Source organism: Erythrolamprus reginae, chromosome 4 (genome assembly GCF_031021105.1).
Source record: "Erythrolamprus reginae isolate rEryReg1 chromosome 4, rEryReg1.hap1, whole genome shotgun sequence".
Lineage (NCBI taxonomy): Eukaryota > Metazoa > Chordata > Lepidosauria > Squamata > Dipsadidae > Erythrolamprus > Erythrolamprus reginae.
In genome coordinates, this window is record NC_091953.1 from 138050237 (window position 1) to 138122325 (window position 72089).

Consider the following 72089-nt stretch of genomic DNA (forward strand, 5'->3'; position numbering starts at 1 on the left):
ATTTTTATTTATTTATTTCTTAGTTGGGCTTGTATGCCGCCCCTCTACGAAGACTCGGGCGGCATAAATATATATTTGGATGTGCGGCTTCTCACAGCCTTCTGTGCTTTACATAATTACAACACCTTCCCTGTCAAAAATTGGACGCCATGGGTATGGAGATTGAGGCGTTAACGCATTCCGTGAAAATGTCATGAAAATAAAAGTCGACACGCCTGTCAGAACGTCTTCTTGATGCCCGTTAAATATTTATGTCGGTGCTTCTATTGAGAAATCGATAACGCAATATCCCGTTTAGCATATTTACAGCGGGAGCTCGCCAAAAAGCAAGCGGTTATCATGTCTCTTTGCAAAGCCAAGGATGCTCTGCATTAACTCTCAACGTAATTAAAATTCTTATAATTCCCATGACGCTTCCGTCTATATTTGGGAGTCTGGCCAAATTAGGGAAACAAATCGGTTACTGTGGAAACTAATTTACTCCGCGATTGTTTCACTTCTAAACATAGCAAAAAGTATTTGCAAATCTGCAACTGTAGTTCCGGCTTGAAATTCTCCATAGTTGTTCGGTTTTGAGCTGACAAAATGAGGACAGCAAAAATGCTCCCGCTTTGGGTCCCTGGAAGGCAGTTAGAAATGTTGCTGGGTTATTTTGACCATTAGCAATGGAATCCTTGACCTGCGGATGCAACCAAACCATCTCCACATTATGGAGGAAGAGAACTAAGCATAATTTACCTGCAAGGGACAGAGCCCAACCTCAGATTAGCCAGCTGCACACTCTGCTGCAGGAACTTTCGAAATATCCTACCTTTGAATGTGTTTCTGCCTGCAGTATTTGCTTTGCTTATGAATAGAGCCATCTAGAAAGCTGGCTTCCTCTTTCAATAAGCTTTTGAAGTGCTGGCATCTGCTGTGGGCTATTAAGAAAGGAGGTGGTGGGAAGGCTGATTTCTGCCTCTAAAGCATCTTTATCTATTCCTCCTTCTTGGAAAATAGAAACATAGAAACATAGAAGACTGACGGCAGAAAAAGACCTCCTGGTCCATCTAGTCTGCCCTTATACTATTTCCTGTATTTTATCTTAGGGTGGGTCTATGTTTATCCCAGGCATGTTTAAATTCAGTGACTGTGGATTTACCAACCACGTCTGCTGGAAGTTTGTTCCAAGGATCTACTACTCTTTCAGTAAAATAATATTTTCTCATGTTGCTTTTGATCTTTCCCCTAACTAACTTCAGATTGTGTCCCCTTGTTCTTGTGTTCACTTTCCTATTAAAAACACTTCCCTCCTGGACCTTATTTAACCCTTTGACATATTTAAATGTTTCAATTATGCCCCCCCCCTTTCCCTTCTGTCCTCCAGACTAGACAGATTGATTTCATTAAGTCTTTCCTGATACGTTTTATGCTTAAGACCTTCCACCATTCTTGTAGCCCGTCTTTGGACCCGTTCAATTTTGTCAATATCTTTTTGTAGGTGAGGTCTCCAGAACTGAACACAGTATTCCAAATGTGGTCTCACCGGCGCTCTATATAAGGGGATCACAATCTCCCTCTTCCTGCTTGTTATACCTCTAGCTATGCAGCCAAGCATCCTACTTGCTTTTCCTACTGCCCGACCACACTGCTCACCCATTTTGAGACTGTCAGAAATCACTACCCCTAAATCCTCCTATATATATATTCTACCTTTTAAAAAATATTTCCCAAAATATTTCTTTCCATACTCCTGTTATTTTAATCAATAAATAAGATTGAAGGACACCATGTAAGTTATTTTAACCCCGGCTCTACCGTTCCTTCTCCTATGCAAACATACACATCATACCATATAGAAATGGATGGAGGGACCAGGCTAAAATCAGGATAAAATACAATTAATATATATTAGACTTAGAGCTTGCATTTCGTTCAGGAATTTGATGCAGCATATGTAGTGACTCCATTTTTCTAACTTTTCCCATAACCTGGATTATTAAATACAAGAAATCTTCCTCAAGTTAAAAATTGAACTATTAAAAAATTAGTTTGGAGTAAGGCAGGTCTGCACTCGCCATAATGCTATTTACTTCGCCGTGAATGAAAATTCCGCCACTGTTGTTCTTTAATCATGGTTAATGGCACAGCACCAATGAAAAATTCCAAAGTGGCTTTTCAACAAGCTAATATTTAAAACAACTTGCCTAAAAATGAGACAATAAGGAAGATTTGGAGTATTATGAAATTTGGAATGTATTTTATGAGTGGTTAGAAAGAAGGGGAGAAAATCCTAAATAACAATAATAAATCAATAATATATATAGAAATGTTAATAATTCATTAATAGAATTAGTATATGCATACAACTCTAATAAATAATAATGATAAGCATATATAAAAGGAGATATTTGTAGTAGTTGCTTAATAAAGAAAATATACTATCAAGGAGGAAAAAGATATAATACAGAAATATGTAAGATATATACCGTGTTAATTAGTTGATATGAGTTATAAGAGGACCCTAGGGGGGTATATTGTACTAATGTTAGTGTGTTATTTAATGTTTGTGTATCGGTGGGGGGGGGTTGTTGCTGTTATTTTTCTGTTTGTGTTGCATTTTTATTTTGCATTGTTTTTAATGCATATAATTAAATAAATAAAAATTTTTTTAAAAAAGTGATAATTTTGTATAGATAAACTAAAGGAAAGCAGGTTTTTTAAAGAGCCATTCTGACTTCTGGGAGCCTGTAGCGCCCTCTGGTGGATCAATATGACTTTTTCAAAGTTTATTGAGAAATCTACAGAATATATACCAGGCAATGTTTTAAATCATGTATCCCAGACTGCAAATTTCCTGGGAATAGAATGAACTTTGTAATTTGCTAATTAGAAAATCTGTTTTTATCTGCTAAAAATCTGCTTTTATTTTCCAAGTGTGAAAGGTTTGGTTCTTTATTAAAGGGATGTTTTCTCCGCTAGCTATTGTGCTGGGTTCTAGGAATGTAACGTTAGTTTGAGAGAGAGATGCATTAAGATGACATGGGAATATCTATCTATCTATCTATCTATCTATCTATCTATCTATCTATCTATCTATCTATCTATCTATCTATCAGATTTCTATGCTGCCCAATCCTATGGGACTCAGAGCGGCTTACAGCAAAAGTAATATAATTAGAATTATATTATTTATAATATAAATAAATAAATAAAAATAATTATAATTATTTATAATTAGTATAAATAATTAGAATACAACAATTAATACCTTTATCTGACTGCAGATTTAGAGGTTGGATAATCATTTGTTATCTGGTGTAATGTTTCCTGCCCAAGCAGGGGGTTGGACTAGACTAGAGGATCTCCAAGGCCCCTTCGAACTCTGTTATTCTAATTTCTAAATGTCGAAACCTTCCTTCCTTCCTTCCTTCCTTCCTTCCTTCCTTCCTTCCTTCCTTCGAAGCAGTATGTCTAAGGGCTATTGCTGTATGTATCAGAATGCATTGTAGCCCTCGGTTTACAAACAGTTCATTTTATTATTATTATTATTATTATTATTATTATTATTATTATTATTATCATTACTATTTATTAGATTTGTATACCGCCCCCCTCCAAGGACTCGGAGCGGCTCACAACAAAATACAATATCACAAATCCAATATGCTAAACAAGCACATAAAAAAACCATTGTTAAAACCATACAATTCAATCATACCATACACGAATCTCCCATAGCCTAGGGGTAACTCAGTTTCCCCATGCCTGGCGACAGAGGTGGGTTTTGAGTAGCCGATAGAATTGAATATTTGCAGCTCAGGGTTGAACTGTGGGGTCTTTGGCATCCTGAGATTGATGGTATCTCTGTAGACGTTTCATGGCCCAGCTAGGGAACGACATCAGTACTAGGAGGAAGTGCAGAGTTCGTTTGGAGTGAGTGGTATATAAATGCAATAAATAAAGTGGGGTTTGTGGGAAGGAGGAGGAGAACGGTGGGGTCCCTGGTGGTCTCTGAGCTTGGCTGGTTGCTTGCAGATGTTTCACAGTGCAACTGGGAAATATAATTAATAATAATAATAATAATAATAATAATAATAATAATAATAATAAATTATTAGACTTGTATGCCGCCCCTCTCCGAAGACTCGGGGCAGCTCACAACAGCAATAAAACAGTGCAATACAAATAGAAACATAGAAACATAGAAGTCTGACGGCAGAAAAAGACCCCATGGTCCATCTAGTCTGCCCTTATACTATTTTCTCTATTTTATCTTAGGATGGATATATGTTTATCCCAGGCATGTTTAAATTCAGTGACTGTGGATTTATCTACCACGTCTGCTGGAAGTTTGTTCCAAGGATCTACTACTATTTCAGTAAAATAATATTTTCTCATGTTGCTTTTGATCTTTCCCCCAACTAACTTCAGATTGTGTCCCCTTGTTCTTGTGTTCACTTTCCTATTAAAAAACACTTCCCTCCTGGACCTTATTTAATACCCTTTAATATATTTAAATGTTTAGATCATGTCCCCCCTTTTCCTTCTGGCCTCCAGACTATACAGATTGAGTTCATTAAGTCTTTCCTGATACGTTTTATGCTTAAGACCTTCCACCATTCTTGTAGCCCGTCTTTGGACCCATTCAATTTTGTCAATATCTTTTTGTAGGTGAGGTCTCCAGAACTGGACACAGTACTCCAAATGTGGTCTCACCAGCACTCTATATAGCGGGATCATAATCTCCCTCTTCCTGCTTGTTATACCTCTAGCTATGCAGCCAAGCATCCTACTTGCTTTCCCTACCGCCTGACTGCACTGTTCACCCATTTTGAGACTGTCAGAAATCACTACCCCTAAATCCTTCTCTTCTGAAGTTTTTGCTAACACAGAACTGCCAATGCAATACTCAGACTGAGGATTCCTTTTCCCCAAGTGCATTATTTTACATTTGGAAACATTAAACTGCAGTTTCCATTGCTTTGTCCATTTATCTAGTAAAGCTAAATCATTTACCATATTACAGACGCCTCCAGGAATATCAACCCTATTGCACACTTTAGAGTCATCGGCAAATAGGCAAACCTTCCCTACCAAACCTTCCCCTATGTCACTCACAAACATATTAAAAAGAATAGGACCCAGAACAGACCCTTGTGGCACACCGCTTGTAACCAGGCTCTGCTCAGAATACTCGCCGTTAACAATAACTCTCTGATGTCTACGCTTCAACCAGCTGCAAATCCATTGAACTATCCAGGGATTAAATCTAATAGTTAAAACTATAACTAAAAATTCGCTATCTTAAAAAAACAGAACACAACCACACTTAGGTCTTAATGGTCAGAGAAGGGGAGACATTAATTGTCCCAGGCCTGGCGACATAGATACGTCTTCAAAGTCTTGAGGAAGGTGAGGAGGGAGGGGGCAGTTCGAATCTCCAGGGGGAGTTGATTCCAGGGGGCCGGGGCCACCACAGAGAAGGCGCTTCCCCTGGGTCACACCAGACGACATTTCATGGACGGGACCCGGAGAAGGCCGACTCTGTGGGACCTTATCGGCTGCTGGGATTCGTGCAGCTGAAGGCGGTGCCGGAGGTATTTGGTTCATTTAGTGAGGTTACGAGGGCACTGAAAATAGGGACTTGCGACCATGTCCCACCCTTGTGACCCTTGCAGCCTCTCTACCGCCCCATGATCAAAATTCGGAATTCTGGGCCACTGACTCAGACTTATGACGGTTGCGGCATCCGGGGTGAAGCGATTCCTCTTTTGCAACCAGTTTGCTCACAACGGCAGCAAGAAAAGGGTGGAAAATGCACCTTTCTCACTTAACAACATACATTCTGGGTTCAATGGTGGTCGTAAGTCGAGGAAACCCGCAAGGGGGGAAATAAATCGGAGATGCAGGCTATGCATGCTGGGGGGAGCCAGATTTAGGACCGACTACCCGCAGAGTGGCCGGATCTCCCTGGATCCCCTTTTTTGCAAGGTTCGAAAAAAGCCGCCTTTGCAATGCGTCCCTGGAGCCACGCCCATTCTTCTCAGGCTCCCCCCACGGATTGGCCAACTTTTCGCTCCCCCCTCCGCTCTTCGGCGCAGTGGTTCGGCCCACCTTTTTACAAAAACCCGCCCTTCCCCTCTCTTTTTCCAATCAAGCCTGCGTTTCGTCGAGGTCTCTTCGCCTCCTCTTTAAGGAGCCTTCCCATTGGCCGGCGGGTTTCCAAGAGAGCCTTTCCCATTGGACGGTGGGTTTCCTAAGGAGACTTCCCATTGGCCCACTCACTGAGGTAAAAGTGGAAGCTGCCTCAGAAGCAGCTGAGCGGGTGTCAGGAAGGAGGGAAGGAGGAGGGGACGGGAGTGAGGGGAACGCGCATGCGCGTCCGGGGGCGGCAGAAGGGGGCGGCGGAAGCGTCTAGCGACGGGCCGCGGGGTCTGCCGGGAGAGGCCGGAAGCGGCGCTTGTTGCCGCGGCGGCGGCGGCGGCGGGTTCAAGATGGCGGTGCAGGAGTCGGCGGCGCAGCTCTCCATGACGCTGAAGGTGCAGGAGTACCCCACGCTCAAGGTGGGTCGCCCGGCCTCGCTTCCCCCTCAGAGCCCCTCCCCTTTTCGCCCCCCCGCTAGGCCTTTGTGGGGGAGGGGAGGAAGGGGTGGGGTCCCTCTGAGGGGGGGGCGCCCTGGGGAGGGTCTTGTGAGGGAGTGTTTCGGCTTCCTTCGCCCCCCCCACACCGCCTTCCTTTGTTTTTATATACAAAACTGGGCCTCCCCTCCCTCCCTCCCACAGCAGCACGAACAACAACCCCGTGAGGTGGACTGAGAGAAAGAACGAGGGAGTCCTCGGCCTACCACCACCAGGCAGCCCCCTCCCTTCCGAACGAGGGTCTCCTATCTACGACCACCAGGGAACCCCTCCCCTCAGTACTGAGCCTACAACCACCAGGGAGCCCCCATCCCGTCAGAACGAGGGAGTCCTCGACCTACGACCATGGAGCCCCCCCCTCGACCTACGACCACCAGGGAGCTCCCCCACTCAGAGTCCTGAGCGTACGACCACTAGGGAGCCCCCCTCCCCTCAGAACGAGGGAGTCCTCAACCTACAACCACCAGGGAGCCCCCCCAGAGTCCAGAGACCACTAGGAAGCCCTCCCTCTACCTACGACCCCCAGGCAGCCTTCCATCTTCAAGTCCTGAGCCCACGACCACTAGGGAGCCCCCCTCCCCTCAGAACAAGGGAGTCCTCGACCTACGACCACCAGGCAGCCCCCTCCCCTCAGAACAAGGGAGTCTTAGACCTACAACCACCAGGGAAACCCCCCCCCCACCTCCATTGCTCAGTGAGGAGGGTTTGTTCAGTGAGGGGGTTGGGGAGGGTTGTCCCATTTTTATGAGCTTTCTGGCTGGCTGCTAATCGAGCAGGAAATGGCACTGCACGAAATGACACGGTCGTTAAGTGAATCTGTTTCTCCCACCCCCACCCCCTTGACTTGGCTGGTCAGAAGGTCACCAAAAGGGGATCATGTGATGTGGTGACCATTATAAACGTGAGTCAGTGTCTCACTTGGATCGTGAGATCGCAGGGGTGCTGCAATGGTCGCTAAGTGTGAAAAACAGTTGTCCCCTTTTTATTTTCAATGATGTGCAGTGGGGGGGGGGAGTATTTAGTCAGACACCAATTGTGCAAGTTCTCCCATTTAAAAAAATGAGAGAGGCCTGTAATTTTACATCCTAGGGAGACTTGGACTGTGAGAGACAACATGAGAAAACACATCCAGAAAATCACACTGTCTGATTTTTAATGAATTTAGTTGCAAATTATGGTAGAAAATAAGTATTTGGTCACCCACAAACAAGCAAGATTTCTGAATCTCACAGACCTGTAACTTCTTCTTTAAGGGGCTCCTCTGTCCTCCACTCATTACCTGTAGTAATGGCACCTGTTTGAACTTGTTATCATTATAAAAGACATCTGTCTACATCCTCAAATGGTCACACTCCAAACTCCACTATGGTGAAGACCAAAGAGCTATGGAAGGACACCAGAAACAAAATCGTAGCCCTGCACCAGGCTGGGAAGACTGAATCTGCAATAGGCAAGCAGCTTGGTGTGAAGAAATCAACTGTGGGAGCAATAATTAGAAAATGGAAGACATACAAGACAACTTATAATCTCCCTCGATCTGGGGCTCCATGGGGTCAAAATGATCACAAGAACAAAATCCCAGACTCACACAGGGGAACCTAGTGAATGACCTGCAGAGAGCTGGGACCAAACGTGACAAAGGCTACCATTAGTAACACACTACGCTGCCAGGGACTCAGATCCTGCAGTGCCAGACGTATCCCCCTGCTTAAGCCAGTACATGTCCAGGCCAGTCTGAAGTTTGCTAAAGAGCATTTGGATGATCCAGAAGAGTATTGGGAGAATGTCACATGGTCAGATGAAACCAAAGTAGAACTGTTTGGTAGAAACACAACTTGTCATGTTTGGAGGAGGAAGAATGCTGAGCTGCATCCAAAGAACACCACACCCACTGTGAGGCATGGGGGTGGCAACATCATGCTTTGGGGCTGTTTCTCTGCAAAGGGACCAGGACGACTGATCAGTGTACATGAAAGAATGAACGGGGCCATATATCGTGAGATTTTGAGCGCAAACTTCCTTCCATCAGCAAGGGCACTGAAGATGAAACGTGACTGGGTCTTTCAGCATGACAATGATCCCAAGCACACCGCCAGGGCAACGGAGGAGTGGCTTTGCAAGAAGCATGTCAAGGTCCTGGAGTGGCCTAGCCATTCTCCAGATCTTGACCCTATAGAAAATCTTTGGAGGGAGTTGAAAGTCCATGTTGCCCAGAGACAGCCCCTAAACATCACTGCATGGAGGGACGGGCCAACATACCAGCAACAGTGTGTGCCAACCTTGTGAAGACTTGCAGAAAACGTTTGACCTCTGTCATTGCCCACAAAGGATATATATATCAAAGTACTGAGATGAACTTTTCTTATTGGCCAAATACTTATATTCCACCCTAATTTAGAAATAAATTAGTTAAAAATCAGACAATGTGATTTTCTGGATGTGTTTTCTCATGTTGTCTCTCATAGTTGAGGTCTACCTATGATGTCAATGACAGGCCTCTCTCATCTTTTTAAGTGGGAGAACTTGCGCAATTGATGGCTGACTAAATACTCTTTTCCCCACTAGCTTCGAACAGTTGCTAAATGAAGCATTGAAACATGACTTTTATTATAAAAGTACACTTTTATTGGTTTGCTTATTTATAAAATTTATCTTGCCGCATCGCATGGTAACTCAGGGAGGCTTGCAGGGACATCTAAGCCAAAACAGAAAGTCAAAAACAATAAACATTAACACTTGTAATTGTGAAATAATGAATTACAGCGGTTCCGTTTAGTGACCATTCAAATGGCACTGAAAAAAGACCGTTCAGAGACTTCAGCTGGTGCAAAACTCCTACCTTACGCGAGCTGCATTGGCTACCAGTCGGTCTCCGAACGCAATTCAAGGTGTTGGTCATCATCTTTAAAGCCCTAAATAGCTCAGGGCCTGACTATCTACGGGACCGCCTCCTCCCTCACACCTCACTGTGGCCAGTAAGGGCCCACAGAGTCGGCCTTCTCTACGTCCTGTCCACCAAACCATGTCGATTGGTGGGACCTCAGGGAAGAGCCTTCTCTGTGATGGCTCCAACCCTGTGGAATCAACTGCCCCCAGAGGTCTCCACCCTACCAGTCTTCTGGAAAGCCGTTAAGGCTGGCTTTTCCAAGAGGCCTGGAATTAGGATTGACTGAAAGTATGTATGGTTTATTAGTATATTATTGTTTTTATTGTATTGTTGATTTTATTGCTGGATTTTTATTGCTATTTTATTCATGACTATTGTTAATCGCTCGGAGTCCCTTTTGGAGTGAGCGGCATATAAATACAAATGACGGATGGATAGATAAATATGGTAAATAGATAGATACGATGGATGGATGGATGGACGGACAGACAGATACAGTAGATAGATATGGTAAAGAGAGAGAGAGATATTGGGTTGCCTGGTCTGAAGAGCTCTTTTGGGCCTTTCCTTTGTTGTTTTTATGGAAAAGCAAGCCGTCTAAATCCCAGGTGCCCCGATTCCCTTGGGGATCGCTCTTCGCTTGTGGGGGAGTTGCCTTGAGAGTCTCTGGAAACCATTAGTGCCTCTGCTGAGGGTCAGCGCTGGTGCAAGTTTCACATGATAATGATGGCCCTTTCGGCAGCCCCAATAACCTTCGCCTTCCAAGGCTAATTTTAATGATACGTTTGATGCCTTCAGAGCCACAAAACAGCCTGCAGAATTAGCAGGTTGGGATGGTCTTCCAAGGGACATTTTACAGTTGGAGTCCCTCTGCAGAAGCCACACGTAAGATTTAAATGTCTTTTAGAAGCCATGGAAGTCTTCTGAAACTGTCCGGAGCCTGCAGTACTAATGTTCAAGATGCAAACCTTAGGGTTCCAAGGAGGTGAGATTCAGTTGGTTAAAAACGGGATTGTTAGGAATAAAAAAGGCCCAAATACAGGGATGTCAGGAAGGAATAAATGATAAAATAGAATTCTTTATTGGCCAAGTGTGATGGGACACATAAAGAATTTCCCTTGGTGCATATGCTCTCAAAAAAACAAACAGACATCAACATATTATTCTAAACCAGGTTGCATTTGGGCTCCTTTTCAGCATACGGCCAGTCAGGTGTATCTAAAGTACCAGCCTCCTGATTGAGCAAAGAGCCCACCCTTAGAAGGGGGTGGGCCATGGAAGGAAGTGGAGTTTGGGCAGCAACAGTGTTTGATGGGTGGAGAGGGAGAGATTGACTGTCTTAATTCCTGCTGATTTGCCTCTTGAAATAATATGAACCACATTGAAGCAATCAAATTCTGCAGAGGCCGCCCTCCGTTTTCTGCCTCCCCAAGCAAAGGCAGCTCAAGCCCACCCTACACATTCATAATACAGCTGGGAAGGATGGATGTCATCAAGTAAAATATGCCAAAGAAATTGAAACTGTTTTTGCATTCATGTAAAAAAATTGAAAAATGCTGATCCCCCCCCCCCCTAACTTAAGCCTATGTTTCGCCCTTTGTTTTTTAACAGCCCTGCAGAGTCTGTTTATTCCATACAGTAGGGAAAGAAATGTTAAATAAGATTTTTAAAGATCTTGATTATCATTATTCGTAATTCTAGCAGTGACTGATTTTTAGAATATTGAATGCTGATGAGCATCTTTAATATTTTTCTTAAGATGACTTGCGGGTGTAAATAATATTTACAATCAGAAATTACCTGTTTCTAATTATTGTGGTCTTTGGGATGTTTGGGAAACAACAAACAGCTCTTTGCTTTTTCTTAATTATAGTAACATTCCTGTTTATACAAAGTGAACTTTCTCTAGGCCAGTGTTTCCCAACCTTGGCAACTTGAAGATATCTGGACTTCAACTCCCAGAATTCCCCAGCCAGCAAATGCTGGCTGGGGGATTCTGGGAGTTGAAGTCCAGATATCTTCAAGTTGCCACGGTTGGGAAACACTGCTCTAGGCTCCCTTTATTTAGGCCTGCAGTCAGCCACACTGTAAACGTTCCACTGTACTCAGAAACCCAAGGATACATAAATGTGGTTGTCATACATTTTGTTGGCTTTCTAGTGGCTATATTTATCTTTTAATTTTGATTTTGTGATGCGTGACTCTGGGAATTCCGCACATAACAACTGTCCAGAAATTGGATAATATAAAAAGAAGAAAACATGGGACTTATTTCTGAATTACTATTGGTAGCCGTTACACTTTGAGTCTTCATTTTCTAAAAGAAAAAACAACAACCACACACTCAAAATGGCTCCCAGCATTTAATATATTACAGTAAACAAAATTCAACTATCAGTAGAAAATAACTGGTTAAAATAGATTTGCTTTTTCAAAAATCACACAAGTTATATAAGAGTCTTATCCCTATTTCGGTTTTAATGCAGCTGGCTGTGAAATACAATTCTTGTGATCTTGGAATCCCAAATATTTGAAACATCTCTAAACGCTGAATGGTTTATCTGAAAGGACACGGATTAAAGTTCTTTCAGTGTGAAGTCTCTGGATGACATGTATTCTACCCAGGGCATTCTTAAAGGATAATACAAAGTGTGTTAAAAATAATCAAATATGCCAGTGTTTCCCAACCGTGGCAACTTGAAGATATCTGGACTTCAACTCCCAGAGTTCTTCAATTATGGGAGTTGAAGTCCAGATATCTTAACGTTGCCAAGGTTGGGAAACACTGCATTATGCCATTATAAAGGGTAATGGAAAACTATCAATATCTCTGGAAACTTTGTCAATTTATATTTAGCAGGGGTGTATGCATTTATGTGTATTTACAAACCCATACACACATGTGCCTACTTACCCCAAGAGCAAGATTCTTCCTTTGACCTCAAGAATTAATTAGGCTATAAGGAAGCTTATGGACACTTATGGGCCTTTTTCATTTTATGTGTGTGTCAGGTTTTTAAATAGCTTTATTCCCCTCCAGTAAGTAATATATCTGTGGTTTCATGTAGGTAAGTGTTGACAGTAATATTAGCCAGTCTGAGGAATAGGGCAGCATAGAAATATAAATAAATATCTGTGCCCAATGGCAAACAGTTTTCAGGAGAGGTTCTGTTGCCTCTTCTGGTCTAACTGGATCTTTTAATCAGGCTTAATATAAAATAACGATTCATACGATTCAGTGCAACTGTGCTTCCCTTCCATCAGACACCCCACAATGTGGCTCAGCCATGGCTCTGCCTTGAGGTAACACCTCCCCATTATGATGCCCAAGGCATATGCCAGGTTAGATACACCTCAAAATTCTGATGCATGGTTATTATTATTTTTTTATCCTGGGAGAAAAGAGCTGGCAGCAGGTGTTGCCAGTCGGTTGTATTTCTGTATGTGAAGGAGGGGTTTTGTGTGTGTGTTTCATTTACCCAGGGGATTCATTACACGGAGAGTGAGACTATTCCATTTCTGCTCACAGGCTTGTGGGAAAACCTGACTCGCTTTCCCCCCTGATATCTTCAAAAAGACTGTTCATATAAAGACATACCTTGAGTGCCCGGCGGGGGGGGCGGGTCTGTCGCTACTGATTCCCCCACCTCCCCAGTGATATAAACCCTGGATTGCTATTTTGATAAGTGTTTTAAGCCCATGAGGCTACAGATAAGCAGTCGGTTAGTTTTCTCATTTCCTATTATCTGCCCATTTCAGATAATAACCGGAATAACTAGAACAGAGGTGCCAGGTCTCTCTCTAATCCTTACTCTTTCCAATGTAAACAGATGTGTAGTATCTGGGTGAGTGTGAACACAGTTACAAGTGTCCTGATAACTCTTAAGCTGTTTCCGCGGGAAAGTGGTCTCTATTAATGCTTTGAAGGAGACTGTGGAATCTGGATGGTCCATTAAAGACAACTGACCGAGGTCTGAGAGGTGTGTGGTTTGTTTTTGAAGGTACCTTATGAAACGTTGAACAAACGGTTCCGGGCTGCTCAGAAAAACATCGACCGAGAAACCAGCCACGTGACCATGGTGGTGGCAGAGCTGGAGAAGACCCTGAGCAGCTGTCCAGCTGTGGATTCGGTGGTCAGTCTCCTGGACGGAGTGGTGGAGAAACTCAGCGTCCTGAAACGAAAGGTACAAGTCCCCCTGCCTCCTTTCGTTGCTTTCAGCTTTTTCCACTTCTATTTTCATCCGTATTACGTTTTCACATTCCAAGATGGGAAGGATCCTTGTTTTGGACACAATATGTCATTATTGCACATCATCACTGTTGGAGCCGTTGAGCTCCAACATTTGCTCTGGCCATTAGTGTGGTTGAGATGTGAATGTGATTTTATGACCTGGGTTTTAGATTGGTTTTAAATTTTATAACTTTTTATAATTGGGCTTCCGAATTGTTGTTTTGTGTTATTTATATGTTGTAAGCCGCCCTGAGTCTTGGGAGAAGGCATATAAATCCCAATAAAGAGACAAATAAATATTAAAATAAAATAAAATCTTGAGAACTGCTCAGTGAAGGACTGACAGTCAACTGACAGCAATCCGAGGTTCACTTTTTAGTAAGAAGCAGCAAGCGATTTGCAATGTGCTGGATCTTGATTGAGGTCAGAGATTTCGTGTCTCCAAAGGTCCCTGAGTTTACAGATTTTTGGTTTTTGTTTGAAAAACAAATCTTAAAAAAAAACACATTCTAACTGTAAGCAAAATCTTGCAAGATCTTCAGTGACACTCTTTGCAATTCAGGGCATTTGTATAATTTCAACATTGTTTTATTTTTTAACAAATTGATCTTTATTGGCACTTGCAAAAGAATTCCTGCTGGGGGAATGCTTGGACATTCCTCTGGGATTAATCCAGACTGGCCTTCATCATGCTCCTTGAGTCTAAAAAACGGGGCATTTGTAAGAGCCTCTTGGCTGCTTTACGGAAACGGTTCAGGAAGTGTGATGTTTACTGCGCAGGAGGGGCTTATACTGTACTCCCAGATGTGTTTTCCTGGGATTGTGTTGTTATTGTGTGAGCCTAGGAAAAGCTGCAGCCTCTTTAAGGTTTTAGCCACAGTGAAATGAGGAGGGCTTTATTTTATTTTGAAGAATAGCACATCCCTGGGAAAGGCCACGTGGAAGAAGAAATGAAAGTGGACTGTTTTGTTTCCTTGAGAAATCCTAGAATCCTGAGGCTGGAAGGGACCTTAGAGATCTTCTAGCCCAGGGGTAGGCCAAGTTGGCTCTTCTATGACTTGTGGACCTCAACTCCCAGAATTCCTGAGCCAGTTATGCTAGCACAGGAATTCTGGGAGTTGAAGTCCATACGTCATAGAAGAGCCACCTTTCCCTGTCCCTGTTCTAGTCCAACCTCCAAGCAGGAGACTTGATTCCATTCCAGGCAAACAGTTGACCCATCTTTTGAAAGCTTCCGGCGATTCATGTGAGGGGCCCTTTGGTGGGCTCTGTGTCAAGGTAGCATTCAAACTAAGAGTTTAATTACTCCTCAAAGTTCCCGTTTATTTCCGGAGCCATCCTGGCACCTGCACTGGCAAACCCACCAGGTTGAAAGTTCACATCTCTTGCCACTCACCCACAACCTTGTCACATTGCCCACTCAGATTGTGCCAGCGTGGCCAGTCCTCCTCCTGCTTCCGCCTAGGTGGGTGGGCACAGGATGGCCTTGAACCCCTCAACGAAAGGAGGCTCTGTGGCTGCCTCTGCTCCCTCCTGGAAATCCCCCCTCCCAAGTTGCCCTAAACGTCAGGTATAGACAATATAGAGAATAGAGATAATGTGGCAAGCCCTTGATTTATCACCTACTTCTGCACCGACTGCTCCCACAGTGGCACAGGGGTTGGAGTGCAGCGCTGCAGGCTACTTCTCCTGACTGCTGGATGCCTGCAATTTGGCAGTTCGAATCTCACCCAGCCCATGGTCGACTCAGCCTTCCGTCCTTCCGAGGGGGGTCAAATGAGGACCCCGATTGTGGGGGGCAAGAGGCTGATTCTGTCAACCGCTTAGCAAGGGCTGTAAAGTAGTGTGAAGGGGTGTAGAAGTGTAAGTGCTATTGCAACCTACCGTAGTTAGGGGAAAGAATATATGAGAGTAAGAGATCTTATATAAATAAGCGGCATATAAATATTACTGTCTGCAAGAAAACAAGGCAGCTCAGAGAAGACCAAGGATGCCTCATTTCAACCCTCAGCTACAAACCACCTTTTAGTGATAGAAGCAAAAGTGATTTGAAATCACAGGATGATTTTGCTGTTCTAGAAGATTAAAACGCACTGGTTGCCGATCAGTTTCCGGTCACAATTCAAAGTGTTGGTTATGACCTATAAAGCCCTTCATGGCATTGGACCAGAATACCTTCGGGACCGCCTTCTGCCGCACGAATCCCACAGAGTGGGCCTTCTCCAGGTCCCGTCAACTAAACAATGTCGTCTGGCGGCCCCCAGGGGAAGAGCCTTCTCTGTGGCGGCCCCGGCCCTCTGGAATCAACTCCCCCCGGAGATTAGAACCGCCCCCACCCTCCTTGTCTTTCATAAGCTACTGAAAACCCACCTATGTCGCCAGGCATGGGGTAACTTGAGTTACCCCTAGGCTACGGTGGATTTATGTATGTTATGACTGAGTTGTATGGTTTTAATAATGGTTTTTTATGTGTTTTTAATATATTGGACTTGTGACTTTGTATTTTGTTGTGAGGCGCTCCGAGTCCTCGGAGAGGGACGGCATACAAATCTAATTAATAATAATAATAATAATAATAATAATAATAATACTTTCTAATGACTGAAGGATTAAAATAAGTGTGGATTGATGTGCCTCTTTCATGATTCAGAAGGCTGCTCACCCTTTCTGTTGTCGCTTTAAGGAAGAGCCTTCTTTTGAAACCCACGAACTTGCCCCATTCATTCTGGATTATCCGACAAACAACAGATTTCAAATAAAACAGGGTGAGATGGGGAAGGGTGTACTTGTTTATCCCCTCCGCAGAGGCCCAGTGAGTGTTCTGTGACTGAGGCAATAAGGGAGCCAATGAGCTGAGTTGAGAGGTATTGATCACTCGAGTTAATCTGCATTAGGGCAGAATCCCCAGCTTCCCTACGAAAGGTTTGCACCTCAAGTGCAGAGCTATTGATTTCTCCTATGCCTTCCTTGCTGCAAGCATGTGCATCAACTGTGCGAACCTTCACAAAAAGAAGGCAGGATGTTATTCAATTTAGCAGCGTATCTCAACCATGGCAACTTTTAAGAGGAGTAGACTGCAACTCCCAGAATTCCCCAGGCAGTCATGCTGGCTGGGGAATTCTGGGAGTCGAAGTCCACTCCTCTTAAAGTTGAGAATCACTGGACTATAGTTTCTCTAACTATAGCACTTCTCAATCTAGGGTGGATTTTATATTGGTCGTTCCGTATAACAATGCACCAGGGGTCCCTTCATTTGGCAACCTTACCTAACTTGTTCTTTAGAATAGAATAGAATAGAATAGAATTCTTTATTGGCCAAGCGTGATTGGACACACAAGGAATTTGTCATTGGTGCAGATGCTCTTAGTGTACATAAAAGAAAATGATTCATTTGTATAGAATAGAATAGAATAGAATTATTTATTGGCCAAGCGTGATTGGACACACAAGGAATTTGTCATTAGTGCAGATGCTCTTAGTGTACATAACAGAAAATGATACATTTGTACAGAATAGAATAGAATAAAAAATAGAACAGAATAGAATAGAATTCTTTATTGGCTAAGTGTGATTGGACACACAAGGAATTTGTCTTTGATGCAGATGCTCTCAGAGTACATAAAAGAAAATATACACTTATCAAGAATTAGGAGGTACAACTCTTAATGATTGTCATAGGGGTCAAGTAAGCAATCGGGGGGGGGAATCAAAATTAATAAAAACCTTAAAGATACAAGCAACAAGTTGCAGTTATAAGTGTGAGGAAATGGGTGATAGGAAGGCTGAGAAAAAATTAGTAGTGATAGTAGTGCAGACCTGATAAATAGTTTGACAGTGTTGAGGGAATTATTTGTTTAGCAGAGTGATGGCATTTGAGTTTTTCCTCAAATGTCTAGTTGCCTTGGTGTGTGGTGCTCTCTGGTGACATTTTGAGTCTGGAGTCGGAATTTCTATGTTCCAATCGGATTGATTGATTCCTTTTTACCTCGTGCAGGCAGTAGAATCGATCCAGGCCGAAGACGAGAGCGCGAAGCTATGCAAACGCAGAATTGAGCATCTTAAAGAGCACAGTAGCGACCAGCCAGCGGCTGCCAACATGTGGAAGAAGAAACGGATGGATCGAATGATGGTGGAACACCTCCTGCGGTGCGGCTACTACAACACCGCAGTGAAATTAGCCAGGCAGAGTGGCATTGAGGTTGGTGTTTGGTTCAAAGACCTGCGGTTATGACCATGTGGCTCTGTCCACTCTTGTAAACTTCAACTCCCAGAATTCCTGAGTTGCTGGCTCAGGAATTTTGGGAGTTGAAGTCCACCTGCCCTACAGGTAAAACTCGAAAAATTAGAATATGGTGCAAAAGTTCATTTATTCCAGTAATGCAGTCATGGGCTTTCCCAAAAATGCCCATGTTACACCAACACTCCGCAGTCTGCATTGGTTGCCGATCAGTTTCCGGTCACAATTCAAAGTGTTGGTTATGACCTATAAAGCCCTTCATGGCATCGGACCAGAATATCTCCGGGACCGCCTTCTGCTGCACGAATCCCAGCGACCGATTAGGTCCCACAGAGTGGGCCCTCTCCGGGTCCCATCAACTACACAATGTCGGTTGGCGGGCCCCAGGGGAAGAGCCTTCTCTGTGGCGGGCCCGACTCTCTGGAACCAGCTCCCCCCAGAGATTAGAACTGCCCCTACCCTCCTTGCCTTTCGTAAACTCCTCAAAACCCACCTTTGCCGTCAGACATGGGGGAATTGAAACATCTCCCCCGGGCCTATATAATTTATGTATGGTATGTTTGTAGGTATGTCTGCTTAAAAATGGGGTTTTCTTAACTACTTTAAATTTTAAATTATTAGATTTGTTATGAATTGTTTTATTATGTTGTGAGCCGCCCCAAGTCTACGGAAAGGGGCGGCATACAAATATAATAAATAAATAAATAAATAAAAAAAAGGTGAAACGTAATATATGAGAGAGACTCATTCCATGCAGAGTAAGATCACTCAAGCCGTGATTAGTCATAATTGTGATGATTGTGGGATACAGCTCAGGAAAACCCCAAATTCCCCATTCAGAAAATTAGAATGTTACATGCGATCAATAAAACACATAAAACAATCCCGGACCTTTGAAAAACAGGCATCTGTACTCAGGACTTGGTTTGGGGCCGTTTTGCAGCACTTACTGCCTCGGTGCAACATAGCATGGACGCCATCAGCCTATGGCACCGCTGAGGTCTTATGGAAGAGCAGGATGCTTCAATAGCGTCCTTCATCTCTTGGGCATTGCTCGGTCTCATGGCTCCCATCTTTCTCTTGGCAATGCCCCAGAGATTCTCTAAGGGGTTCAGGTCAAGCGAGTTTGCTGGCCAATCAAGGACAGGAATCCCATGGTCACTGAACCAGGTTTTGGTGCTGTTGGCAGTGTGGGCCGGTGCCAAATCCTGCTGGAAAATTGAAGTCCCCATCCCCATAAAGCTTGTCTATGGATGGAAGCATGGAGCGCTCCAAAATCTCCCGGCAGACAGCTATATTGAATTGGTATTTTGATTATTATTAATATTATTTGTATTAGCAGAGTTCAGCAGGCTTAATTTGCAGTGGAGTTGGCATGGCAAGAAATAACACGTGGTTCCGAATCCCATTTGTTAGCCATGAATGACCACTCCTTCATAAGGATGAAAAATACAATCTTCACTTACACTTCTGTTGATTCATGCAATTGATAGATTGCAGGCAGATAAACTTATATTCAGTCCATATTAATAACTTCTGGATGGTCCCATGTGTGAGGATGGCTTTGGATTTCATCGCACACGTGTGTCCTCAGCCGAGGACAATGCAGCACACAAGAGTTCAGAAGTAGGGAGGTAGAAGAAGGGGGGAGCATCTACTCTGCAGAGGTTTATATAGCCTGCAGAGTATCTGCCCCTTTTGGTCATCAAAAGGTGACACCCTGGTCAGTTAATTCGACCTGACCATAGAGATGTGTTTACAAGACAGTGCAAGCATGTAGTAGAGTAGTTAAACCAACAGACTTAACGAAGCAGAGTGGACTGACACCAGCAGATGACACGGCTCCCCAAATCCACACAAACTGTAGAAACTTCACCCTGGACCTCAAGCATCCGCTGGGTGTGTCTCTCCATCCTTCCTCCATACTCGGAGGCCTCGGTTTCCAAAGGACGTGCAGAAGTTTCCACCGCCTGTGTTGCTTTGGGGAGCCATGGCAGCAAGAATCCCACTCAGGTTTTTCTTTTCTTTAAATGGTTTCTGAGCTCAGGGATGTTTTTATACTGAACAGCAAGTGAACTCCCATCTCTAACCCTGAGACACGGGGGTGTCAGGAAGTGACAGCTGGCCTGTCTTGAAATCCTTTTTTAAAAAATGTTTTTGTAACTGTGGTGCTCAGATAAACTTTTGAACAAGTTGCTTCACGTTCCTTCTGCACAGTTTGTTTTCCTGCGCACGAAGCATATTTTGATGTTTGCCTGGCACCCGTTTATTTGTATTGTTTTTAGAATGACATTCTAAAATTCCGTACAGTGAATGTTACCCCTTGATTCCGCTTAATTGGTTTGTTCCAATGTTTTCCAAAGCTCAATCATTTAAGGATACGGGTACAGATCCCCTTCCACCCAGGCCCTATGTGGGATAAAGGCTCCCCTCACCCCCTTAACATGCCTGAGTTTTCCTTTGAAATCTGATCTGTTTTGGGTTCAGATTTTTTCCCCATGTTCTGTAGAGATGTAATAGCAAATAACATTTGCAGTAAGAACATTTGCCCCGGGCAAATTAATTCTGGCCAGTCAGAAAACAGCCCTTCATTTCCTGTTATGTTTAAACTCTTCAGTCAAATGGAATTCTAATGTGCAATTTATAATCTTGGCTTAGTCACTCCAGCTCAAAGAATGCAGGCAGAGGCAACATTTCAGTCCCTGCAGCCCAGATGCCATCTCTCAAGTGGGTTATCTATGCATTTGCTGGTTGGAATTGTACAAAGGTCCCTTGATTTGGATCCCCTGCTCTAAAGTGACTTTAATAGGGGGGCTGCCTGAGAAAACACAGAGGCCTTTGTTTCCCCTTTATTTAACGCAGGAATAGTAAACAGCTATATTTTTTAAAATTTTAATCTGTCAAGTCTTTTGAGGAACGGAGGGGGAAGAAACAGGACCCCCCTTGGATTTCTGGAAAGGTCTTTATCCGCAGGAGGGTATGATAATAGCAACCTTGAAAGCCCAATTCAACTTATAACTATATAATTAAGGATGATTTACTCTTGAGGGGGCATTTTTTGTCGTGTTATCCTTCTCCGGTCCTGGAAATCTTTTCTGTAAGGGCCAGGTTTCCTCCAATAACATTCTTGCTCTATCCACGGTGTTCCCACAACTTCTTAGTTACACCCCCATATTTTGTCGTCCCCCCCATAAATCTCTCTCTTTCTCTCTCTCTCTCTCTTCTGTCGTGGAATGCACAGAAAGATCCTTCGAAGCAGGGCTGGACATTGAAGGCCGAGGGATTGCGGGAGAGCAGAAAAATAATCCAACGGCCGAAAACAGCTCTGTTGTTATTGTAGAAAGGAGAGGGACTAGCTCCTTGCTCTCTGGGAATATCAGGGTGATATGTTTGTAGCCACTCTTATACCCAAGACAGTTGGGATGTTCCAGGAAACAACCAACTATAAATTGCAGGAGTACCTCTTCATGGCTGCTTATTCTGTCGTCTGGCGGGGCCCAGGGGAAGAGCCTTCTCTGTGGCGGCCCCGGTCCTCTGGAATCAGCTCCCCCCGGAGATCAGAACTGCCCCCACCCTCCTTGCCTTTCGCAAACTCCTAAAAACCCACCTCTGCCGTCAGGCATGGGGAAATTGATTCCCCCAGGCCGTTTCATTTTATGTATGGTTTGTTTGGGACGCATGACTGTTTTTTATAATAAGGGTTTTAAACTGTCCTTTTTTTAACCATTAGATTTGTACTATGTATTGTTGTAAGCCGCTCTGAGTCTCCGGAGAGGGGCGGCATACAAATATTATTATTATTATTATTATTATTATTATTATTATTCTTCCCAGTTCTACTGGAGCCATCTGGTTCCAGTTGAGAGGCCTTATCAACCATCTCCGTTTGCGTATCATTTCCAGGGTTGTGGAGTCAGCAAGCCGTCCCAGAGTCTAAAAAAACCTGTCTGAGCCTAGCGATTCGTGAAGATTAACAAATATTAGGACACTTAATAATCTAGGGTTGAATATTGGAGCTTTCCTTAATCGCCTGAGCTGTGAAATTTGCTGTTTGGGCCTTTACTCACGAGGTGACCCAAATCTCCAACGAAGTCTTGACCTTTCCAGCAGATTCATGATTGCCCTCTCTCCTATATGACCTTTGAAGGACACACACCTTCCGTTTGCCATACTCTGATTTCTACCCTGAGCTACAAATATTCTTTTTTATATCGGTTCTCTGGCTTCCGTTCCGAACAAAAAAACCCATTGGGTCCCCTCGGGATGTTTCCGCAGAGGAAAAGCGAGAGAGATCCTCAGGGGAATAATTGTGCTTTCCTGCTTCTTCTAGGACCTGGTAAATATTGAGATGTTCCTAACCGCCAAAGAAGTAGAAGAATCCTTGGAAAGGCAAGAAACCATGACTTGTTTAGCTTGGTGTCATGATAACAAGTCGAGGCTCAGGAAAATGAAGGTATGTTGCGGTCGTCAAGAGGGGCGCAGAATGTGGGTCGTGTTGGTCATGTGCTTGAATGAGGCTAAATGAGAGGAGATGACAGGTATCAATCAGGAGGCTTTAGAAGCTTTATAGAAAACAGGAGATGTGCTGTATTTTTCAGAGTATAAGATGCATCTAGATTTTAGAGGTGGAAAACAAGGGGGAAAGTATTGCTGAACCAAATTGCGTTTAATATATTATGTAATAAACTACCACTGTAGCACAGAATCGGCCTTCTCCAAGTCTCGTCGACCAGAAAATGTCATCTGGCGGGACCTAGGGGAAGAGCCTTCTCTGTGGCAGCCCCGGCCCTCTGGAATCAGCTCCCCCCTGAGATTCGCACTGCCCCCAACCTCCTCGCCTTTCGCAAGACCCTTAAGACCCATCTATGTTGCCAGACATGGGGCAGTTAGATTATGCCCCCGACCATTACATGTTACGTGTGGATGTGATTGAGTTAATTGACTGCTCTTTAATGTAATGGGATTTTAGCTTATAGTTTTTAACTATTAGATTTGTGCACATATTGTTTTTGTAATGCGTTCTGTGAGCCGCCCTGAATCTTCGGAGAAGGGTGGCATACAAGTCTAAATAATAATAATAATAATAATAATAATAATAATAATAATAATAATAATAATGTGTCAACTAAGCAATGTCGCCTGGCGGGACCCAGGGGAAGAGCCTTCTCTGTGGCGGCCCCGGCCCTCTGGAACCAACTCCCCCCAGAGATTAGAACTGCCCCCACCCTCCTTGCCTTTCGTAAACAACTTAAAACCCACCTCTGCCGCCAGGCATGGGGGAATTGAGATCCTCTTTCCCCCTAGGCCTTTACAATTCTATGCATGGTATGTATGTATGTATGTTTGGTTTTTATATTAATTGATTTTTAATCATCAATACCAAATTACTATTGTACACTGTTTTATTGTCGCTGTTAGCTGCCCCGAGTCTCTGGAGAGGGGCGGCATACAAATCCAATAAATAAATAAATAAATAAACAGCATTTGGCATAATAAAAGTAATTTTTGAAGAGTCTTCCGAGAGAATAGAATTTATGTATCAATGTAACATTTTAGATGGAAATTGAACAAATGTGGGGAAAATAGAACCTTGTGATAATGTTTTAAAACAAAACTTCTCAATGTGGAGGTTTAATTTTAAAAAATAAGTAAATAAAGCATTTGGTTATGACGTAGCCACAAATTGCATACATAAATTTAATTGGCAATTGTAACTTTGACATTGGTTCTAAATATCTTCAGATATCCTTCTGCTTTTGGGGTAAGTTGCCCAAATAAACTCATATAAAACGGCAGAAGGCCTGTCTAAATCTTGCCGTGGCGTGTCTTGAGATGTGTTTCCTTTTTAATTTAGAGTTGCCTGGAATTCAGTCTAAGGATTCAGGAGTTCATAGAACTTATTCGACAGAACAAGAGGCTGGATGCTGTCAGGTAGGAGGCAACTTCTGTCCACCTAGCAAAGCGAGAATGTAAAGCCAGGCCCAGAATTCGGCGCAGAAAGATTGTTTTTAAGAGTCGTGACCCTTCTGCTCTTTCATAATTGTTACCAAAAGTATGGAGGAATTTCCACACACATTTGTATAAAAGTTCTATAAAGTGATAAAAAGACCGAACTGGTCAGATACAATTGGAGACAGACAGCCCTGTGCCACGCCAGAAATCATTTGGGAAGCAGCTGAAAATAGAACCGACAATGTAACAAGGGCAGGGTATAAATCTAGAGTGTGGTACCCCCATTCTCAAAACGGATGTTGCACACTGTGGGGGGGGGGGGGGGAGGAATTGCAGAGAAGATCCATGAAAATGAAGCAGACACTATGGAACTCTGGAGTCTTTTACCCTAGAGAGGAAACAGCAGACGTATCCCAGTGACAGTAGCAGTAGAAACTGACTAGAGAGTCACGATCAATAAAAGGAAGTATTTCCTAACTGCAAATATTAATGGGGCATTTGATTCTGCTACTCTCGAGGCCGGGAAACCTGTGAGCTTCGTGAAGGCATCTACGGAGTTATCATTCTCTGCTACATTAGATGGACTCTGATGTTACAGGCATTAGCGGTCAAACTTAATGTTGACCCATAAGGGATTAGGGAAGGCAAGGGAGTGTGCAAAATCTGTGGCTGAGCAATTTATCTGTTTCTTACTAGCTGTGCCCTGCCCTGCGTTGCTGTGGCTCGGTCTGGTTTAGTGAAAGAAAAAGAAAGAAAGAAAGAAAGAAAGCATACGTTTTATTTAGAATAAGAATTGGGACGAACCTAGCAGGTCTTGTGGAGGAGCCCCCTGTTTAATTTCTTTCCCCCTCCCTGTCCCGTCCCCCACCCCGGTTTAAGGGACTGGCCCAACCCATCTCCCAAAATACAATAAGACAGGAAGGAAGGAAGGATCAAATTTACAAAAAAACAAAAAGTGTACATTATAGCAACATAAAACAGGAGTTGTTCTCTGAGGAATAAGACCAGTTTTATTCCAAAGAATAAAATCCATTCATTATCAGAAGGGATAATTTCCTCCCAGAATTCCTGGGACCAATATTGCTCCCCTTTTAAAATGACCGAAACAGACCAGACGTCCCTTGTGAAGGAAGCCCCGTTCTCTCACTTCTTGAATTTCAGACACGCACGGAAACATTTCAGCCAGGCCGAGGGGAGCCAGCTGGACGAAGTGCGGCAGGTGATGGGGATGTTAGCTTTTCCTTCGGACACTCATATCTCCCCTTACAAGGTACGTGGCTTTCCCTTCCCTCTTGGGGGCGGGTGGGTGGGGGTGGCAAGTCAAGAGGCTGACAAAGAAGGCTATATGCATGATGACCCCCCTCATTAAAACAGAGACCGGCCTTCGATCCACGCGTGGGTCTTAGCAGGTCCTTGGTGTGAAAATCAACTTTCCACAATGGCCACTCAGAGGTTTGATTAGTGTCGTCTTACGACTAAAACATTGGTGCTTGTGTCTTAACATTGTTTACATTGTTTTATTAGAGTCCTAGTACGATTTATGTCGATTGCTTATTTAGCATCCTTAGTGTTGTATCTTGTGATTTGCGATAAGTGTATTTTTACGACTACTGTGATCAGGATTTATCACTTCTGGTTTTTAGGTTCACTGAGAGCTTCTGAACCAGAGACAAATTCCTTGTGGGTCCCATCACATTTGGCCAATAAAGAATATCCCATTACTCCTGTATTGTTCTGTTCTGTTCTATTCTATTCTATATTCTATTTTACTCTATTCTATTCTTCATTCCAAAATTATTTCCTATATTCTATTCAATTACAGTGGTACCTCAAGATACGAACCCCTCGTCTTACGAACAACTCGTGATACGAACCTGGGGTTCAGAAAAATTTTGCCTCTTCTTACGAACTTTTTTCGAGTTACGAACCGGCGTTAGGAGACTGCTGGGAAGCCGCGCGGCTGTTTTAAAAGGTGACAGCCAGGCGGTGGGGCTTCCCAGAAGCCTCCCGAACGCCGGTTCGTAACTCGAACAAAGTTCGTAAGAAGAGGCAAAAATTTTCTGAACCCCGGGTTCGGGGTTTGGGGGGGTGCTGGCAAGCCCCCCAGGCTGGCTGCGACCTTTTAAAACAGCCGCGCCGCTTCCCAGCTGTCTCCTGAAGCCGATCGCTAAAGCCGAACTTCCGCGTTCGGCTTCGGGAGACAGCTGGGAAGCCGCGCGGCTGTTTTAAAAGGTCGCAGCCGGCCTGGGGGGCTTGCCAGCACCCCCTCGAACCCCGAACCCGGGTTCGGGGGGGTGCTGGGAAGCCCCCCAGGCCGGCTGTCACCTTTTAAAACAGCCGCGCGGCTTCCCAGCAGTCGCCGAAAGCCGTTTTTTTTGCGGGGGTTTTTTTGGTTGCACGGATTAATTGACTTTACATTGTTTCCTATGGGAAACAATGTTTCATCTTACGAACCTTTCGTCTTACGAACCTTCTCCTTGCACCAATTAAGTTCGTATCATGAGGTATTTCTGTATACTCTATTCTTTCTATTCTATTCTCCATTCCATTTTATTCTTCATTCCAATATTCCATTCTTCTCTATTGTAGTTTTCTATTCTATTCCTATTTTATTTTATTCTATTCTATCTTATTCTATTCTCCATTCTAATATTCTATTCTACTCTATTCTAGTTTTATATCCTATTCTATTCCATTCTATTCTCCATTCCAATAGTGTTCTGTTCTGTTCTTCTCTCCTCCTCCTCTTCCGTATTCCATTCTCCATATTCCATATTCCCTTCAGAATAAAGTGGAGAGTTGTGAGCCTGCTCAAATCTCCCTTATACCTCCCATCCTCTTGGGGCCTCCATACATACAGGCAGCCCTTGACCTATGGTGAGGCCAGAATTTCTATTGCTGAGTGAAACATTAAGTGAATTCATGTTTTATGACCTTTCATGATGCAGTTGTTAAGTTAGGAGCACGGGTGTTCTGTTCATCTTGGATTCCCTGTCAACTCTGCTTGTCAGAAATCCCACGACTTACTAACAAATACGACGACTCATTTAACACCTGTGGCAAGGAAGGTTGTAAAATGGGGCAAACTCACTTAACCAACGTCTCCTTCCGCATGAATTTTGGACTCTTGTCGTGGCCGTAACTCTGGGACTGCCCATGCACAGTTTATACTTTAATAGTGTGAGACTCTGCTGACCGCCCTTTCTGCCGTTTGTGTGTGTTCTTCCCCAGGATCTCCTGGACCCAGCTCGGTGGAGGATGCTAATCCAGCAGTTTAGATACGACAACTACAGGTTGCATCAGCTGGGGAATAACTCTGTCTTCACCATAACACTCCAGGCTGGGCTCTCCGCCATCAAGACACCGTATCCTTCCACGCCGATTCTCATGCCATTTCTCCCTTCCCCCAACCAGACTATATCTTCTTCCCTCAGCTTCCCTTTGGCAAATACGTCCTGGTCATAAAGCTGCCTTTCATTCAGACAGCCATCCAAGCCACTGCATTGCACAGGAAGAAAGAGAAAAAAAACCCAAAACCAGACTGGAATGTGAAAAATGCAGCCGTTTCATCTTATGTGATGAATGGGAAGATTAGGTTTCCTTGTAACGAACTCGGTCCAAATTCCAAACCATTTAAAGCCACTTTAGGGAGCAAAATTATACACAACTGGGCGCTTTCGATACCGCCAAATGTGTCTTGCCTCATTTCACATTAGCCCCGGTGTTTGTTTGTTTGTTAGTAAGTTCAGTTTGTATGCCACCCACCTCCCAGGGGACTCTAGACTGCTCACAACCAAAATTAAAACATACAGATAATATTAAAACCTCTAAAAACAATTTAAAAACAATTTAAATCCAACTGTTAAAAACCATACATACAATTTATAGCTGAATCTTGTCAGTGTACCATCAGATCAAGGGCCCCAGTCAATACTACTAAAATTACAATCCATAAGCTGTGAGCTCTATATTCAGTGTGATACTATTAGGGAAAGGAATAAACAAGGTGGCCACATTTGTCGTATAAATTAGGTAAGGTGTATTGGGCACTTAAAAGCTGGCCACAAATGGTATACATATATACATACATACATGTACACATACATGCATACACACATATATGTATACAAACAAATACATACACATACACACATTTTAGCAGTGAGTCTAAGATGGGTAGGCGAAGTTGGCTCTTCTATGACATGTGGACTTCAACTACCAGAATTCCTGAGCTAGCATGATTGGCTCAGGAATTCTAGGAGTTGAGGTCCACAAGCCATAGAAGAGCCAACTTTGTCTACCCCTGGTCTAGGAGGACACCCAAATTGTGAGTCTGTTCTGGGGGGGGGACCCCCAAGAACCAAGGAGGGCCCTTGATGTAACCTTTCAGAGGCAATACCCAAAGTCATTCTGTCTCATCTGGGTTAAGGCTGAGCCTGTTACCTCAACACCTCCAGGCACTGGCCCATCATATCCACAGCTTCACTGAACTGACGTGGGGTGGAGATATACAACTGGGTGTCATCAGCATATTTCTGATACAATATGGGTGAAAACCGCTATTTGTCTTCCCATTTTAAATATTTGTCCTCTTGTGGTGGTGGTTGTCATTCCTTAACTTGTTTCTCAATAGACAGTGTTATAAAGAGGACGGGACTTCCAAAAACCCCGACTGCCCGGTGTGTAGCAAATCCCTGAACAAGCTGGCTCAGCCCCTGCCCATGGCCCATTGCGCCAACTCTCGGCTGGTCTGCAAGATTTCGGGAGATGTGATGAATGAGAATAACCCCCCTATGATGCTTCCCAACGGATACGTCTACGGATACAACGTAAGTGGTGACTTGGGACCCTCCGAATTCGGGCTTTGGCCTGGAGGAGGTAGTCAACTCAGGGCGTTTTAACACGAGGGTGTGTCAAAAAGTAATGCCATTTTATTGCATTACAGGCATAATTACCAACACAGGAACATGTAGCGGGTGTTCAAGATTTTTTTGCCTCCAAGCCTCTGAAACTGTAACCGGAAAAGATGGGGAGAAGCCTCCATGGGGCCTCTCTAGGAATCTCCTGGGAGGAAACAGGGTGGAAAAGGCGGGGAGAAGCCTCCGTGGGGCCTCTCTAGGAATCTCCTGGGAGGAAACAGGGTGGAAAAGGCGGGGAGAAGCCTCCGTGGGGCCTCTCTAGGAATCTCCTGGGAGGAAACAGGGCCTCCACCCTCCCTGTGGTTTCCCCAATCACAGGCATTATTTGCTTTTACGTTGATTCCTATGGGAAAAATTCCTTCTTACAAACTTTTCTATTTAAGAACCTGGTCACGGAACGAATTAAGTTCATTAGTAGAGGTGCCACTGTACATCAAAATGAAGTTGGTCCTCTGTGGATCACATCCCTGCTTCTCAACATAGTCACCGTTTCTCTCAATAGCAATGTTCCACCTTTGAGTGTCAGCCACTTCTTTCTTCAATGCAGTTTTCACTTCCTCCTCACTGCCATGATGTTTGCCTCTCAAACCCTCTTCCAGGGGGCCTGTAATCTAAAGTATTGTCCTCAAACACGTTTTGTAACCATCTGTGAATATTCACAGGCCTTTCCCCCTCAGCAACAAGGACTTCAACCACTGTTCTTTGGTTTTGATGCAACATTGTTCACCTAATCCTACGTAGCTTCTGCTTTGGTAATCTCACACTACTAACCAGGGCATACAAAACTTTCGCCAGACCAAATCCTTGAATACAGCTCATCTGTCTGGAACCCACATGGCATTTAGAAACATAGAAGATTGACGGCAGAAAAAGACCTCACGGTCCATCTAGTCTGCCCTTACACTATTTCCTGTATTTTATCACCATCATCATCATCATCATCATCATTATTATTATTATTATTATTTATTAGATGCGTATGCTGGCCCTCTCCGAGGACTCGGAGCAGCTGACAACAAGCAATGGATGGATGGATGTTTATCCCAGGCATGTTTAAATTCAGTGACTGTGCATTGACCAACCACATCTGCTGGAAGTTTGTTCCAAGCATCTACGACTCTTTCAGTCAATATTTTCTCCCGTGGCTTCTGATCTTTCCCCCAACTGACCTCAGATTGTGGCCCCTTGTTCTTGGGTTCACTTTCCTATTAAAAACACTTCCCTCCTGAACCTTATTTAACCCTTTCACATATTTAAATGTTTTGATCACATCCCCCCTTTGCCAGCAGATGTGGTTGGTCAATCCACAGTCAGTGAATGTAAACATGCCTGGGATAAACATAGATCCACCCTAAGATGAAATACAAGAAATAGCATAAGGGCAGACTAGGTGGACCAGATTGTTTTCTGCTGTCAATCTTCTATGTTTCTAACGCACTTAACTCTCTCCGTCGTAAGCCAGGGACCACCAGTGGTGGAGGACGCTTGTGGACTTGAGGGCCTGCCTGACTTCTCTCTTCTCTTTCGTTCCAGTCCTTGCTGTCTGTTCGTCAGGATGACCGAGTCGTTTGCCCGAGAACCAAAGAGGTCTTCAGTTTCTCCCAAGCCGAGAAAGTCTACATTATGTAAAGCCCCTCTCTCCACATGGAAATGAAGTGCCACTGGATTTTTTTCTGACCACAATTGATTCCAGCCGCGCCCTGTACAAAGATCTTTTGGGGGGGGGGGGAGTTACGTGCGGCAGAGAAAGCTGCGACTCGGGGGGGGGGGACGAGGTGGGGGGGGAATGGAGACTTCGTTGGTGGCAAAAAAATAATGATGATTTCTTGCGACCAAAGATCCGTGAGCAAAAAGCATAACACACACAAACACACACTTAAAAGTTAACTTTTTTTAAAAAAAAAAGTTGCACTTGGAGGGAACAAATTTTGAATGTTTTGGATTTTTTGTAACTGCAATTGGGGTTTTTTTCTCCTTTCCCTCAAAATTCTCATCCAGCGGAAGCAGCTTAACTCAAAACGCATCATTTCACACCAGAGAGAGAGAGAGAGAAATAACTTTAGATCTCGTAAGGGAGGAAGGACACAATTTTCACTTGAGTTGCTACTCGGAGTGCGACTCAAAGGGACTTCAATATGCAAACCCACAGGAGACGCATCGGGGGGCCTTGGTTTCAGCCTCCCGGTGCGCGTCAAGTCCCGTGTTCGCGGGGACACGCGTGACGCACACGCCTTTCCCCTTCCAATGTGTGATTGTGTCACCGTGACCCGCACCAACTGGAAGCACGCGCCCTGCTGTGCAGAAACACACTGTGGGCAAACACTTTTGTGTGATAATCCGTCTTTCACCTCGCCTGTAAAAGGGGCCGGTCCTTGGAATCCATGTTTTGCAGATGCTAACACACAAGATAGAGAAGGTTTTGTTGTCCACAGTTCAGCTTTTCTCACACTTGGGAACTGGGAGATAGGAGAACTTCAATTCCCAGAATTCCTCAAATGTTGGGGGGGCTCTGGGAGTTGAAGTCCGTATACGTTCCAGTTCCCACGGTTGAGAAATTCTGTCCCAGGCCATGTTAAAGTTTGCATAAACACAGAACTGGCAACATTGATGCCACCACGTCCGTCTGTCTGTCCTTCCAGTTGACCAATAGTGTTAAGGGCCTTTCGTTTTATTAGTTAACTATGTGCATAGGATTCAAATATCAAAAAAAAAACCCATTTAGTGCTACTGCCTTATTTTCTTGCTTTTGAGAATGTATTCACATGAAGATTTTAAAAAAAAAATCAGCTGGTAACCTTAAGTGTTGGGGAAGTTTTGAAGAAGATGCCTTGCAGGGGAATTATGTAATTTTAGGGTATTGGCGGCGGAAGAGAGGAGGGGTTAGCTCAATTTTTAACCGCTACAAAATCACATCCTACTCATCCTCCAGACACCCCACCTCACCCATTTGTAGTAGAGACAAGATCCATACCATAGACTTTGTATTTAGCCTTTATTTTTGCATGTTGATGTTGATTAGCTAATAAAGACATTGCTCATACGAAGCCTCGTTTCTGCTCATCACTTAAAACAGAACAGAACTTTAATTTTGGTTGTTGGTGTGCTTTAGAAACCAGATGGTTAATAATCATAGTAATGATAATAATAATAAATGTTTATTTGTAGTGCTATTTTACCAAAGGGCATAACAACAAGCCATATACAGTGGCACCTCTACTTACGAATTTAATTCATTCCGTGACCAGGTTCTTAAGTAGAAAAGTTTGTAAGTAGAAGCAATTTTTCCCATAGGAGTCAATGTAAAAGCAAATAATGCGGGCGATTGGGGAAACCACAGGGAGGGTGGAGGCCCTGTTTCCTCCCAAGAGACTCCTAGAGAGGCCCCACGGAGGCTTCTCCCCACCTTTTCCGGCCCTTTTTGCTCCCAGGAGACTCCTAGAGAGGCTGCACGGAGGCTTCTCCCCACTTTTTCCGGCCCTGTTTCCTCCCAGGAGATTCCTAGAGAGGCCCCACGGAGGCTTCTCTCCGCCTTTTCCGGCCCTCTTTCCTCCCAGGAGATTCCTAGAGAGGCCCCACAGAGGCTTCTCCCCACCTTTTCCGGCCTTGTTTCCTCCCAGGAGATTCCTAGAGAGGCCCCATGGAGGCTTCTCCCCACCTTTTCCGGCCCCGTTTCCTCCCAGGAGACTCCTAGAAAGGCCCCACAGAGGCTCCTCCCCTCCTTTTCCAGTTACAGTTTTGTAGGCTCGCCTTTGTAAGTGGAAAATGGTTCTTGAGAAGAGGCAAAAAACCCCTTGAACACCGGTTCTTATTTAGAAAAGTTCATAAGTAGAGGCGTTCTTAGGTAGAGGTACCACTGTACAGTGTATGAGGACAAACAATAACACTTAATAGGTTAACAAATATCCCCTCCCTTCTCCACATCCTGCAAGTAAGATATTTTTTCCTGCCAAAAAAAATTGAATAAAAATTACAGGATTTCAATCAAAAACTGGTTTTGACAAGTAGCGGCCCCTTTTAATTTTTCTTCAAATAGCTTTCTGAGAAAATACTAATAAGATATTTGTGATTGCACAGAGAAATAACATACATGTAATATTTAATTTCGAGGTGAACAACCGAGTGAGATGCAGGGTTTCGCAATACTGTAATTCAGTATAAATGGAGTAACAAAAGGATGGATTATTCATACACTTCATTAGAATAGAATGGAATTCTTTATTGGACAAGTGTGATCTTTATTGGACAAGTGTGATCTCTACCTATCTTTAATAGGAAAGTGAACACAAGAACAAGGGGACACAATCTGAAGTTAGTTGGGGGAAAGATCAAAGGCAACATGAGAAAATATTATTTTACTGAAAGAGTAGTAGATGCTTGGAACAAACTTCCAGCAGACGTGGTTGGTAAATCCACAGTAACCGAATTTAAACATGCCTGGGATAAACATATATCCATCCTAAGATAAAATACAGAAAATAGTATAAGGGCAGACTAGATGGACCATAGGGTCTTTCTGCCGTCAGTCTTCTATGTTTCTATGATTGGACACACAAGGAATTTGTCTTTGGTGCAGATGCTCTACCTATCTATATCTCCCTTTATTTCTACCAACTATATCTATCTATCTCTGTCTATCTATCTATCTATTTAGCACTTACCTATCTATCCCTATCTATGTATCTATCCTCTCTACCTACCTATCTCTCCCTATCTTTCTATATATAGTATCTACCTATCTATAACTCTATATCTATCTCCCTCTCTATCTTTACCTATCTATCTGTATTTATCTCTACCTATCTATATCTCTATATCTCTCTACCTATCTATCCCTATCATCTATATGTCAAAAATGTCTAGAATAGTAGTAGTTTGTATAAACAACATAAGTAAAATTAAAAAGGGACAATAGGACAGGGACGGTAGGGACAATGGAACGCTTATGCACGCCCCTAACTTTTATATAAGTTAATAATTTTATATAATGAAATAATTTTGAAGCTATTTTTATTTTATAATTGTTGGTCTTCCTCCCCACCCACCCCCACCACTATTCCGAGAGTTGGAAGGCGCCTCTCGTGGGGGGAGGGCACGAACAGCAGGAATGTGGGAACATGTCAACCTGCCTTGCAGTGCATCCACATGTGTCGCCCTAATTCGGAGGAAGGTCTTTCTTTATATGACAAGCCCGGGCAGAGACCTGGGGGTGACGTCACCGCACCACTACTATTACCAGCCCCGCCCTTTTTCTTTCCAGGCCTCACATTGGTTAGAGAGAACACCGTGACGACAGAGGCCAGGCTCCTCCTCCTCCTCTCGGTTCCGGGAGAGAGTGCGCCTGCGCAGAAAGCAGCCAAACCTCTCGTCTCAGGCTTTGAGGCGGCGGCGGCTGGGTGACGGGGGTCCTGGCAGCGCCGCCGCCGCCATGCAGAGCTCGGGCGCAGGTGCGGCGCGGGAGGGCAGGCGGGGAGGCGAACTTGGGCGGGGGTCCGGATTGAGACGGGCGGGTTGAGAGGGTTGGACTAGTGCCAGGGGTAGACAAAGTTGCCTCTTCTGTGACTTGTGGACTCCAACTCCCAGAATTCCCTAGCCACTCATGTTAGCGCAGGAATTCTGGGAGTTGAAGTCCGCACCTCATAGAAGAGCCAACTTTGCCTACCCCTGGTCTAGATGACCTCCAGGAGTCCCTTTCCAAATCCTTCTATTGTTCTGCTTTTGCTACCCTGTTCCTTTTCACTGTTTCTTCTGGAATTTGTGTTTCTCATGTCAGTTTGTTGTTATCTGTTTGTTACACTGTTGTTCTTTTTAAAAAAAATGTTTTTAGAGGTTTTAATGGTTATGATCGAAACATTTAAATATGTTAAAGGGATAAATAAGGTTCAGGAGGGAAGTGTTTTTCATAGGAAAATGAATGCAAGAACAAGGGGGCCCAATCTGAGGTCAGTTGGGGGAAAGATCAGAAGCAACGGGAGAAAATATTATTTGATTGGAAGAGTAGTAGATGCTTGGAAGAAACTTCCAGACGACGTGGTTGGCAAATCCACAGGAACTGAATGTAAACATGCCTGGGATAAACATAGATCCACCCTAAGATAAAATACAGGAAATAGTCTAAGGGCAGATTTAGATGGACCAGGAGGTCTTTTTCTGCCGTCAATCTTCTATGTTTCTAAAGCCGGGATGGTTTTGTTCCCCCAGGGATGGACCAGCAGCTGTCTCAGCTTGTGGAAGACTTGACCACCTCTGGGGAACCACAGCTGGATCCGAAGAAGATGAAAGCCCTGAAGAACATCTGCAGGTAGCCGTGGAAGAGGATAATTTGTAGCTCAGGGTTCACTTGGTCCTCTCTAAGCTGTGTGGTTTTCTCACAGACCTCGCAAGACCCAGCTAGAGAACATCATCAGTGCTGGAAGGAGGTCCCTGCGTGTGGTCCCTTCACTTAAAGATCCATCTATTAATTTATTAATTTAATTTATGTGCCGCCCAACTCCCAAGTGACTCTCCTCCCGGGCACCCTTTTTTTGAACATTTACCATCTGCCAGACAAGATAATAAAAACAAGGAAAAATAGGCAGAAAAACTATACTGCTCAAAAAAGTAAAGGGAACACTTAACACAATATACTGTAACTCCAAGTAAATCAAACTGTGAAATCAAACTGTCCACTTAGGAAGCAACACTGACTGACAATCAATTTCACATATGTTGTCAGCACATTCAACTTTGTACAGAACAAATTATTAAATGACAATATTTCATTCATTCAGATGTAGGATGGGTTCTTGGAGGGTTCCCTTTATTTTTTTGAGTAGTGTATATTGAATTCTACTGTATTGTGCAATATTAATGCCATATCCAGGCTTTTCAATTCAATTGTGTAGAATGTGAAGGATGCGTGCTTGTGTTTTTATAGTTTATAATGTATGGTAAAGTTATAGCTTTTATAGTTATAATGTACACATTTAATTCCTTTGTGCGAGGTGCAGTGACAATAAAGTAAATGCCCCAAGTCCTCGGAAAGGGGTGGTATACAATTCTAATAAATTATTATTATTATTATTAATTATTATTAAACTTAAACTTAATTTCACTAAAATATTGAGTTTTTGAAAATAATTTCTTGCAAAAAGATATCTCTCTAAAAAATTTTATTAATACACATAGAAACAATAGCAAACACACAACATACATTTGGGTTATTTACAACCCCATTTCTATCAGAAATTCTTATTGGAGATACTGTATATATTATTATTATTATTATTATTATTATTATTATTATTATTATTTATTGGATTTGTATGCTGCCCCTCTCCGCAGACTAGGGGCGGCTAACAACAGTGGTAAAACAACATGAACAATCCAATTAATAAAAACAACTAAAAAACCCTTATTATAAAAAACCAAACATACACACAAACATACCATGCATAACTTGTAATAGCCTAGGGGGAAAGGATAACTTAACTCCCCCATGCCTGGCGACAAAGGTGGGTCTTAAGTAATTTGCGAAAGGCAAGGAGGGTGGGGGCCGTTCTGATCTCTAGAGGGAGTTGGTTCCAGATGGCCGGGGCCGCCACAGAGAAGGCTCTTCCCCTGGGGCCCGCCAAACGACATTGTTTGGTCGACAGGACCCAGAGAAGGCCAACTCTGTGGGACCTTATCGGCCGCTGGGATTCGTGCAGTAGAAGGCGGTTCCGGATGTATTGTGGCCCAATGCCATGTAGGGCTTTAACAGTCATTACCAACACTTTGAATTGTGACCGGAAACCGATCGGCAGCCATTATATACATTTTTATCGAAAGTAAGCTTTTGATAAATCATGACAGACTCTGCTAATTTAGATGAACAAAAACACTGAGCAATGCCTTTTAGTACTGAATAAACCCCTACATTTCAAGAGAGATTTATAGCCTTGCCTCTCCATCTTTTGAGCTTGGAATGTGAAATTGCATCGTAGAGTATTGACCGTGCATGATCATCACATTCCCTGCTTGTATTGTTGCCAATTCTCTTCTGTGTAAGAGGGAATAAAGGATTCATTTGCTTGAAGATCTCGGGGAAAGATTTGTGGAATTGCCTTGCTCAAAAAAGTAAAGGGAACACTTAACACAATATAACTCCAAGTAAATCAAACTTATGTGAAATCAAACTGTCCACTTAGGAAGCAACACTGATTGACAATCAATTTCACATATGTTGTCAGCACATTCAACTTTGTATAGAATAAAGGATTCATTTGCTTGAAGATCTTGGGGAAAGATTTGTGGAATTGCCTTAGTCGAACCAGAACACTAATAAGAGAGAAACTTAGGACAGGGACAATAGACACATTGGTGCACTTACATCACTTAATAACAAGCTTACCTGGCCATTGCCGTTCCTACAGGGCTTCTGATGAGCACATCAACCATGTTTACCACCTGCTGATGTCCCAGTTAAACCAGGATCACGCCGAAATCCGCCTTTCCGCCTTTCAGATCCTGGATCAGCTCTTCGCCCGCTCGCATCTCTTCCGAACGCTGCTGATTTCCAACTTCCAAGAATTCTTGGAGCTGACGGTGGAAACGGACTACGACCAGCCTCTTCCTCCACCCGCTGACGTAGCCCAGAAGCTGAAAAAAGCCGCCATTAAATCCGTACAGGAATGGCACGAAAAGTACGGAGAAGCCTACAAGAAACTTTCCTTGGGATATTTCTTCTTAAAACAGAACAAGAAGGTATTTGAATGCTAGCAGGTTGTGGCTTCAGTCTTCAGAGCAGTGATTTCCTTTTTTAAAAAAATTAATTTTTAAAAAATTAATTTTTAAAAAATTACAACACAAAAAAACAAAAACAAACAACTGTTTAGGTTATTTATTTACAACCCCTTTTTACTCAGAAGTTGTTATCGGAGATATGGGAGCAGCTATTATTTAAAATTTATACATTTTTACATTTCTTTGTTATTCTTATTACTAACATTCTTTATAGTGTACAGTGTTTCCTTGATTTTCGCGGTTTCAAACTTCGTGAATAGCCTATACCACGGTTTTTCAAAAAATATTAATTAAAAAATACTTTGCGTTTTTTTCCTATACCACAGTTTTTCCCACCCGATGATGTCATATGCCATTGCCAAACTAATAATTTTTGCAAATAAATAACAAAAATAATAATTATTGTTAATAAATAATTATGTTTATAAATATCAGGATCACTTAGTGTCTTATTCAATGGTGAGTACCAGTAATAATGGTGAGTAAATGGTTGTTAAGGGAATGGGAAATGGTAATTTAGGGGTTTAAAGTGTTAAGGGAAGGCTTGGGACACTGTCCATAGCCAAAAATGGTGTATTTACTTCCGCATCTCTACTTTGCAGAAATTCGACTTTCGCGGGTGGTCTCGGAACGCATCCCCCGCGGAAATCGAGGGAACACTGTATATACAATTAATACTCTCTCAATGGCAGGGAGACACTGGAAAAATATGAGGAAATAATCTTTAATGCAACACCAAAAACCCTCCCCACCCCTATACACCAGTCAGCACTGTTCACCAGCAATCTTAGCATTTTATAAATAACCAAAATGGAACCAAATCCTGATATATTTTTTAAATTTTGCTTGGAATGTGCCTGTTGAGTTAAATGGGACTTATTTTTCTCCTGATCCTTTTTAGGTAGATTTTCAAGATGTCCATGCCAGAACGATAGCAGAACGGAGGAGAGATGAAGAGAGGCAAAGGCGATTGGATAATATTTACAAGGATAAAGCCCAAAAAGTTGAAAAGGAAATGAAAGGTGAGAGAGAGGTGATCTATTCATCTACATCCTGATTTTGAGTATTTGACAGATAATCTATCACTATTGTTCTACACACACTGAGAGCGGAGACAAATTCCTTGTGTGTCTACGGCAGTCACACTTGGCCCATAAAGACTTTGAATTCTAAAAGGGAGTAGCCACAGTTTTATTCCGTGCATGTTTATTAATTATTATTATTATTATTATTATTATTATTATTATTATTATTTATTAGATTTGTATGCCGCCCCTCTCCGAAGACTCAGGGTGGCTAACAACAATATAAAAAGACAATGTAAACAAATCTAATATTAAAAACAATCTAAAAAACCCCAATTTAAAGAACCACTCATACATCCAAGCATACCATGTATACATTCTATAAGCCTAGGGGGAAGGGAAATTTCAATTCCCCCATGCCTGACGACAGAGCTGGGTTTTAAGGAGCTTGCGAAAGGCAAGGAGGGTGGGGGCAATTCTAATCTCAGGGGGGAGCTGGTTCCAGAGGGATGGGGCCGCCACAGAGAAGGCTCTTCTCCTGGGTCCCGCCAAATGACATTGCTTAGTCATTGCTTATTAATAAGCATTGGATGAATTGATGGATAAATAAATGATTGATAGGGAGATAGCCCCATGGCCACGTAATCAAAGTTCATCCCTTTGGCAAATGACTTATATTGACTGCATAGAAACATAGAAGATGGACGGCAGAAAAAGACCTCCTGGTCCATCTAGTCTGCCCATATACTATTTCCTGTATTTGATCATAGGATGGATCTATGTTCATCCCAGGCATGTTTCAATTCAGTTCCTGTGGATTTACCAACCCCGTCTGCTGGAAGTTTGTTCCAAGGATCTACTACTCTTTCAGTCAAATAATATTTTCTCATGTTGCTTCTGATCTTTCCTCCAACTGACCTCAGATTGTGTCCCCTTGTTCTTGTGTTCACTTTCCTATTAAAAACACTTCTCTCCTGAACTTTATTTAACCCTTTAACATATTTAAATGTTTCAATTGTGTCCCCCTTTTCCTTCTGTCCTCCAGACTAGACAGGTTGAGTTCTTGAAGTCTTTCCTGATACAGTAGGTAGGGAGGAAAAAAGTACGTTTTATACCTGGAAAAAATACGGTAATTGCTGGGTTTCCATATGTGAGCTAATCCTTTTGAAGAGACGAGTTGGCCTTTCAGTATCCTCCTGCCCTAAATGTCTTGAATTTCCTTGGCAGATACGTCTCCAGAAATCCAATCTGTGCTGACCGAGCTGGAGAGTTGTTTTCAGCTGCTGGTTCCGGATCCTTTGGACTTCACCGTGGACGAGATTGAAGCCACAGATTGGAGGAGAGGCGAAGTGGCCCAAACAGCCCCCTGGTCTTCGGAGCAGGTTGCAAACCAGCAAGGAGCTTCCTGGGATCTCGATCAACAACCTTGTTGTAGCAAGGACCTCCCTGGTGTTAGTCCGGGGCCAAAAACTGATCCCCGAGACTCCGGTGAAGAAACAGAGGAATACCATGGTCCGAAAGGTCCCTTAAAGCCCGAATCGACTTCTCTCGGCCTTATGGGAGACGAGGATCCCGCAATGTTTCTTCGCAGCCACGGGCTCGGCTCTTACAAATACACCCTCAGTCTTGAAGTATCTTCAGGTACTTGAACCTATTTCGCTTAGGCCAGGGGTAGGCAAAGTTGATTCTTCTATGATATGTGGACTTCAACTCCCAGAATTCCTGAGCTAGCATGATTGGCTCAAGAATTCTGGGAGTTGGTGATAGCACTATATAATGATATGGCACAAATGGACTTATTGATAAGAATTTAAACATGTAAAATTCTCTAATATAGTTTACGTGATATATGGTAAGAAGTATTTTTTTTATTTTAGATATATATAGAACCTCTAGTAATTATATAATAAGTTGATACTGGATTGATTGATTTAATGTACAAATGAAAGTTTGAATTAAGTTTGGCACAGTAGAGAGTTTGATATTGTTTATGCTGATTTAATGTAATCTTTTAGTGTAAGATGGGAAAAAGATTGTTATTTTGAGGTTTTCCATATGATAAGGTTGTATAAGCTGTTCTGTCTGGGTTCCCCCAGATGTTAACACCAACTAAAAAGAGTAGCCAGACACGCTAGTAAAAAGCAAAGTCATTTAATATCTTTGAAAACAAACACAGATAACAAAAACTGTTCTTACAAACTGGAATGCTGTGAAGCTTCACAGAAGAGTCACGACGGCCAGACAATACAACAAGCTTCTTGCTGGCACACACACCACTGTAGATAATAAAACCCATGCCTCCCCCAAGTTTTCAGCCTTCAAGGCCACAAGCCAGAATCACAGACGCCAAGGATCGAAGCAAGGTCACAGGTCTCCCAAAAGATAACTCCACAATACAGGAAGGGCGGGCCTGCCTTTTCAACCTTTCTGAGGAGAACCACACCCAAACCCAGCTGTTGCCTATTAGGGATGGAAATACCTGGCTAATTGTCCCCTTCGTTGTGCTGCCCTTCTCTGCCTCATATCTATGATGGCTTGTGCATTCTCATCTAATAACTCCAGGCTGCTTGCTGGGGAGAGCTCCCCCCCGGGGGTCTCAGACTGTTTCCCCTCCTCCTTGTCCTGACATTCCTGTTCCCCGTCTGCCTGGTTCTCCTCCTCCTCCTGTTCTTCGTCCTCCCCCTCTGAGCATGGAGCCGGCAGAGTTCCAGCCGTTACCTGAGGAGCCTCAGACTGAATCACAACAATAAGCCCTATATAATTTTTTTTTAAATAGAAGAAAGATAATCTCCATTGAATGATTAAAATTGAATGGGTCCAAAGACGGGCTACAAAAATGGTGGAAGGTCTTTAGCATAAAACTTATCAGGAAAAACTCAATGAACTCAATCTGTCTAGTCTGGAGGACAGAAGGGAAAGGGGAGACATGATCAAAACATTTTAATATGTTAAAGGGTTCAATAAGGTTCAGATGGGAAGTGTTTTTAATAGGAATGTGAACCCAAGAACAAGGGAGCACAATCTGAAGTTAGTTGGGGGAAAGATCAGAAGCAATGGGAGAAAATATTATTTTACTGAGAGTAGTAGATGATTGGAACAAACTTCCAGCAGACGTGGCTGGTAAATCCACAGGAACTGAATGTAAACCTGCCTGGGATAAAGATAGATCCATCCTAAGATAAAATACAGGAAACAGTATAAGGGCAGACTAGATGGACCATGAGGTCTTTTTCTGCCGTCAATCTTCTATGTTTCTATGTGTCTAATAGAAAAAGAAAAATTTTATATATGTTAGATAGATAGATAGATAGATAGATAGATAGATAGATAGATAGATAGATAGATAAAAAGAGAGAGGGATGGATGGATGGATGGATGGATAGATAGATAGATAGATAGATAGATAGATAGATAGATAGATAAAGAGAGAGAGGGATGGATGGATGGATAGATAGTTAGATACGGTAGGTAGGTAGGTAGATATGGTAGATAGACAGACAGAAAGACAGACAGATGTCAAATATAAATAATAAAAACAGTAAAAAACCCATTATAAAAACCCTGGTGAAATAGAACAATGCACACAAGTAATGAGTTACCCAAACACTCAACCAAGAACATTATTTTCAAGTCAATAAGTGTTGAACCATTATTCTTGGAAATAATGAAACTGGGGAGAGGAAGAATAAATTTAAACAGGAAGAAATAATAATTGTAAGATGGGGCACTATTAGATTAAAAGTGGGGAAGGAAATTTCAGTCTGTCAGCTGTGATAGGAGTAAAGAGGAGAAGGAAAAAGAGGGAGGAAGAAGGAAACGAGGAGAGAGAAGAAGAGAGGAGTGAGAAGAAGTGGGAGAAGAGGGAAGGAAAGAAGAGGAGGAGAAAAGGAGCAATAAAGTAGGAAGAGAAGATATAGAGAGAGGTGGGGAATGCAAAAGACAAACTGAAGAAATGGAATGGAAAATTGGTGCAAAGCAGGATATTGATTTATGATTGATTGATTCATTGCTTATTTGACCCCTATGACAATCATTAAGTGTCGTACCACATGATTCTTGACAAATGTATATTTTATTTTATGTACGCTGAGAGTGTATGCACCAAGACAAATTCCTTGTGTGTCCAATCACACTTGGCCAATAAAATTCTATTCTATTCTATTCTATTTAAAGCATATGTATATGTATAGCGTTGATTATCTCAAGGTAGGTAAATATTGATGTTTGTATGGAGTTTGTGGAGAAAAATAAAATAAAAAATTCAAAAAAAATCAAAACAAGGAGAGGCGCAGCCTAGAACCAAGAAACTTCTCAACAGTGAGAACAATTAACCTGTGGAACAACTTGCCTCCAGAAGTTGTGAATGTTCTAACACTGGAGGCTTTGAAGAAGAGATTGGACAATCATTTGTCTGAAATAGTATAGTGGGTTGGACTAGAAGACCTCCAAGGTCCCTTCCAACTCTATTACTGTTATTGATTTCCCCCCCCACTGAATTTATCAGTGTTGTCTGTGTTTTTCTCTCTGCATATACATTGTGTACATACAGTATATGTACATTGTATGTTTGTATTACACTGTAGGTATACACACGCAGAGAGAGAGAGAGAGAGAGAAATACACAAGAATCCTGAGAGAGAAATTTGACCTGTTGACCTCCTTTGTCCCTCTTAGATGTGAAGCTGAGCGAGAACGAAGACAATGCAGCCATCATAAGTAACCTTTCGGATAGTTTTAAGCTCATAATGAATAAATATTTGCCATTGGTGCAGTCTTGGATTCAGGTGAGCCTTTTTAAAAAAAATAATTGTTATTGAATAATTTTAAAAACAACCTGCATACAAATATACATACCATTTATCTATCTATCTATCTATCTATCTATCTATCTATCTATCTATCTATCTATCTATCTATCTATCTATAGATTAGATTAGATTAGATTAGATTAGATTAGATTAGATTAGATTAGATTAGATTTGTATGCCGCCCCTCTCCGTAGACTCGGGGCGGCTCACAATACAATAAAACAGTTCATGACAAAAATATATACAAATCAAACATACACCAAACTCCACATCAACATATAAACATAACCTGACAAAAACATAAACAATTATTATTTCTTGCAGCGTTACATGGCGTTGTATCTTCTATGTTACTGTACCACTAATTTCTTCTCTATCTTTAAATATGTCTTAATTTTATTCTATTGCTATTTTCACCTTCTTTAATCATCTTGTCTAAATCTGTCTGCTTGTCATCTTACATTCTGTGGTTCCTACCAAATGTTTTATTTGATTTTTAGGTTCTAATTAATTTTACCAGATCTCCCAGATTTTTAAAAATTCTGTTAACCTTGTAATTCCATAGTTAATGTGTTCATTTCTGCACATTCTAATATTTTTTTGTAATTATTACTGAGCCCTTTTTTTATTCTCTTAAGAATGAAGTTGGATTGCTTTCATTCTGCAATTATAGTGCTGCCCAGAACTTGGGGACCAAAACAGCTAAAATGCTTTTTTGGTCTCATCCAAGGGTAGGCAAAGTTGGCTCTTCTATGACATCTTTGCCGTCAGGCATGGGGAAACTAAACATCTCCCCTGGGCACGTTAATTTATACATGGTATGCTTGTGTGTGCGTTTGCTATTACATGGGGTTTCTCTTAAATCGTTAAACATTTTAATTAATTGGATTGTTGTGACTGTTTTTACTTGTTGTGAGCTGCCCCGAGTCTTCGGAGAGGGGCGGCATACAAGTCCAACTAATAAAATAAATAAATAAATAAATAAATCTGGACTTCAACTCCCAGAAATCCTGAGCTAGCATGATTGGCTCAGGAATTCTGGGAGTTGAAGTCCACAAGTCATAGGAGAGCCAAGTTTGTCTACCCCTGGACCAGTGGCACCTCTACTTACGAACTTCAGGTTCTTAAGTAGAAAAGTTTGTAAGAAGAAGCAATTTTTCCCATAGGAATCCATGTAAAAGCAAATAATGCCTGTGATTGGGGAAACCACAGGGAGGGTGGAGGCCCTGTTTCCTCCCAGGAGATTCCTAGAGGGGACCCAAGGAGGCTTCTCCCTGCCTTTCCCGGTTACAGTTTCGGAGGCTGGGGTTTGTAAGTGGAAAATGGTTCTTGAGAAGAGGCAAAAACAATCTTGAACACCCGGTTCTTATCTAGAGAAGTTTGTAAGTAGAGGCGTTCTTAGGTAGAGGTGCCACTGTATTTGCAAATTGCTATTATTTTTCCTTGCGGCGTTTGAAACGCCCAAGTCATCTTAGATGAACTAACCACTTTGCGATTTGTAGTTATTTACCAGGGCTGGCATAAGCGACGATCGCCTGAGAGAAGCCATTGACCTTAAAAATAGATTGGAGGCGGCTTTGCAGAAGGCTAAAAAAATGAACATTGATTTTAAAGAGAAGAGAAAACGGGTGAGTCAAACTCAGTATTTCTAATGAATATAAATTCAGTTACTGTGGATTTCCAACCACGTCTGCTGGAAGTTTGTTCCAAGCATCTACGACTCTTTCAGTAAATTCTTGGCTAGCTGGGGAATTCCACATTTCTTAACAGATTTTGAGGTTGAGCAACAGTGCTTTAATTGTCAATTCTCCAGCTCTGTTGCCTTTGTAACACCCAAAGAGAAGTTTATTTATTTTTTTCGGTGACACAAGCACATTTAAATGTGTTCCCCATTATAAGCCACGGTTTATTTTATTTCTCTTTTTATGACAATATTTACCGCAGCCTGACTTGATTACAGAGCAGGAGGTACATCTTAAATAGCTCATGAAGTCCTCACATTCTCTAGTTTGCTAATGTACCGTATATGTTATTTGTTCACTTGGTTGTCTGGTGCTTCCCCCCCCCCCTCCCCCGCGCTTGTCACGTTGACTGGTCATTGTCCATCGTAACCCGACACTTTTCCCTTTTACAGGTTTTATTCTTGGAAGCTACGTTGGGTCTTTTTACGTGTCATAAAATTAGCTCATGGCTTGCAATAATGAGCTTACCTGGAAAGCCTTTTTCTCTAATGTTTGCTTTCGATTATTAATGTTCCATGTTAAAAGTTACATTTTTAAGAACCCCTTTTGTTTATAAACAATCCAAGGGTGGTTCTTCCTTGCTTGGCGGCTGCAGGAAAAGCCATTTGGGTTTCCAATTTCACACCTTCTGCCGAGCTGTCGCTTAGCCGGTTCTTGAACAAGACGGGTTGATGGAGTCAATGACGCTGGGATTAAAATGGAAGGCCTTGTTCCCACATTATCCCTGCATGTGTGAGCAGAGACACACAACCTCCCTTCTCGGTGTATAATATTGCACCTAGAATGGTCGAGGAAATGGAGCCCCTCCCTTATGAAACCAGGTTGGTCTCTCCAGCCTTGAAAGACGGCGTTGAAGGGGGGACTTGATCGAAGGGTATAAAATCATGCACGGGATAGAAAAGGGGGATAGAGAAAAATTCTTTCCCCTATTACACAATATTATTATTATTATTATTATTATTATTATTATTATTATTATGTCAGTATAACACAGCCAACGAGATCACTATGCTGGATTTCGTATTTCATCACCAGTCGCGCCCTTCCCAAGCACCTAGGATTGTGTGATGTAGTGGCGAATTATGTTTGCCGATCCAAGTAAAGCCGCCTTTTGCAATTGACCGATGGAGATTTGGTCAATTCCGATGGTTTTCAAATGTTTTCAATTTATTATTATTATTATTATTATTATTATTATTATTATTATTATTATTATTATTATTATTATTTCAGTACAACACAGCAAACGAGATCACTATGCTGGATTTCGTATTTCATCACCAGTCGGGCGCTTCCCAAGCACCTAGGACTGTGTGATGTAGTGGCGAATTATGTTTGCCGATCCCAGTAAAGTGGCCTTTTGTAATTGACAGATGGAGATTTTGTCCATTCCGATGGTTTTCAAATGTCCACTGAGATCCTTTGGCCCTGCGCCCAGCGTGCCAAGTACCACTGGGACCACTTTCACTGGCTTATGCCAGAGTCGTTGCAGCTCGATTTTTAGATCTTCGTATTTCACTTATTTCTCTAGCTGCTTCTCCTCAATTCTGCTGTCTCCTGGGATTGCGATGTCGGTGATCCATACTTTCTTTTTCTCCACAATCACAATGTCTGGTGTGTTATGCTTCAGAATTCGGTCAGTCTGAAGTCGGAAGACCCACAGTAGTTTTGGTTGCTCATTTTCAACCACTTTTTTGGGCTTATGATCCCACCAGTTCTTTGCCACTGGTAAATGGTAGTTCCAGCACAAGTTCCAGTGGATCATTTGTGCCACAGCATCATGTCTATGCTTGTAGTCAGTTGTTGTTATTATTGTTGTTGTTGTTGTTGTTGTTGTTGTTGTTATTATTATTATTATTATTATTATTATTATTAATTAGATTTTTATGCCGCCCCTCTCTGAGGAAAAAAATTATCCTGGTTTGCAAGTAGCAGAAAGTTTGGAAGATCAGCCGTAGAAAAAATGAGAAGGTGCAGAAATACCTTTATTTATTTAAACCTTCAGCCAGCTTTTAATACTATTTTATATTTCAGTTAAACATTTAGCCTAAAATAATATGTGTGACCATCTAGAGGGCAGCATCTGGTTGAATTTTGAATTTTGGAAAGCAGAGCCAAAGTTGGAGTTGGCTAGTCTTTCATTATGGCAGTTTGAATAAAGCCTGTTACTTTATTTATTTTTATTTTATTTATTCATTTTTTCAAGTACGTATTGGTAGTATACAAAGATATAATATTTATATACATGATGCTAATAAGAGAGAAACATTAGGACAGGGGATGGAAGGCACGCTGGTGCACTTATGCACGCCCCTTACTGACCTCTTAGCAATCGGGAGAGGTCAACAGTAGATAGTCCAAGGATAGTCCTCCAGACAGAGGAGCTGTATTCGAGGATTGGTCTGGCCAACGTTTTGAAGAATTTTAAGTGTTTGTGCAAATCTGTTCAATAATTACTTTGAAAAAAAATTGCATTACTTTTGGAATGCAGCCTGTCATGTTTTGCCTTGTTTTACATATTTTTCTCACCTCGGTCATTAAGTGAATCAACGTAGGTGTTCAAGTTAGTGGCAGGGTTGTTAAATGAATCTTTCCTCGTTGTCTTTGCTTGTTGGATGGTCGCAAATGGGGATCAGTTGCCAAACGTCTGAATTTTGATAGCGTGACACATGGAGGCTGCCATGGTCAAAATTTAATTTAATTTAATTAATTTAGATCCCGTCCAACTCCCGAAGGATTCTGTGCAGCTTACAAACAAAAAAGACATCAAAAAACAGTTTAAAATATAATTTAAAACACCTTAATAAAATCATGCATATTCCCAAGTGTGAAGAGTGGACGCAAGTCCATTTCCTTCTGTGCCTTTATAACTTTAAACGTCCACTAAATGAATTGTTGCCAGTCGTAATCCAATTCAATGCCTGGGCTGATCAGAGAGCTCCACTCCGCAATCTGCTGGTTTGGGAAACAAAAGAAGATAAAAACGGACCCTCGTTAGTGTCTGATTTATACGACGTTAACGTTTTATTTAAAAGTTCCCGAATTGACAAAGTTATAAAAATCTGCGTCCCCGTGAAGATTCTTGGCAGTCGCTCTAATTGTCAGTCGATTCCAAAGATTTTTATACTCGGCTAAACAACCACCAAGGAGCAGGTGGATTTTACACACACACACACACACACACACACACACACACACACACACACACACTCTCCGTGCCTTCCCTTCCTTCAAGGTAATGGGGCACCCTTGGACACCCTGGCCCAATTCAAGATGGGAAGGTTGCCCCTGTGAATTGGTTGTGTTCCAAACGTGTGTTTGGTGTGTGTGTGTGTGTGTGTGTGTGTATGTGTGTGTGTGTGTAAAGAGAGGGGGGAAAGAGAGGGGGGTGAAAAAGAGAATGAGAAAGAAAGAGAAAGAAAGAGGGCATGAGAGAATGAGGTGATGAGAGAGACAAAGAGAATGAGAGAGAGAGCATGAAGGAATGAGACTGAGGGAGGGAATGAGCAAGAGAATGAGGGAATGAGGGAATGAGAGAGAATGAGGGAATGAGAGAGACAGAATGAGAGAGAGAATAGAAAGAATGAGAGAGAGAATGAGGGAATGAGAGAGAGACACACAAAGAGAGTAAGGGAATGAGAGAAAGAATGAAAGATAAATGAGGGAATGAGAAAGATAGAATGAGGGAGAGAGCAAGAGAATGAGAGAGGGAGAGAAAGAAAGAAGGAGAGAGAAGGAGAAGGAGAAGCAGGGAACGAGAGAGAGAGAATGAGGGAATAAGAGAGAGAATGAAGGAAAAAGAAAGAGACAGAATGAGAGAGAATGAGGGAATGAGAGGCAGAGAGCATGAGAGGGAATGAGGGGATGAATGAGAGAGACAGAATGAAAGAAAGAGAGAGAAAAAAGAGAACAAGAGGGGGAATGGGGGAACAAGAGAGAGACAGAGAGAGAGAGAGAAGAACTCCTTGGCCCAAAGTCCTCTTGAGGGGTGTGGAGGGAGGGAGGGATTCCCAGTGAGGAGACGGTGTGGGTGAGATATTGGTGTGGTAGAATAATTTGCAAGATCTTCTGCTGAGGATATTAGCATATAAATAGCAGGTGCAGTGATGGCCACCACAGTTGAGTACGCTTAATTTTTACTTTATAAGAGAGAATGGGTTTTTAAATGCATAGTCATCAAGCCTGCTGAAAGACAAATGAAGTTTAGAGTTCACTTAGGAGAGGATTACCTCACATTAGCCGGGAAAGATCACAACTCAACCTCCGGGGCCCTACTTACCCTCACACGCCTGAACGGATGCCGGTTCTTGAGGGGAGGGAAGAAGAAGACGTCCACTGCCCACATTGTGAGGCACAAAGTGGCTTGTATGTTTTTTAGAAATTCAGAGTTGGTGAGCTAATCAAGAGTTGTTAACCTAACCCATGAGCTTCTGCTCCGGTAATCTCGCACTACTAACCAGAGCAAACAAAACTTTCGCCAGACCAATCCTCGAATGCAGCTCATCTGTCTGGAACCCACAACGTATTTCGGACATAGAGACTCTAGAAAATGTCCAGAGATACTTTACGAGAAGAGTCCTCCACTCCTCCACTCGCAACAGAATACCCTACGCAACTAGACTCACAATCTTAGAAAGTTTAGAACTACGTCCCCTTAAACATGACCTAAGCACAGCCCATAAAATCATCTGCTACAACCTCCTTCCTGTCAACGACTACTTCAGCTTCAACCACAACATCACACGAGCACACAACAGACAAAAACTTAAAGTAAACCACTCCAAACTCGACTGCAGGAAATACGACTTTAGTAACCGAGTAGTTGATGCCTGGAACTCACTACCTGACTCTGTAGTATCATTACCTAACCCTCAAAGCTTGACCCTTAGACTCTCCAATGTTGACCTCTCCCAATTCCTAAGAGGTCAGTAAGGGGCGTGCATAAGTGCACCAGCCTGCCTTCCGTCCCCTGCCCTAATGTTTCCCTCTTACTAGAACCATGTATATAAACATTGTTATATCTTTGTACACCACCAATATGTACTTGACAAAACAAACAAATGAATAAATAAATAATCTCTCCCAGATGTGTCTCCAGCGGATGTGTCTGCAGTTGTGGCTGTGCACCGTTCAGTGGGCCTTGACTCCTGGCCACATCCGTGTCATTTTCTGAGTAAGGGTTCAGGCGTGGCTGGCCGTTGCCTCCTTCCTAGGGCCGAGGAAGAGGGACTGGCCAACGTCACCCAGCTGGCTGCATGCCTACAATGGGACCAGAACACGGAGTCTCCCAGTTTCTACCTGTAGCCATTAAGCCAGACTGGCTCATAGGAAGGAAAGAAAGATGGGAGGGGGGGAAGGGAAGGGAAGGAAGGAAGGAAGATAAGATAGTCAGACAGACAGATCGATGATGGGTAGGTAGGTAGATGATAGACGGACAGGCAGACAGACAGATGATGGATAGATAGATGATAGGTAGGTAGGAAGAGAGATAAATAATGGATGGATGGTTAGATGATACGGTAGGTAGATAGGTAGATGATAGATAGAAATATACAATGGATAGATAGTGCATGATGGATGCATTTAATTAATTAACATTGAAAGAATTTGCAAGCAGGTTAGAGCTGGGAACATCGTTAGCACCCGGTTAGGGCTGGAAAGAAACTTACTCAGAGCAAGTTAGGGCAATGAAAAAACTCCTGCAGAGAGTTAGGACTTGGAAGACATTCTTTGCAAAGAGTAACAACGAAAGAGCTTGCAAGCCGGTAAGAGCTGGGAACATTGTTAGGGCTGGTGAGGGCTGGAAAGAAACTTACTCGAGTTACAGCAATGAAAAAAACCCTGCAAAGAATCAGGGCTTGGAAGACATTCTTTGCAGAGAGAAATAATGAAAGAGCCTGCAAGGTCAGAGCTGGGAAGATTATTAGCAGCTAGTTATAAGACGCACCCAAATTATCAGCCTCTTTTAGGGAGGAAAAATACGGTATTTCAATAAGCAATTTTTGAATGAAGAGGACGAAATGATCAAATGATCTCCTTTCCCCCCAAGTTTTGATAGCTCGCTCTTAAGATGTCTTCTCCCCACTCAATGCCACTTATAGTCAATTATCTTTTCAAATAAAGAGGAAGGCAGCTTGCTTAAAATAATAAGGATGTTAATATAAGTATTTGGGAACCGGGGGATTAACGCTAAGGCGTTAATATTCTTCTTTCTTACCACAAATGAGAACTTAATAAAGAAGTGATTCGACGAATCCAAGGGTGCAAACAATAAGCATAATATTTTATGAAAATGACCCTCATATTTAAAACCTGGCATTATATGTTATGCATTGTAGCCCCAAGTCCACATCTACCTTTTGGGAAATTAAAACCCATAAATTCTGTTTAGTGTTTGATATGCACTGTACTAGCTGAAAGCAATCATCGCCCCTAAAAACCTTGGTGGCTTTTCACCTTTCATAAATTCCTGGCTCGATCCTATACAAAAAATAATTTTCAGCTCCGTGGCTCATTGTTATTCAAACGTGATTGATTGTCGTCATTTGCTCCGCGAGGAAGTTAAGTGCTGCTGTCATTTCCAAAGAGTATAATTGGGACGTTTTACAGGTCAGTGGAAGTGACAGGCTCGGCTTTTGATTAGTGTTGGACTGATAACAAATATTACAGTTTCCCGTGATTAATGCTTCCTATAGTGGCTAAATGTGCACTTCACGGATTGCGCCTAAACAGGGTGAATTTGCATCTTATTATTCCGCTCGCCGGCAGAAATCTTTGTGCCTCTTTCACTGTAAGTGTGCAGGAATGTTGGTACCTTAGTTTCGTCTTACACACTTACACAAAAGTTCCAGCAAACTTTTAAACTCCATTTTAACTTTTTATTTTTATTTATTTATTTATTAGATTTGTATGCCGCCCCTTTCCGTAGACTCGGACGGCTCACAACATAATAAAACAATTCATAACAAATCTAATAATTTACATTTTAAAATTTAAGGTAGTTAAGAAAACCCCATTTTTAAGCAGACATACCTACAAACATACCATACATAAATTATATAGGCCCGGGGGAGATATCTCAATTCCCCCATACCTGGCGACAAAGGTGGGTTTTGAGGAGTTTACGAAAGGCAAGGAGGGTAGGGGCAGTTCTAATCTCTGGGGGGAGCTGGTTCCAGAGAGTCGGGGCCGCCACAGAGAAGGCTCTTCCCCTGGGGCCCGCCAACCGACATTGTGTAGTTGATGGGACCCGGAGAGGGCCCACTCTGTGGGACCTAATCGGTCGGTGGGATTCGTGCAGCAGAAGGCGGTCTCGGAGATATTTTTCTTCCAGTTTAACCTCGTCTGTAAATCCTCTTTAATATTAAATCCTTGTTTTTCTCCCATGTCATCCCTCTGCTAAACGTCTAACCACTTGAGCACTGTCTTATGCCTAAAGATGTTTTCCCATGTAATGTAGTAGGGCTGTATTATCATTCCTACTACTGTATTTTCCAGAGTATGAGACACACCGGAGTATAAGACACACCTTAGTTTTGGTGGAGGGAAATAGGGAAAAAGAATCTGCTTACCAGGCATTCATCTGGTCAGCTGTAGCACCTTATTTAATTCCATGGTTAGGGCTTTAAAAAAACTTTATTCCAAGAGAGTAACAATGAGAGCTTGCAAGTAAGAGCTGGGGACATCATTAGCTGGAAAGAAACATTTGGAGCAAGTAGAACAATGGAAAAAATCATGCAAAGCTTTAGGGCTTGGAAAACATTCTTCGCAGAGAGTAACAATGAAAGAGTTTGCAAGCCGGTAAAAGCTGGGGACATGGTTAGCACCCAAATAGGCCTGGGGAAAAACATTTAGAGCAATTAGAGAATGAAAAAAAACACCCTACAAAGACAGGGTTTGGAAAACACTATTTGCAGAGAGTAACAATGAAAGAGCTTGCAAGCCAGTAAGAGCTGGGAACATCATTAGCACCTGGAAAGAAACATTCGGAGCAAGTAGAGAAATGGAAAAAAACCCTGCAAAGACTTAGGGCTTGGAAAACATTTTTTGCAGAGAGAAACAATGAAAGACCCTGCAAGGTAAGAGCTGGGAAGATCGTTAGCAGCTAGTTAGGGCTGGAAAAAAGAAGAATCTACATTCAGGGTATAAGACGCACCCAAATTATCAGCCTCTCGAAACATCTCCAAAGAGAAACCAGAAAAGTCCACCTGCCTCTTGAAAAAAGCATTTTTGGGAGGCCTTGTTTTACCTCTTGTGGGAGATCTTTCTCCCCTTTACCCAGAATCTAACCATGACAAGAGATTTGGCAGTTCATAAAAGAAGCAATAACGAGTAATAAATTTATGAATCAGTTAACTTTTAATGTGCAATTTATTTTATCTATTTACAGTATGCCTCTTGTAATTTCAGTAATTCCTTGAATCCAAAGGCGTCATTATTATTTCTGGGGAAATAGGATGTGGGCTGTAATTCTTTCTCACAAGGCTGCCACAGGGAGAATGTGTAAAACGTCACACAATCATGTAAAGGTTTGGGTTTTTTTAAAAAATTCTTGCCATACACTAGTTTTTTAAAATTTTTGTTGTTGTTCTTTGAAGAAAGCTGCATTTCCTTCAAAAATAATCTTTTAAAAAGTGAATGGTCACTCTTATTTTGATGTACAGTAGTCCCTCGCTATACTGCGCTTCACCTACTGCGGCTTCACTTCATCGCGGGTTTTCAAGAAATATTAATGAGAAAAATCATTCGCAGATCTTCGCTGGTTCGCGGGTTTCTGACGAAGTCGATCGGCAGATTTAAACAGCCCGCCGAACTCGATCGGCAGGTTTTTCAAAAAAATATACAGTATATCTAAAATTGTAAATACTGTATTTAAATACTGTATCTAAAATAAATACTGTGTGGGAAGGGTTTATAAACACTTAAAACAATGAAAACTTACCAAACAATTACAATATAAATACTTAAATAAGTACTATCAGTCGATAAAATCCCCATCGCGGATTTCACCTATCGCGGCCGGGTCTGGAACGTAACACCAGCGATAGGTGAGGTCTTACTGTACTTGGCAAAATTTTAATTGTTTATTAAAATGTGTATGCTACCCCTCCTACTCTGAAAAGCAGCCCTATGGGATCAAACCTAAAAAAAATTAAAAATGCAGTATGGCAAAGCTTTCATTTTTCCCTGATAGATTTCTAATTTTTTAAAATAGTTTTTATTGAACAATTTTAAAAACATATAAAAACAAATATACACTGCTCAAAAAATAAAGGGAACACTTAAACAACACAATATAACTCTCATTTTACGACCTTGCTTGCTGCGGTTGTTAAGTGAACCATGTCAGTTATTAAATGAGTCACACAGTTGTTATGTGAATCTGGCCTCGCCGTTGACTTTGCTTTTTCAGAAGGTCGCAAAAAATGAATCTCATGTCGTAAGTACAAGACAACAGAAAATAAATACTAAGAATGGAATGTATTAAAGGATATAAATTAATATAATTGACTAAGCTTAAAATTGGTAAATAACTCTGGGTTATTAGAAGAAAGATTGATAACATGTGTCAATATATTTAATTTAAGTGATTATTAATTAGGATGAAATTAATTGGATTGGGATGAAATTATGAATTAATGAATATATATTATACTACCAAGAGAAAGATAAGAAAGGAATGGAAAGGAATGGTTAATTTGTGAATTCACTCCCTATTAGATAGGTTATTAAACAGAAACTATATGTAGAGAATTTATCGTCTAAATATTAAATACTAAATACAAGTAAATGTGGATTTACTATTGGATAAGGGTTTTTAGTTACTAAGAAAGTAAATAAGAATGAGAAGGAGACACTACGGCTTGTATTTAAGAAGTTAGAAATATTTTACTAAACACAAGAAGGAATATGAGTGGTAATATTAGAAGATAACACTTGGGAATAGTAATTTCGTTGTCTTAAATCTGTGACTTATTTTCAACTAACTTTTGGCCTGTCTATCACGTAAACTTTTTAAGCTACAGGATACCCTCAAAAGTCACACAAATCGGGCACATAAAGGAAAGAAAAGTAAAAACTTACCAAACATACTGTTTACAAAGCATAATTTTATTCCTACAAAGGCTATAATAGTTACTGCAAATTAAATTGTGCTCATACAAATAGTTTTTTAATCGAATGGTAATTATACATATTAAGGTAAAAATTTCCGCTTAGAGCTTTTTCTGGAGTGTTTAACCTGTGGACCTTCTCGCTTGATGCTCCAACAATAGTCAGCCATCCTATGTCCATCCCATCTACCTTGATCCCATGTCTCCGTGAACTTCAAATCTCGGTGGAATCGCTCACCCTGCTAATCACTGGGAAGTTAGCAAGAGGGCTATGTAAAAAAATGCAATTGGATGCTCATGTTGCCTAATTAACTATATTATATATATATATAAGGTGTAGAGAAAGAAACTTGGTGTGGTAGAAGAAAACTAACTACAGTTTTGAAACCAGCCTGTCTAATTAACTATACTGCTCCAAAAAAAAAAAGGGAACACTTGAACAGCAGAACATAATTCCAAGTCAATCAAACTTCTGTGAAAACAAACTGTCCACTTAGGAAGCAACACTGATTGACCATCAATTTCACATGTTGTCAGCACATTAAATTTGGACAGAACAAAGTATTCAAGGAGAATGTTTCATTCATTCAGATCTAGGCTGGGTTCTTTGAGGGTTCCCTTTATTATTATTTTTGAGCAGTATATAAAAAAGTTCAAAAATCAAACTCAACAGAAATCGCGTTACAAATTTGTTCCCCAAGGCAATCGATTCATTTTGGATGACGAAATTAGAAAAGGAGGCAGCAAGTTATCAAGTCAGATCGTGCAGAATGCAGCTGCGAGAGCAATCATGGGCTTCCCCAAATATGCCCATGTCACACCAACACTCCACAGTCTGCATTGGTTGCCCATCAGTTTCCGGTCACAATTCAAAGTGTTGGTTATGACCTATAAAGCCCTTCACGGCATTGGGCCAGAATACCTCTGGGACCACCTTCTGTCGCACGAATCCCAGCGACCGGTTAGGTCCCACAGAGTGGGTCTTCTCCGGGTCACGTCGACTAAACAATGTTGTTTGGCGGGACCCAGGGGAAGAGCCTTCTCTGTGGCGGCCCCGGCTCTCTGGAACAAGCTCTCCCCAGAAATTAGAATTGCCCCCACCCTCCTCGCCTTTCGTAAGCTCCTTAAAACCCACCTCTGCCGTCAGGCATGGGGGAACTGAGATATTCTTTCCCCCTAGGCCTCTACAATTTATGCATGGTATGTTTGTATGTGTGTTTGGTTTTATAAATAAGGGTTTTTTAGTTGTTTTAGTATTGGATTGTAACATGCTGTTTTTATCACTGTTGTTAGCCGCCCCGAGTCCACGGAATGGGGCGGTATACAAATCCAATAAATAAATAAATAAATATAGGCAAACATTATACCGAAGTTTAAGAAATAACAGAATGGATATTCCTTTTATAATGTTGTATGTAAGAAGACATTTGTTTTACGCTATATTGAAGATACTGTATGTGATGTTGTGAACATGTTTTGGGGGTTTTGGGTGGAGAAAATAAAAAGAATATTTTTGAAAAATAAACTAATACTAAATACATTGTGGGTGTAATGACACACAAACGTCGTGTCTGTGGCTTCAGCTAGATAGACTGAGATTTTTCACCCATGGCGCCTTGAACGTGTTTCTTTCTTTGTCCTAGATGAAAAGTCCAAAGGAGGGGGAGGAGGAAGAGGAGGAGGAAGATGAGTTTGTGGAGGTGCCGGAGAAAGAGGGCTTCGAACCCCACATCCCCCATCACCTTCGGGAAGAATACGGTGAGTTCCTCAATTCGTGAAGACTTTCAGCCTTGGCTTCAGCTTAGGACTATAATGGAGTCACAGTTGTAATTTCATAGTTGCAGTCTTTTACGTATTATCTTAGTTACAATTTTATTGTTTATGAATTTATAGGGTTTTTTTTCTCTTTTCAAGGCATATAAACAGTTTCTCCCATATAATATACACTGCTCAAAAAATAAAGGGAACCCTTAAGCAACAGAATATAATTCCAAGTCAATCAAACTTCTGTGAAATCAAACTGTTCACTTAGGAAGCAACACTGATTGACAATCAATTTCATTTTGTGGTCAGTACATTCAACTTTGTACAGAACAAAGGATTCCATGAGAATATTTCATTCATTCAGATCTAGGGTGTGTTATCTGAGTGTTCCCTTTATTTTTTTCAGCAGTATATATTTCTTTCATTTAGATAAAACTTTGATGTTAAGACAATTTACCGTAGAAAAGTTATTAGAGGTTGAATGTATATTTGTAAATGTGTTTGTCTTTTATTTTTTTTAAACAGAGCAGTTCTTAATCTTCCCCCTAATCCCACCATTTCTATCAAGACATAATCTCTTTCTCAAATTGTCTAAATGTTGGTTTTTTATTTCAATGTTTTCTAATGTTTATATTTAATAAAAATATTTTTTTTAAAAAACAGTGAGGACAATTAACCAGTGGAACTACTGGCCTCCAGACATTGTGGGTGCTTCATCCATGGAGGCTTTTAAGAAGGGATTGGACAACTAATTGCATGAAATGGTAGAGGGTTTCCAGCTTGAGTAGGGCGTCCCTTCCATCTCTATTCTGGTTGATTGATTGATTTTTTTTTTGATTGATTGAATTGGATGCTCAGTGGGCTGTTTACAAAGCATTGTCAGGAAATAAATAACCTTACATGAAATTGTCTGTGTTGCTTGGAATTTGCGGAACCGATTAACAGCAAATTACCAACTGCTTAACTTGGAATTAAAATTAATTTGCTTTTAATTAAAGCATTCTGCTCCGAAAACCCACACTCGTATGTATAAAATGAGCAATGCCTAAGATGTTTGCATCCTGATTAAAAGCCTCAAAGTTTCAACTCCTACTTCTTTGGAGATAAGAGAAGAAGCATTGAATTTTCCAATTTCCATTTTATCCTTGAAATGTAGAGCCATCCATTTCATGGATTACCGATTTCTCTTCTTTTCTTGGTACACCAGGTTTCTGTTCTGTGTCCGAACCGTTGCCATCCAGAAAGAGTTAGCGGAGTAGTTTTTAATTAATCTCACAGCTGCAAAACTACATTCTGGCCGCCATTAGGACAAAGAAATGAGTTTTGGGGTAGACGGGGAAGCCAATTTGATTTTCCTGTGGGCAAGATGGAATGCAAATTTGCAAAAGAATTTCGGTGATTAGGCCACTGAAGTGTGAAGACATAACCCATTAAGGGGTGTCATGCCAAATTAACATTACCAGGCTTTTTAATGACCCCTCATTTGTATAATCCTTATTTACACTACCACCTGATCACCAGGGGATGAGGGTTGGAGGTTTTTGCACTCAAAATGCCCAGCAAAAGAGCCCAATTTTGTTGAGAACGGGCCCCTCGATTGCAATTGGGAATTATTTTAAATCTTGAAAGAAAAATTTGGAACTTCATTAATATATTTGCCCAAAGATGGAAAGACAGGCCCATTTTCTCAATGGAAGAGTCGGTCTGGCTCTGGTTTTGGCACTAAACTAAAATGAAAAAAACCACTTCTGGATTGTCTACTGAAAACTGCAAATAAAATAAAACTTGTAATTGTAGGTTTCGGTGACTAGAAGGACTTTTGCAGTTGTAGAAATGGGTTGAAACTTTTAGATATGTAAAGGAAAAAAGTTGTGGCTGTAAATTTGTTTGTATCATACCGCAGTGGGAAAAAATTGAAAGTTTTATTTATATCGACTTCTGTACCGCCCAATCCAGTACTACTTTCTTTTTTCTCTTCTTTCTGGTCTTCTTTTCTCTTTTCACTTTCTCGATTTTTGCTTCTCTTTGTAGTAAACTTTAAGGAAATACTTAAAAACCAAGAGAAGTTATTTGTAAGTGTATTTTTGAATCAAAGCGAGGCTGGCAATTCCAGTAAAAAGCACAGAATGAAATGATGGTGGTAGATGAAGGCACAGTGCTAGATTAAAAAATTTATAAATGACATTAGAAGAATATAGTCTTTTAAAAAATTAAAAAATCAGGTGCCTAATCTGGAACCAGAGCACATTTGCGCATCTCTATATCAAAATTCAGCCTGTAACCCAGAGTGGTTCTTTGCCTTCACACAACATTTTCTTCCTGTGGAGTGGAAGACTGAGGGCTTTTCTCCCGCCTAAACTCTTTGGATTTTAGCTCATATTAATCAAAAATATTTTTTTTGTAGATTGGATGAATTGGAGCTGTATACAGAAAGGCAGATAGGAAGCAAACCTGTTCTCCAAAAAGTTTTATTTTTTAAAAATAATTTATGTTCTTGTTTGCAGTATGTTTCTGTTCCTTCCACTAAATCCTGATGAAGTCTGCTCTGATTTTTATTTTTTAAACAGTGGAGTTTTTAATCTTCCCCCTAATCCCACCATTTCTATCAGGACATAATCTCTTTCTCAAATTTACATTTTAATTACAAGGCCAGCTGAACGAGCTAAAATCAATAAAGTCAGCCTTCTCCCCGTCCAACTTTCTGCGGAAAACGCAACCTCTCTCTTCCCTTCTATTGATTTATCTCTCTTTAGCACTGCCTGCTTTATTACTGCAGGCAAATAGGTGCCATTTGGTCAATTTAAAGGAGGAGGGGAAAAAAGGGAATATGGACTTTTATTATTATTATTATTTTGTTTCTGCCAACGAAAGTATCAGATGATGTAAAAACCAAAGAGCATTGTGAATGGTACAACGGACGTGATGAAAATGCGTAGGGGATCCCTTTAAAACCTGGATAAATTGTAATTTTTGAAGCATTTTGCTTAAATGTGAAATGGAAACTCGGATAACCTAATGTGGATTTATGGATAAATTATATTCAAATATTATTAAAAGGAGTAGCTCTCTTGCTGAATGCATAGCTATAAATAACAACAACAACAGAGTAAGAAGGGACCTTGGAGGTCTTCTAGTCCAACCCCCTGTTTAGGCAGGAAACCCTACACTACTACAGACAAATGGTTATCTTCTTTAGAATGTCCAGTGTTGGAGCATTTACAACTTCTGGAGGCAAGCTGTTCCATTGGTTAATTGTTCTCATTATCTTGTAAATTTTTTAAACTGATCCTACCTCTCTTCCCTTGCCATATAAATTTCATTGTCATATTTAAATGGTTGTCCACTAATGGAATGGAATGGAAAATACAGAATGAATAGAACAGAATAGAAAATATGGAATGGAATAGAAATAGAATAGAAAATATGGAATAGAATAGAATAATAATAGAATAGAATAGAATAGAAAATATGGAATAGAATTGAATTGAATAGAGTAGAATAGAATAGAATAATAATAGAATAGAACAGAATAGAATGGAAAATATAGAATGAAATTGAATAGTATAGAATAAAAAATATGGAATAGAATAGAATAGAATAGAATAAATGAATAGAATAGAATAGAATAAAGGAATAGAATGGAATAGAATAAAGGAATAGAAAATAAAAGAAAAATAATGGAATGAAGAATAGAATAGAACAGAACAGAAAGAATCTTTATTGTAAACAGAATGGAACGGAACAAAACAGAACAGAAATCTTTATGGGCCAAGTGTGATTAGACACCCAAAGGATTTGTCAGTGGTGCATATGTATCTGTATTAACTGCATATAAGTAATGTCTTCTTTTAAAGTCATGGACCGTCCCGTGGCCTTAGAGCCTCATTCTGTGTGTGCCACACTAACTCTGCCAATCCGCCGTGTTTTTGCGCCCTGCTCGGTGATAACACCCGCCACCCTGTTCTTCCTTTCTACTTTGAGGCCTGGAGCCTGTGTTGCCCACAAGGAGAAACGTGGCAGGGACCGGGAAGAGCAAAGCCGTCGCGATGTCTCGGTCCTTATCGCCCTCCGTAAGGCAGGAGGAGGAGATGGACCCCACCTGTGCTGCAGCCACCTGGAAAATGATCCGAGATAAACTGCCTGGGCTGCCCACTGCAGAGGACAGGTAAATTATTAAACGTTGGAGAGATAGCGTAGCAACCTCTTTCTCGGGTCCAGATCAGTGGCATGAAAGTCACGTTAGGAAGGGAGGGGGGGAAGGAGGAAGGGAGGAAGAAAGAGTGACGGAGGGAGGGAGGAAGGAAGGAAGAAAGAGTGACGGAGGGAGAGAGCGAGGGAGGAGAGAAAGAGAGAGGGAGAGAGAGAAAGAAGAAAGGAAGGGAGGGAAGGGAGGAAAGAGAGGGAGAGAAAGAGAGGGAGGGTTAGAGAGAAAGAAAGAGGGAGAGAGAAAGAGGGAAGGAAGGGAGGAGAGAGGGAAAGAAGGAAAGGGAGGGAGAGCGAAAGAAGGAAGGAAAGGAGGGAAGAAAGAGGGAGAAAGAATGGAAGAAAGAGCAAGGGGGAGAGAGAAAGAAAGAAGGAAAGAGGGAGAGAGAAAGAAAGGGAGAGGGAGAGAATGAGGGAGAGAGGAAGAAAGAAAGAAGGAAGAAAGAAGGAAGGAAGGAAGGAAATAGGGAGAGAGAGAAAGCAAGAAATTGGGAAGGAGAGAAAGAAAAGGAAGGAAGGAAGGAAGAAAGAAAGAAAGATGCTTAAGAGGTCCTTCCTTCATCTTTTCTAATGTTGGTGGTTTGCCTTGCAGACATTTCATTGCCCAACTAGGGAACCTCATCAGTGCTAGAAGTCAGCAATGGCTGCAGGGAGGAGGAGAATGGCTTTGGGCCCCTCGGTGCTCTTTGAGTTTGGCTTGGTGGTTTTTTCCCCCCTTTGCAGACATTTCATTACCCAAGTAGGGAACCTCATCAGTGCTAGGTTTATTTACTGGATCTACCAAGTGAAGAAGCCAACAACTCAGTCAAAGAGTAAACAACCGTTTCATAGAAGGAGAGGGTGAAGGGCTGCTATGATTATGCTTGTTAAAGACACGAAAGGCTGTGAAATTCAATGCCCCCCCTTCCTAGACCCTGTTGGGATGGACTCTCTCTCTTCCCAAGCACCCAGCAGGCAACAGTTTTGTTGTGAATGCACAATAGTAGTAGTAGTAATTATAATAACAATAACAATAACAGCAGTAATAATAGTAATAGTAATAGTAATAATAAAAATAAACAAAATGTTGGAGCATTCACAACTTCTGGAAGCAACTTCTGTTCCTCTGGCTAATTGTTCTCACTGTCAGGAAATTTCTCCTTAGTTCTAAGTAGCTTCTCTCCTTGTTTAGTTTCCACCCATTGCTTCCTGTCCTACCATCAGGTGCTTTGGAGAATAGGTCGACTCCTTCTTCTTTGGAGCAACCCATAAGATACTGTCATGTCTCCGCTGATCCTTCTTTTCATTCAACTAGCCAGGCCCAGTTCCTGCAACCGTTCTTCGTATGTTTTTGCCTCCAGTCCCCTCATCCTCTTTGTGGCTCTTCTCTGCACTCTTTCTAGAGTCTCCACGTCCTTTTTGCATCGTGGCGACCAAAACTGGATGCAAATATTCTAAGTGTGGCCTTATAAAGTGATATTAACCCTTCGCGTAATCTTGGTTCTCTCCCTCTGTTGATGCAGCCTAGAACTGTGTGGGCTTTTTGGGCAGCTGCTGCACACGGCTGGCTCAGATTTCAATGGTCGTCCACTAGGACTCCAAGGTCCCTCTCACAGCTACTACTGTTGAGCAATGTACCACATATACTCTACCTGTGCATTTTGTTTTTCTTGCCTAAACGTAGACCCTGACTTTTTCACCATTGAGTTTCGTTTTGTAGCCTAGCGCCCAGTGTTCAACAAAATAAATAAACCGGGTGATTCCCGCTCAACCACAAGCCTACACCGTGTGCATTTGAGTGCAAGCTGGCATTGGGTAGTCTTTCTCTTCCCAATTTTTTAATTTCATGCCTGTTGTAGGGATTGCGAACCGACAACGTCCAAGGAGGCCAACAGTCAACGCGAAGAAGAAAAGGCCAAAGCCCCCCTGGTGCCTTTTGGGCTGGACCTCTTCTACTGGGGGCAAGAGCAGCCAACACCTGGGAGGATCCTCAAGTAAATTGGTCCCAAATATTTTACCATGTTCCAAATGTCAAAAATGTTTATAATGATAAGATGCAGGTAGATTTGACATGCTCAGTTTCCTGGAGAAGTTCCTCAAATTGATTCGGCTTGAACAAAATTTAATTTAATGTTTTTTGTTAATTTCATGTCTGATTCTGTTTTTATTCATTTGTGAATCGCTGTAGACCAATATTATACTGCTCAGAAAAACAAAGGGAACCCTTAAACAACCCAATATAACTCCAAGTCAATCCAACTTCTGTGAAATCCAACTGTCCACTTAGGAAGCAACGCGGATTGACAGTCAATTTCACCTGCTGTTGTGCACATTCAACTTTCTACAGAACAAAGTATTCAAGGAGAATATTTCACTCATTCTGATCTAGGATGTGTTATTTGAGGGTTCCCTTTATTTTTTTGAACAGTGTATAATGGATAGAAAAAGGGAAATTGAGGGGAGACCAACAATATTGGTTAAATTTCCAGGAAAAGCTAGTCTTTTTTATTAAATTTTATTAGAAAAGGTTTTATTGAACATATATATACATTTTAAAAGACAGTGCATAGTCTTTAGCATCTGTTTCATACTTATTTACATTAATCTTGTATTGTACATTGTCTTAAATTGGACAAACAGCTTGCACGGACAGCAAGAGAGGCAAAAAGAAGAGATAAGAAAAAGAGAAAAGAAACATTAAAACATATAACAAACCCCCCTCCCTTCTGCTGTCTATCTTGAGAGTCTACGGAGAGGGGCGGCATACAAATCTAATAAATAATAATAATAATAATAATGATAATAATAATAGTAATAATAGTACTAGTAATAATATTAATAGTAATAATAATATTAACAGTAATAGTAATAATAATAATAGTAACAATAATAATAGTAATAATAATAATAGTAATAATAATATGATAATAATAATAATATTTCTTATATCTCATATGTTATTTTACGACATTTGGAACAAACGTTTTTATTCGGCTTTATGTGAAGCCTTTTTGATTTGTATATATATATTCTTATATTTATCACATGTTTTTGCTGAATATTTAAATTCTTATATTTAATTCTTATACTTAAGTTTCAACAATTTCAACCATTTTATATTTTTGAAGTTATTTAAGATAATACCCCTGTATACAGCTTTATTTCTGCTACTCTTAATCCACTAGGGGGCAGAAGAGCTCAACAATAAGATTACGGTACAGGAGAGGGATCTTGGATATCAAGTCAAAATTTGCTTTTTTTGCCTTCTCTCCAACAGAGAGCTGTTCATGATTCTGAACAAATGAACATTTACATTTTTATGTATATAGATTTAAAAGGGCCTCAAGAGGAATTTGTATGGCTGTTATTAATAATAATAATAATAATAATAATAATAATAATAATAATAATAATAAGATTTGTATGCCGTCCCTCTCCATAGACTCGGGGCGGCTCACAGCAATAATAAAAACAATGTACAACAAATCTAATATTTAAAAATATCTAAAAACCCCTTATTTAAAAAGCAAGACATACACACAACCATACCATGCATAAACTATATATGGGGGAGATGTCTCAATTCCTCCATGCCTGATGGCAGAAGTGGATTTTGAGGAGTTTACAAAAGGCAAGGAGGGTGGAGGCAGTTCTAATCTCCAGGGGGAGCTGGTTCCAGAGGGTTGGGGCCGCCAGAGAGAAGGCTCTTCCCCTGGGTCCTGCCAGACAACATTGGGACCTAACTGGTCGCTGGGATTCGTGCGGCAGAAGGCGGTCCCAGAGATATTCTGGTCCGATGCCATGAAGGGCTTTATAGCTCATAACCAACACTTTGAATTGTGACCGGAAACTGATGCAGACTGCGGAGTGTTGGTGTGACATGGGCATACCTGGGGAACCCATGATTGCTCTCGCAGCTGCATTCTGCACGATCTGGAGTTTCCGAACACTCTTCAAAGGTCGGCCCATGTAGAGAGCGTTACAGTAGTCAAACCTCGAGGTGATGAGGGCATGAGTGACTGAGCAAACGTCCCCCTCGCCACAGCCGAAAGATGTTTCTCTAATGTGAGCTGTGGATCGTTGGCGTTTTCTTCTCTCCCAGGTTTTCCTCTCAGCATCGCTTCTGGGCCCCCAATGAGGTGGAAGAAGAAGTCGAAAACAAAGAGATTTCGGAGATGCTTAAAAGCCGCTACATCACCTACGCCGGAACCTTCGAACCCGTGAAGCACCGGTGCCGGGCCCCCATGTCCGGTGGGGGCCTCTGCCAAAGGCAGGACAGATTTAAGGTGGGTGTGAGGAGCGCGAGGGGTCGGTGGTTGTCAGGAGTGGATTCCTGCTCCCGGTGCAGTGCGCTCCCAGCTTCGCTTCTCCTGCAAAACCTTGTGAAGCGACGTGTGTGGGTGCGAGATGTGGGCGAGATTTTGGCTTCCCTGCATGCGCCGAAGTAAAAAAAAACCACCAAAATCCCACTCACGTCCCCCTCGTGAAATATTGCTTCTTGCGGATGTGCAGAAGCAAAAACACACTCATGCAAGGGGACAGAAGCTGTGTGCGCAGCGCAACTTTCACTACCGGTCCCCCGTTCTTATCCGTAGCGGTAGCAACCCAAGGCTGGTGGTTGCGCCTGACTCTAGTGCGTGAGGTCTTCCCTAACCACTTTCATGAAAGAGTTTGAAGAGCAGGGAAGTCTGGGTAATGTGGCTTTTGATAAGGTTGGAATATATTCTGATTGTTTATTATTCATTATTATGCTCAAGGGACTCCCGAGAGTCCTCTCCATAACTTTAACACCCTGGACCTACTTTGCAGTGGGAATATTTTGTTTTTTCTCAGTGTTTACTCAAATGAAACTTTTCAGAAACAAGACAGAGGGAGATGGATTGATCTTGTGAAGATTGTGTCTGTGTGTGTCACTGGATATTAAGACATCCCAGAAAAATCTACATAGCTGTTACAAATAAAGATCTTATGGAATTGATGACATTTCTGATCAGCTTAAGCTGGGTAGGGTAGGATGGGGTAGGAAATAGGATGGGATGGGACGGGATAGGTAGAATAGGATAGGATATCGTAATATAGTAGAGTAGAATAGAATAGAAAATAGGATAGGATTATTATTATTATTATTATTATTATTATTATTATTATTATTAATTATTATTAATTGGATTTGTATGCCGCCCCTCTCAGCAGACTCGAGGCGGCTAACAACAGTGGTAAAACAACATGAACAATCCAATTAATAAAAACAACTAAAAAACCCTTATTATAAAAACCAAACATACACACAAACATGCCATGCATAACTTGTAATAGCCTAGGGGGAAAGGATAACTGAACTCCCCCATGCCTGGCGGCAAAGGATGGGGTGGGATAGGTACAGTGAAGGGCTACCAAATTTTTTACTACCACACTGTGGGTGTGGCTTATACAGGACGCCCTTGTCTTTCAGTGCAAATTGGGTGCTCTGGGGTGGAGCTCCATTTTTGCTACCCCACCCCGTCCGGTCAGCAGCCCACCCCTGGATAGGTAGGATAGGATAGGATAGGATATTGGAATACAGTAGAGTAGGAAATAGGATAGGATGGGATAGGTAGGATAGGATAGGATAGGATAGGATAGGATATTGGCATAGAGTGGAATAGAGTAGAAAATAAAATGGGATGGGTAGGACAGGATAGGATATTGGATTAGAGTAAAGAAGGGAAGAGAGAAGAGAAGAGATAATTAGGATAGAATTAGATATTGGAATGTAGCATAAAAAAGGAGAGAATAAGATATAATTAGCATAGATGGAATGGAATAGAATAGAGTTGGAAGGGACCTTGGAGGTCATCTAGCCCAACCCCCTGATCAGCCAGGAAACCCCATACCATTTCAGAAAAACCCTGTCTCTTCTTAAAAATCTCCATCGATGGAGCACCCGCAACTTCTGGGTGGCAAGTCGTTCCGCTGATTAATTTGTTCTCACCGGTCAGGAAACCTCTCATTTAGATCAACCACCATGACGGATGCCTCCTACCCTGGAACACTGAAACCCCCCTTCCCTCTTTTTCCTCCCCCAAGTGCCCTTTCCATGGCAAAATCCTTCCTCGGGATGAATCGGGAGCCCCGTTGAGCCAAGAGGACCGGGAGAGAGAAGCCAAGAGGCAGTTTGAGAAGAAGGAACAACAACCAGGTAGGTGGGAGGGCTGAAATCTCTCACTGGTTTCCTAATCCAGCTGTTCGTTGAACTGTTGAACGCTGCCAACTCTTTGACGACGGGAGTCTGGTCATGTCCCCCCTTTCCCTTCTGTCCTCCAGACTCTACAGATGGAGTCCATGAAGTCTTTCCTGATACGTTTGATGCTTAAGACCTTCCACCATTCTTGTAGCCCGTCTTTGGACCCCTTCAATTTTGTCCATCTCTTTTTGTAGGTGAGGTCTCCAGAACTGGACACAGTATTATTCCAAATGGGGTCTCACCAGCATTCTATACAGCGGGATCGCAATCTCCCTCTTCCTGCTTGTTATACCTCTAGTTATGCAGCCAAGCATCCTACTCGCTTTCCCTACCGCCTGACTGCACTGAAGTAGCTTGCAGTGCTGCACTGTAATCACTGCACCACCCCAGCTCTCTCCCTTCCTTCCTTCCCTCCTTCCTCCCTTCCTTCCTTCCTTCCTTCCTTCCTTCCTTCCTTCCTTCCTTCCTTCCTTCCTTCCTAGCAATAGCAATAGTATTTAGATTTGTATACCCCTTCCTAGTGCTTTTCCAGCCCTCTGTAATCGGTTCACAGAATCAGCCTCTTGCCCCCAACAATCTGGGTCCTCATTTGACCCCCCTCGGGAGGGAGGGAGGGAGGAAGGACTTATGTATCGTTTCACAGTGCTTTTCCAACCCTCTCTAAGCGGTTGACAGGATCTTGCCCCCAACAATCTGGGTCCTCATTTGACCCACCTAGGGAGGGAGGAAGGAAGGAAGGACAGAAGGAAGGAAAGAAGGACGGACTTATGTATCATTTCACAGTGCTTTTACAGTCCCTCCCTACGTGATTTACAGAATCAGCTTCTTGCCCCCAAAAATCCGGGTCCTCATTTGACCCCCCTCGGAAGGATGGAAGGCTGAATCCACCTTGAGCCGGTGGTGAGATTTGAACTGCTGAACTACACTTAGTGGTTAGCTGAAGTAGCTGAATTTCTCCATACGGTTGAACCCCTGAGGCCAAAGACTGCCCAGCAGAGCCTGGGATGGGGGGGGGGTGTCTTTTGAAAAGCTGAATCCCAAGAGATGATGAGGCTGACCCACTAATCTGCGCCATTCATCCTTCCACAACAGTTCACGCGGGAGAGCAAATTGAGGGCCTCCTTTTTCCCCCCTCGTGTGTGTCCAGCCCGGAGAACATCTGGGGCTTCCCCCAACCTTTAGTGACTTGTTAACAAGCAGGTATCGGGGACGAGGCCGCCCCTGGCCAGCCAGATGTGAAATACTATCTCTTTACTAACTACCAGGTATCGATTCCGCCCAGGCCGCGAGAGAGCAAGCGCTATAATTTTCTTTTCCGCGGCTCACAATGCCCGGAGATCTCCCTCCAAAAAAGGCCCTTTCTCCGTTGGCACCCGATCGATTTTTCCTCCCAGGGCTTTTAAATTGCACCTTCGTTGTTCCTCCGATCTTCATTTCATCTTCAGTCGAAGACACACACGCGGGTGTTTTTATTTTCTCGCAAACCCCCCCCCCTCTCCCCGCGTTTGTGTTTAAACAATTGCGCCATTCAACCAGTTTCCCCTGGCGCCCGACCTCTTATTTACTGGGAGATAAACAGTTTAGACAGGTTTTTCTTTTGTTAATCTGGGATTAATTGCTCCTCTGTCTGGGTTTCTTTGCGGCAGTAAGAAAGCAACAACTTTGTGATCCATCATGGGTGTGTATGTGAGACACACACACACACACACACAAACACACACATGTGGCGGGTGGGAAAATATGTGATTTTTTTTCCCTCTCCTTTCAGACTTTTTCTCTGAATTCCTTTAGAACTCAAGAGCTAAGACTCAGGCCCTCGTACTTGAAATCCCACATAGCGATTAAAAAAATAATAATCTGGAATATCGGTGTGTGTGTGTGTGTGTGGAGGTGTGGACCCCATCCCATCTTTAAAAATGTGGTGCATTTTTTCCTACTTTATAATTCATTATTTACAATACTGAAAGGACCCCTGCTTAGGTGTTAACTGTTCATCGATACAAGATAGGTATTAAATTTTTTTTAGGGTTTATAATATCAGAATATTTAGATGGTTTTTTGCTTTTGTTGCTTAGCCTAGGAAACAAAATATAGTCCATCTTATTTTTCTCAAGTGCAAGTTCATGGAAAGTGTACTTGATTTCAGTCGTTTGATCTTTCTTGGCTTTTGATAACTGGATTGGTGAGTGGGTGGGTAGTTGGTGGAGAGGATGGAGGGATGGAGAAAAATAGAGTGATACTATTTTTCTGTGCTGTGTTCTATGTTTTAGATCAGAGTTGGGGAACAATGGCCCTTTTATGGATGCCAGGGGTTGAAGTTCACAAGTCATAAAGGAACCATTGTTCCCCACCTCATAGATTGATAGAAGAGAGAGAGAGAGAGAGGATGGATAAATAGAAAGAAAGATAGATAGATAGATAGATAGATAGATAGATAGATAGGGGATGGATAGACAAAAAGAAAGAGAGAGAGAGAGAGAAAGAGACAATGGATGGATGGATGGGTGGGTGGGTGGGTGGAGAGGGAGAGAGAGATGATGGATGGATAGATAGATAGATAGATAGATAGATAGATAGATAGGGGATGGATAGATAGATAGGGGATGGATAGACAAAAAGAAAGATAGAGAGAGAGAAAGAGACAATGGATGGATGGGTGGGTGGGTTGGTGGAGAGGGAGAGAGAGAGATGATGATAGATAGATAGATAGATAGATAGATAGATAGATAGATAGATAGATAGATAGATAGATAGATACCCTAATCATTGAAAAACCCATACTGCATATTTTCTTATTCACTTACACACATATATAATGTAATTTTATTATTAGATTTGTTCCATTGTTATACTGTTTTTATTGTTGTTGTGAGCCACCCCGAGTCTTCGGAGAGAGGTGGCATACAAATCTAATAAATTGAATTGAATTGAATATATTTATATACCACCCATCTCACTATCAGAGCAACTCTGGGCTGCTCATCTATTAACCCTTGTTTTCATTAATTTCTGATCATTCATTAAAATCTGCTACTTTTTTTTTTTTTAAGTGAGCAGAATACAGAAATTGCCATGGGCCTTGAGAAGGCACCGGGGCAGTGACCCGGTCCAATACTGTATATTATTGTTGTTGTTGTATTTATTTATTATTATTATTATTTATGGTTTGTATTTAGATTTGTTATTGTACATTGTTTTTATTATTGCTGTGAGCCGCCCCGAGTCTGCGGAGAGGGGCGGCATACAAATCTAATAAATTATTATTAATAATAATAATAATAATAATAATAATAATAATAATAATTATATTCTCCTAAAATAATCTAATGCAACCCCATGCAAAATATTTAATCTAGCAGATGAAAGTGTAAATAAGATAAGATAAAATACAGGAAATAGTATAAGGGCAGACTAGATGGACCATGAGGTCTTTTTCTGCAGTCAGTCTTCTATGTTTCTGTGTTTCTAAATGCCTTATTCGAGAGACACGGCTTCCAAATCAAAGGAGCACAAGGAAGGAGCCGATTGTGGGTGAATCCCGGTGTCTATATATTTATTTTTTCTCGTCAGAATGGCGTGATCCCAACTTCATGAGAGAAGTGGAAGCCGCTACCGGCGCCGATCTCGGCTCTTCCCATTTTGACCGGAAAGCAAAAGGAGAGAAAAAGAAAGGGAAGAAGACCAAGAAGAAATACCCCAACCTCACTGACCTAAAGCAGAAGGCCAACACCTCTCGCTCCCGACTGGGCAAAAGAGTTTTCAACAAGTAAGCGCTATCTTGGCTTGTCTTCTCCTCTCGGTTGTTCTTACCCCCTATCTTATCCTCACCCCCTATCCTGAACTCTAGTCTAGCGTTGGTTTCAGCCTTCTCTCTCTCTCTCTCTCCCATCTCCCCCACTTCTACTCCTGTCGTAATTTTACCGCACGGCTTTGGAGGAGGGAGAAGCCTGGAGAATAATTGGGCTGCCTTAAAAAATGGAGTCGAGCATTTGGAGTGTGAAGGGAACTTATTTCGCTGATTTAGAAGGAGAATTTGCCACCTCCGATGGAGGAGTTAAACAGAATGTTAAAGAAATAGCTTTTTAGACCTGAAATGGGAGTGAGTAACCGTTCGGCTTTTAACAGCCCATTTTATAGCTGAAGCCGGCGGTGGGTTTTGCCACATGGCAAGGGGGAAAGAATCCCTCTTTACGCTGTGAATTGATTCATTAGGTCTTCTGGTTGGTGTACGCAGGTGATGTCCGTTTAGAGTTGAGTAGACCTCCCTCAATTTCCTGGTGGAACCAGACTGTTCCACCAGGCATGACCAGTTCCTTTCAATTTTTACCCTGGATGAAATTAACACACAGAATTAAGGAAAAGAGGAGGGTCCTGTGGCACTCTTGTTCTTTAATTATAGGACTGTCAGAGAAATAATAATAATATTGCTATTGGAACTCATCTCTTTTTACTAGCATTTGAAAGGCATATCAATCCACCTGCCCAGGTTTAAATAGTTGGTGTAAAGGTTTCAACTCCGTAGGCTAAGCTACATTGGCCACTTCTCTTTGTTCCCACCCCAGCCTCTAAGAAATGCTGTTGCACAATTGTTTTGCTGGCTGATGCCTACATCTAATTTTTAAAAAAA

The 72089-nt window shown here is 41.9% G+C and overlaps 2 protein-coding genes across 3 annotated transcripts in view; both read left to right on the top strand.

The window, feature by feature from the left end:
• The first annotated feature begins 6133 nt into the window (after positions 1-6133).
• On the top strand, positions 6134-31890 carry MAEA (macrophage erythroblast attacher, E3 ubiquitin ligase). Of its 2 annotated transcripts, none has more exons than XM_070751406.1 (9): positions 6134-6271; positions 13509-13691; positions 17733-17936; positions 22306-22428; positions 23830-23906; positions 25089-25197; positions 27159-27292; positions 28561-28756; positions 30380-31890. In XM_070751406.1, exons 2-9 carry the CDS (start codon positions 13584-13586, stop codon positions 30473-30475), a joined length of 1047 nt encoding a protein of 348 aa, XP_070607507.1. In that variant the 5' UTR covers positions 6134-6271; positions 13509-13583; the 3' UTR covers positions 30476-31890. The 2 variants fall into 2 exon arrangements, with proteins under 2 accessions (XP_070607507.1, XP_070607506.1); XM_070751405.1 differs by having other exon boundaries at positions 6266-6545.
• Positions 31891-34143: 2253 nt separating this feature from the next.
• Positions 34144-72089, top strand: part of UVSSA (UV stimulated scaffold protein A) — a 42400-nt gene continuing 4454 nt past the window's right edge. Inside the window, exons 1-13 of the mRNA XM_070751407.1 lie at positions 34144-34290; positions 35045-35144; positions 37237-37567; positions 38508-38628; positions 39859-40272; positions 43306-43415; positions 44942-45067; positions 56937-57051; positions 61039-61222; positions 63099-63233; positions 65342-65525; positions 67306-67417; positions 71033-71228. Coding sequence (XP_070607508.1) covers positions 34272-34290; positions 35045-35144; positions 37237-37567; positions 38508-38628; positions 39859-40272; positions 43306-43415; positions 44942-45067; positions 56937-57051; positions 61039-61222; positions 63099-63233; positions 65342-65525; positions 67306-67417; positions 71033-71228 — 2147 coding nt within the window. The 5' untranslated portion in view covers positions 34144-34271. The remainder of the gene's footprint in view (positions 34291-35044; positions 35145-37236; positions 37568-38507; positions 38629-39858; positions 40273-43305; positions 43416-44941; positions 45068-56936; positions 57052-61038; positions 61223-63098; positions 63234-65341; positions 65526-67305; positions 67418-71032; positions 71229-72089) is intronic.

Coding starts and splice junctions, on each gene's coding strand:
- MAEA (XM_070751405.1), top strand. CDS start 6,357: ATGCGCGTCCGGGGGCGGCAGAAGGGGGCGGCGGAAGCGTCTAGCGAC. Junction 23,907..25,088: donor AAGAGGCTGGATGCTGTCAG/GTAGGAGGCAAC, acceptor CTTGAATTTCAG/ACACGCACGGAAACATTTCA. Junction 28,757..30,379: donor GATACGTCTACGGATACAAC/GTAAGTGGTGAC, acceptor CTTTCGTTCCAG/TCCTTGCTGTCTGTTCGTCA.